This window comes from Chaetodon trifascialis, chromosome 21 (assembly GCF_039877785.1).
Source record: "Chaetodon trifascialis isolate fChaTrf1 chromosome 21, fChaTrf1.hap1, whole genome shotgun sequence".
NCBI classification, from domain to species: Eukaryota; Metazoa; Chordata; class Actinopteri; order Chaetodontiformes; family Chaetodontidae; genus Chaetodon; species Chaetodon trifascialis.
Genome location: NC_092076.1, coordinates 14707860 through 14778257, shown reverse-complemented (window position 1 = coordinate 14778257; position 70398 = coordinate 14707860). Strand labels below are relative to the sequence as shown.

The following is a 70398-nucleotide window of genomic DNA, read 5'->3' as shown; positions in this document are numbered from 1 at the left end:
CATCAGCCAGGGGGATGATGGGTAGATCCCTGAGGGTCTGCAAGATGGAGTCTGCCTCCCCATAGCCGTGCTCAAGAGCTCGAAAGTTGCAAACCAGCAGCCTGGCCAGCTGACGCAGGCTGCCATCTAGAAGACAGAGGGTTGGAGTTGAAAATGTGAGCTGGTTGTACCCAATGAATAACAGTACATACCAGTTAGCTTCAAAAAATGTAAAAAAAAAAAAAAAAAAGACTGCTGAAGATATACCGTATACTACTTTAAGTAAAACCAGCTACATCAACACAGTCAATAATGAAGCAGGAGTGCATCCATTAGCAAAGACTGCATAGGTACAATCATGTCAACTGTCACCCTTACATGAGTGTACTAACATGGGTTTATGGGTTTATTTGTCTCTGCACTATTGTGCAAACAGGAAAATGTTTATAGACAATTTGGTCTACATTGCACAATAAAACAAGGTTAAAAGGTCTCCTCTTATTAATGGAATGTTGTGCGCCTTTTACTACATAAAAGCTGGTGTGTGTCTGAACTGAACATGGCTGTTATGCCTACAACTGCATCTGAGCATCTGCTGTATGTAATAATGTCACAGCCTCTTGTGGTGTCAGTATACATGTAATGATACTACATTTCACATTGCACATGTTGCATTTGGTTAGCAATTCTAATCCACTGTGATCTACCATAATTTGTTATAATATGGGCTGACTTTCCATCAGATTTTTTTCACTTTCCCCCATCTACACACACTGATTGCATGCACCTGAGTGGATGCCTTCCACTCTCATCAGCTCCTTGGCCATTTGTGTGGTTACAGTAGAAACATCAGATCCCCGCAGGTATCGGACTCCAAGGTGAGTGAGAAGGGAGGTGGGTGGGGCATTTCTCAAACCCGGATGGAGATAAGACAGAGACAGATGCTTTTCAAGCTCGTCTGCGCCAATCACATCGCGGATCACGGTGTCCTCGCAGACAGCCACTTGGGACGGCAGCTTGTACACAACCTTGCCATCTGGGTGAGAGAGCATGGAGAGGAACACCTGCAGGGTTAGACGCAAACTTTCCATTTCCAGTGCCAAAGCTGAGCTCAAAGCTTTGGCATAGTAGAAATATAATTGTTTTGTTTATGCTGTGTTTTGTGTGACTTTAAGGTTGTAAATTTCAAAATTACCCAGCCTGCATGTGTGAGTAATACCTGAGCTGAGTGTGGGCAGGAAGGGCTTGCCCTTGAGCAGCTGAATAATCTGCCCGGCAACTGGCTTGAAGAAGTCGAACACCTCGTCAGGCAGGGGGATAAACTGCAGGAACTGGCAGAGGCCCTTCAGACCCTTGAACTCTGGGTGATCCTGATGGAGGGAGACAACAAAACACTTGTTTTAAGGACAAAAATGAGGATTTGCGTTTTCTCTGTTTGTCATAGTATATATTAATAAACTGATTCATTTACTAATTCCTGCCAGTTGTTTGCATTTTATTGTCGTTCAATCACAGTTAAAGTACATCTCATCTCATTTGCTCTATGAGTGATTTTTTTTCTCCCACCGCCCTGCAGATACAGTATCATCTTACAATGAAGACATTCATGGCCTTGAGAAAGAGTTGCGGTATCTCAGATCGAAGCCACTGGTTCCATGAGCTGTCTCTGTCAACATCTTCCCGAGAGGATGGGATGTCAAAGTCACCTGGAGAAGAGCATCAAATGAGAGTTACAAACTGTGTGTCTGTGAACGGATTGCTCTGTGATTCTAAACTCCATTCTCACCTTGGATGATAAAACGGAAGCCGAAGCTACGAAGGGGCAGGTAAGCAAACACAGGCTGCGTCTGTGGCTTACATACAATGCCACTTTCTGTCTTGCTGCTGTCAAACTGGAAAGCCAGGGCGAGCTCGGTGGACTCCACATCCTCTTTGATCTGAAGGAGACACAGATCAATGTCAAAACAGATGCTACAGCTCACAAACAAGCTGGCTTCTTACAGACATAGATATTGGAGCCTGGTAAATGGCTGCTGGGAAGTTGGAGCACAAAATGTCTTGACATATTTTCTCTCAATCAGTTTCATTTCTTCTCTTACATAACCTGACTGCAGGTAATAGGTGGCTGCCTCTGGGAAAATGAAGAAGAAAGGTGACTGAAGAAGAGAGAGCAGCAGGGATTATAGCGTCCTTTCAGACTGACAGATCATTAAAATCTGCTTGGTGGTGTTTATGTGCTCGTATGTGTGTCTGGACTGTTTTGTCATATGTTCCTGCTTGATGTGGGAACCAAAAGACTGCCTAATGAGTGAGTTTTCACAAAATCTGGCAAGATGGTGAGGGGCAAGAACAAGGAAAAGTTAAATGTTGCAAACACAGGAGCATGTAAAAAAAATGCAAAGCTTCAATGAATTGTATTTATTCCTGAGAAGAATGAAGAAACCGGTATCAAGCTCTTGCTCTCAAGTCTGTATACGATATGTGTGCTTGAAAATGAAGCAAATAATTATATTTGAATATTATTGTGTGTGCATTACCTTCATGGGCTGCACCATAGTTTTGACCACGAGCCAGCGCTCAGTGCCGTCAGTGTGCTCCACCTCTAACACATTGTGACTGAGGTCTTTACGAGTCATTGTCACAAGACGCTTCTCACTCTGTGGAGGTGGAATAATACAAAACAGTTGATCATTCATAACTTGCTTTAAGTTTTTTAATAAAATTACATCATTTATGTGTGTTTGCTCACACACATTGAATTACCTGATTGTAGATGGTGATGGAGCGCAGACGGTGCAGAAAGAGCAACAGGGAGGGATGGACGTCATGGAAAAGGTTCCTGGTCTGATGGTTTTCGGAGTGCAGTGGAAGGCAGATCTTAGTGGTCCAGCTGATATAAGAACAAATGCAGTCATGATAATAGATTATAGATTCCTTTTTCTTCTTCACTCCCCCATCAGCTGAAGAAATGAACTATTTATTTGAACTATTACAAACTGACTATTCTATGTATTGGCAGCAATCACCTCAGGTAGTAATACTGTATACTATAAGCATGTGTGTAATATATAGACACACAATATACATTCATACAGAAAATATATGTATACCTGTGTGTGTGTATATCTATACATATATCTATCTATCTATGGTATGATGCTTGTGGGCAAAAAGTGAGAAATGTCCACTGTTTCTTCATCATCCAACCTGTGCAGATTGATGTCCTTCAGCTGTGTGTCCAGAGGCCTCTCATCTTCAGCCCAGTGGGGCAGGATGTATCCCATGGGGCCGCAGGTCTTGTCGAAGCGCAAGTGAAAGCCATTGGAGTGAATCTCAGGACAGTTTGTGACTTTAAAAACTGACTTGAAGCCGATGCCCTTTTGTCCTGTGACAAGTGGAGCAATCAGGACCATGAATACACCATGTTAAGACAAGGTCATGTCACGTATTCAGTATATCCTGTGGTGACTTCTAACTACGAGCTTTGACTTAAAGTTTCTGAACCCGGCAAGGCGTCACGTACATACTTACCTATGTATCCATATTTGTGTTTGCCCTTGGTGCTGCAACCCACATCACAGATGGCCCGGATGTTCTTCTCCTGGAAGCCGGTCTCATTGTTGAGAATGGTGATGCAGTCTTTCTCCACCACAAAGGCCAGTGCTGGAACCACTCCTGCCTCCAATGGGTAATTGTTGTCATCAGCATTCTGAAAAATGGAAATAAAGAGGCTTGAATAAATAATGGACATATTACAAATTAAACAACAAAATGTGAAAATCTGAAGAGCTGTCTGCACAGTAAATCAAAATCTCAAGGGGCTTTTCACTTGTACAGAATATTAATCATGCCTGATCGTAATGTTAAGGACTACAACATTGTAAAAATTAAATCACAAGTCAATATAATATAGTGCTTAGAGTGCTTCAGTATCATATCTACAGCACTGTAACTGAACAGGATGTTGGTTCATCCTGAAGGGAGTAAATATCATAGGAGCTACCTGAATGAGTTCCAGCACAAAGTGTGTGTCTTTGCTGTAAAGTTCGGTGGAGAGGCGGTCCAAGCTGCGGCCCAGCCTCTCCTGGTGGACCTGCATCAGCTTCTGGCCTTCAGCAGTCAATTCTACACCTATTCCAAACTCGCTCTTCCTGCCAGAGAAAAGGAAGAGACGGAAGAAGACAGTATAGATCAGATATGGGCACAGCACAGGCAAATGTAAAGGGTGACATTATGACAACAAACCTGATGTCCTCGATTATGGCTCTTTGGAGGTCTAACGTGCTCTCTGATTGGCAGCTGGCAGCATCTTTCTCATCAGAATCCGACATCTCTGACTGCTCCTCGCCCTGACCTCCTTCAACTTCACTGCTGACATCTGACGTCGCTCCATTAGGCAGTGAGGTCAACTCATACAGTTCCTCTTCATCCTCTCCCTCCTCAACCTCTATCTCTTCCACACCATTGACTAGAAGAAACCATTTATTAAAAACTTAGTACAAAGTACTAACATAGTACAAAACAAGCATTCACATTCCCATGAGTGCTACTGTCAATCACCTTGATGCAGGCTCTGGTTGAGCTGGGAAGAGGCGAAGCTGTTGTCCATGATGTTATCCTCAAGATATTCATCTTCACTCATATTTAGAGCTGACAGACTGCTGCTCTCTGAATCTACCAAATTAGACTGAAGGAAGAGAATCAGAAGCCAAGTTTACCAAGATGAGAATAGCAATAAGACAGAAGAACATGACAGTGAACACATTAAACATACAGTGTGTGCATAAGATGATCACTGCATGCTGAAGAATTTAAAAATACAGGATGTACCTGGGATCTATTAAAGGACACTGCACAGTGATACATTAATGCATCGCTTTTCAAAGGGAAGGGTTTCACAGGTAAAGGTTGCATCCAACTTTTGAATAAACTTGAGTTAATAATAACTACAACTCATAAGATTCCGCTGAAATCTGTAGGCTGAGGGGACAGAAGTTTTGAGTGGCAGCCTAATTAATGTTCACAGCCTGTAGCTATGACTTAAAAAGGGATAGAGGGCAGAACTCTTTGGCTGAGTACATTCACTGTCTGCAGAGGGCACACAAACGAAATATCAGCCAAGTCTAATTTTGGCCTGTCATCAAGTTGCCCACGGAATTAACGGTAATTAGTGACAGGTGATATGACCTTCCCAGGTGACGTGGGACTTTGCTAATAAAAGGGTAGTCAGTGCGGGATGTTTAGAACAATACGTGTACAAAGTCCGAACGTTAAAGCACTAGGATGGCACCTACTTTCAAATATGACTCTACCCTTCTGTATTCTGACCTTGGCTGGTTCAACGGGAGCTGTGTACATGCTTTGGTTCTGTGGTGGGTTCAGCTTTTTCTGGTAGTCTTTGACCCAGTCTGTGATGCCCAGGAGGATGCCCAGCCGGTGCAGACAGTTCATGTGCTTTGAGTCAGACTGGGCCACAGTGATCAGGACCCGTTTAGACTTGGCCTGGCCGATGACATGGGAGAAAGGCTCCAAAAACACCTGAAATTCACATTCACACAAGGACATGCACTTCATTTGGTCATCACAGCTCTTGTTAAGCAAACTATGTAGTAGGAACTGCTGATAAAACAAACAATTGAAAAGGAGTTACAGCTGGGCCTAAAAAGACCAACAAGCAAGAAAGAGGCTGTATCTATCTGAAGAGACTGGCTTGCTGGAAAAGTCTGTGGTTGGCATGACAACTGTAAGACTGATAACTACCACCTCCTCATTTAGGTGAGCGGATTAAATTCATAGGCTAAAGCTGCCCACTCTTTTGGTCAAGGAGACGCTGAAATGTTGTTAACAGTTTTTGTTTGTTCAAAGCTGTGCTCCATCTGTTTGCTGGGGAAGAATGTTTCCTAATTATACACTCTGAGTATTGACGTTTCAAAAGAAATAAAAGCCCAGCATCAGTATCTCCACTCTCTGTACTTACAATGTTTGATTTTTGAATCGCTGAGCATGACAGCCAATGATGCTATACACCTACTGGTCTTGTGTTAAACCTAAACGCGCAGATTATGAAATGCATTGATCAGATTTCAAGGAGACTTGGGTGGTTCTGGACATCAGAGGAAGGACTTCTATATCCTGCTGAGCCTTCTTAATAGCTCAGTGTGTGGGATTTATTCGGATCTCTCGGCAGAAATGGAATATAAAATAAATTAGTGTGAAATCAGCTGAACATTAAAATCGTTGCGTTTTCGTACGGGCTACTACGGTGGCCGCAATCTGCAACCTCACCACTAGATGCCACTCAATCCTACACACTGTACCTTCAAGACAATACCTCAACACAACTTCTCTCCAGAAATGAGCGCAGGTATATGATTTAATCCTGTCATCTCACATGGGCAATGCTGTGCGACTGACCTGCTGCAAAAGAGTCTGGAATGTTCTGGTGGGGATTCGCGTCAAACACGCCAAGAGGAATTTGGCCACTCTGCTGTAACATGACACATCCTCTTCGACCTGGGACAAATCTAGGGCACACACAAACTTTTAATAATAATGACATACTCATGCAGCCTTTGAAATACAGCACATTTCCTTGCTATGAAGTGAATTAGAAAGGCATTACAAGATTAAAAGAGAAATTAAGTCTCTCAGCCCTGATGCATCACTACCTTCTTCAGCCACAGCTGCTGCCAGGGAGCTGTGCATGTAATTGGCCAAGAGGGCTGTGGGAGCATTGACGATCCCGTCAGCCACCGCAATGGACACGAGGTGGCCGGCTGTGCCGATGGGGTCGAGGTTCATGGCAGCATTAGAGAAATGCTTGTCCCCTGTGTGTGTGGTGATCCTGAGCAGCAAACCTGGCATCACCTCCAATGCGGCCAGGCCTGTGTTAACTGTGTTGTAAGCAAATAAAAAGAGTTTGCTTTTCACATTTTAGTTCATCAAATGGGCATGTTTGAGAAACACTGAGCAGAAGTACAATTTCACTGCATAGGAAAAGGTGTAGTCCATCCATCAAATGATCCATCCAATGAGACACAAACTCACTGTGGTTGACACCTACCTGCATTTCTTTCGATGAACTCTTTAAGGGAGCCATGATCAGCTTTGAAGTTCAACTCCCATTGGCTCCACTCACTTAAATCCTCCAGCAGAGGGCAGGAGAGCAAGCTGGCCAGAGCCTGGGCCTTAGACATCTCACCTTGGCATCCCACTGCCTCACATCCACCCTCAGCACTGTACAGGGGAGAGATGTGGGGGACATAAGGACATGGACGCAGGAATAATCGTCTGGCAGATGCAACTTAAACATTTTGAAGTTTACTCATCATGACAAGTGAAAACAGTTGTATAATGCTCTTCTTTATAAAGTCTGCCTGTCTTGTAATACACTGCTAACCTTGATTTGCAGTATTTGGCGAACAGAGCTGACTCGTAGTAAACCGGGCTCAGTCCTCCTCCAGCCAGCCCTCTCTGGCGCTGGACCAGGCCAGCCAGCATGTGCAGAGTGCCGTAGCCCAGTTCACGACTGTCTCGCACCCTGTAGTGGGACCTCAGTGCTGACTCAATGTGGGAGAGCTGGGAAGGTGGAAAATGTTCATTTTCCCATCAAATTGTAGAGGAAGAACTTTGTTCTAGCGCTTTAAAGTGTATATGTTTTTGCAACAACTTTGTGCCTTTCAGTGACTCACTTCATCAGGATTTGTGGAGGTTATGTCACCACACTGGTTGATGAACTCAAACACATCCTGTCTGGTGGGTCTAAAACCACTGCCTGCAAGTTCCATGATGCCATTTCCCAGAATAATAGTAGTCCCCAGTGTCTCCTGCAGCAGCTGCACACAAACAAAGACAAATAGGGTGAAAACATTTTTATCATATCGCTGTGGCCAGATCAGAAGACCTTTTCAAGGGCTGTAAAACACCTTAGATCTGTAATACACACTCATGCAGATTCTGCAAGTTAACAGCAAAATAATCTATTTCAGACATTAAAAAACAACTGGTACCTGACTGTGTCTAACCAGGAACTCCAGAAAGTTGCCCTGCTCTAAAGAGAGGAAATCTTTGACTTGGAAGTGTTTGCTCAACTCCTTCTCCAAAGAGGCCATGCGGGCCAACGTGAAGACTGAGTTCTGAGAGGACAGGCTGTCTTTAAGGAACTGCTTCACTTTGGCTGAAGAGACACAGAGGAGATACATCATTAGCAGAAATAATCTTACCAGCTAATATGTGTGGCAAAAAACACTATATTATCTGCACGAATACCTTCACTGGGGAGGGATGTGCTGGGTTTGTCCTCTGTTTTAGTTTGTTCGGTGATTTTGGATGTCTTGTCTTTTGGCACCAGGTCCTGTGGGACAGCGAGGGAGCCTCCACAGATGGCCAGCTGAAACAAAGCCCTTGCCAGCCGATTATGCGACACCTGCAGCAGGAAGCCCTGGACATGCTGGAATGGGAATTAAACAAAAGCATGTATCAGAGACATGGCAATCACTGAGATGAAATGACAAATAATAAAAACTTGAGTTGTTTCTCTGGCACGCCACCTCTAGTCGCCATCAAATGTAATTGTTGCTCGTGTAAACATAAAAAAATACAGACAACACAGATGTTCCTGGATCTCAGGACAGTAAGTGGCATCCAGTCCACACCCTAAGTTGTTTATTAGGTTGTTTCATTGACAAAATAATTAATGCTGTTAAATATTCGAGGCTGACTCAGCTGATGTGGTGACATGAGGTGTGGAGAAAATGTGTAAAACAAATATGCCAGTTTGTTTCTGCCTTTCTTACTGGCACAAACAAATCCTAGAAAACAAACAAAAGACTTCATTGAAATCTTAGCAGTTCTGATAAATCCAAAAAGTATAAATCCTGGCGCCTGGCAGAAAAAGGACAAAAATACTACTGGCTGCACAGTGCTGTCTTTGTTGCTGCTAACTCCCTCTATTGGCCAAGGAAGGAGGAGCTGGGAACTGATCCTTGTCACTGTGGTGGTAGGCCAGCACTTTTTATTCTGCAACCCAGGTGGCCTCTGCATTTTTTTTAAATAAAATGTTGACTTTTGCACAAATGCTTACACCCCTTTCCCATGTTTGTTTGTACTTTTGTTCCAGGGCTGGGTTATGGTTTGGGTAAGGCTTTTAGTTCTAATTAAGGGAAATCTTAACGCTACAGCATACAATGTGCCTCCAACTTTCCATCATAAGATGACGTTGGAAAAAAGATGGCAGGGTAAATGAATGGTGGTGTTAATGATATCATGCTGACCTGGATGTCTAATATGAATGTTATCTTAAGGATGCTGAAAACAGTGCACTATGTCACAGATAAGTAGGATAAAATAACAAGGATAAATATAATCCCAGAACACAGCTGTCAAAATGAGTAAAGCTAAAATCTAATGTCTAGCCAGTACTCATTCGCTAAAAAGTAACTTTTTCTTACACCCTCATTAAGGATTAGGAGATTATGAAGGGTGACATTTTCTTAATGAGTTCAGAACTGGAGAGCAGCTCTATAGCTCCTTGTTATCCCCCTTATGGCTCATAGTTGGAAGCTTAGTGGAATTATCACTCAGCAGTCAAGCAGCAAAGACACAAGGCCAGGGTGTGCTCCCAAGACAGCGGGCACAAACCTACCACAGTGCCACAGAGCAAGCTCTTTGGATCCACCTGAAGTAGCATCGTCTTCTTTACTAGAACATATCTGACAGTGTCTGGCACTCACCTTGGCCATCTTGGAACTGAACACCTCCTCTGCGTTGGAGAAGACTGCCAGCACGAGCTCGGAAGCCGGCATGGAAGCGTACTTTTTCCTTAGGTCCAGGCTGCCGACAGAGGAGAAGGAACCTGCTCCTTGGAATGGCTCTAACACGTTCCTCTTCATCTTCCTCAGCTGCTCGTCGGCCTCCTCCTCCATCTCTTTTTGGATGACCTCCCTGGCTCGCTCCATGATGACGTGCTCACAACGACTCACCTTCATTAAGGTCTGAGAGGGAGTGTGAAACAAGCTGAGAATTACACACGGGTGAACTTACTTAGATCACACTAGGCGTGTCGAGACCCCAAAAAATCTGACATGCTAGACTTTTCGGCGGGGTCGCAGATGCATCAAAAAATCAGTCTTGTAGTCTGATCCTGGCATAAGAGGACATTGAGATCCAACTAGGCAATATGTTTAATTGTTGGGACTGATATGAGATATAAGCACTGCCTTTGCATCACTGACCTAACCCTAACACTAACACAGGCAGGATTAGGGTTAGGGTTAGGGTTAGGTCAGTCAGTCGTGTGTCTTACCGATATGGGCAGCCCAATGCTGTGTATCCTGACACCCAGCTCGTAGGGAGAGTCACAGTTGTAGTGGTCAGCCAGATACTTCATGAACTCAGCCAGGTCTACTTTGGGCTTGCTTTGCTGCCTCCGAAAAATGCGAAGTTGCTGAAGGGTGGAAACAGACACATTCAATCCAAAAGAATTCAAAGTGAAAGCCTTATACAGCACCAACATACCTAAAGCTACAGGAAGCTCAATCATGACTTTGTGGGTAAAACAGTCTGTGTCTCTGTTTTGAAAAGTTGTGAACTGTCTCATGATGGAGGAGGACAACTAGCATTTTCAGTTCAGGATAATGTGGCTCAAACATACAGTCTGTGGCTGTTGGATTCCTGTATTACCATAGTAACCTCAACTTCATGGATTTACTGTTGTGTTGCTCCCTGAGGTCATCTACATTGTTTTACACGGCCTTTCTGATTTCATTTGCATCTAAATGAAACATCCTTACTATCCTTGCATCTGGACTTTGTCCAGCCACTGTCTTGTTTTTGGTGTTAGTTGACATTTTATGTAATTTCAGAAGCTTTGCACTGTATTGCAGATTACATAATCTATTATAACCATGAACCACAGCTCATTGCCTTTTACATGAACCAACTCTTCCCACGCAAAAAAGTGTAATCAAAATAAACATTCTTGGTTCAACAGTTAATAGTCAAAACAAAAAAGTGAGTCCAATTATGCAATATAAAACTGTGAAGCTTAAATCCAAAGCTCAATCACCAAAAATGAACAAAATATCAGCAAATATTTAATTCCAGCTTTTTCAACTAAATCCCTAAGTCATTTGCCATGTTAATATACCTTTAAGATGTCTATTGTTTCAATCTGGTGGATATCATCATCCTTTGTGTTACTGTCGATCTTGAACATTCGGTGGACAAGGGGGAATTTGCAGAGGGGCCCCAGGTTCAGCTCCTCAAAGTGCTTCTTGTCCTTCAGGCCGGCTAGTGATTGGCCCAGCTCATACAGGGTACATATGGACGTCACTGCTTCAGTAGACTGTCAGAAAGAGAGAAACAAAAAGGACTTCAATAGCAACCAAACGTCCACATTAAAACAAGCATTAGCAAATGCATGTTTGCCAACCTCTATGAACATGTTGACCTCTCTCATGAGGTACTGAAGGTCTTTGAGAGCCGGAGTCATCCAAGGTTTTATCCTTCCTGCTTCCAAAGAGGGAATCTGCATCAGCTTGCACACTCTGGATATCACCTAGACAGAGTTGCAGAAGACATTGAAGGGAGAATGAGGAAATGTAATACAGTGATTTATTTAGTTGTGCGGATTCCCAAACGTAGCGCACTGAAGGCACTTAGACTGAAGCTATTGTAATGATTAAACAAATGAGATATAAATCTGCTTCCCCCTCACCTTCTCTTTGGTGACCAGCTCTCCTTCTGCAGCAATGTCTCGTATCACATCTTCCATCAGACTGTTGACCGTATCCTGATCTAGGACTCTTTTCCTTCTCCTATCTGTGAGATCATTCTCATCATCCTCCATAGCCTCGACTGCCCGCATAGTAGCACCGTGAACCTCTCTCAGCTGGGCATTATAAGACTCTCTAAACACAGGGGAACAGCCCGTTCTCTGAGTTGCACCTCTAACTTTGCTCTTCTGCTCTTTGGTCAAGCTCACATCAGCCCCCAGCACTGGAAAGTCAGAACCAGAGAGGAAGTTGGGCACAGCGGCCTTTTGTTGCTGCTGCTCTTTCTCAGGCTCTCTTGTAAGACCCAGTGGTGCTGTGGAAAGATATGGCAACACATATTTGTTTCATAAGTATGAATAAGTGGCAGTATTTGTTTTTTGTGCATGAAGTTGAATGCTAATATATTTGCCTACCTGCAGCTCCCTCCAATACAACCGTCTTGGGATCTTCTGTTGTTTCAGGGTGAGTGGGTGGCGTTTTAGGGTTTGATGATTTCCAGTTGTCGTACAGAGACATGTACTGTGCAAGAGGAAGCTGTTCACCAAACTGTTGAGCATAGTAGGTTTGGAGTTGGTGCATTGATGGAGCAGTCAACTGGTATTTCGTTATTACCTGTAATACATGACACACAATAAACTATTGCTGACCAGGTGGTTTACATACAAATATAGACAGTGGTAATTACTTATTCGTAATATTTATGCGTAATATTTCAGATTAGATGAGCAGGATAAAGGCACAATCCAACATCCAAACTACAACTACATCAGTTATTTGCTAAATATCTTTATATGTTTTTGAAGGTTTGTTTACATCAGCGATGACTAACTTTTTGAATTGAGATCAACTGACTAACCTTTCACCTTGATTTTCTATCTGCCACTCAAACTATTCAATTATATTTGTGAATATACCTTTAAATGATATAGTCAAAGTCCAAAATGCAAAACTGGCCACGCCTTTTCAAGTAATACACTATAAACACAGATGAAGTAATTTCTGTGCCTGGCATGGGTGGCAATTCAGGAACACAAGTGTTGCAATATTTCAAAACAATGGGCTGGACACCAACACTACTTCTTCTTCCTGCATCACAAAACCAGTCCTCAGGCGTCGTACTTAAGGCCTTAGGTGGCTGAGCTATTCACAAGTGGCTCCCCTGCTAATATTACTCCACAGCCAGGGAGGGCTAGGGGCAAAAAATGTTCTATTGGGAGCCTATTAATCACTCATTCTCTCTTAATCATTCTCTCTCAGGGCAGCATTTCCTACATTGCTTGGCTGGTATCTGACAGACCAATTAAATTACATGGGGTGAGGCATCAGTTAAAGGATAAGTCTTCAATCCTGCATACTCTATTCTACTTCCATTAATACAAGCAAGTGCGTACAGTGTGTATTTATTTAAATAGTAACCAAAAAAAGCACCATTTCCTCAAGTTCTAGTAACATCTACTGAAGACTACAGTGCCCAGCTGTTTTAATAAACTACGTAGCCTTTTTAAACTAAATTATATATTTGAGATCAGTTTTTAAGGACTGCCACAGATTAGGGAAAGAGACTAGGGAAATCAGCAAATGTATTGTCTCTAGCAGCAATCTGATTAATTCCAGGAGACACAGCGAACAGGTTCAGGTTAAGCACAGTAATTTAAACTGTAGCTTCAAGGTCACAAAAATACAATTTTAAAAAGCGTGTGATTTGCCCAAGGGAACAGTTTAGAACCAGTCTTCAACTCTAAACAACAACAGACCTTAATATTTTAAGATTTAGCTGCTCTCTGTTTTTGAGTTTGTGTTACAAAACTTTTCAATGAATTTGAGAGTGAGAGCAAGTCAAAAATGATTTTCTGAAAATTGGTTGAAAGGTTTCCCTTTTCCATTGTGGACTCATGACCCCATGTCTATCTTATGAAAACTTATGAGTCAACTACCCTTCTGTAATGGTGGATTGGTTATTACTGAGCTCTATTTCAAGGTAATTTATGCACTGTCTGGGTCACTACTAGCAGTAAACTAGAACTCAGATGAACATCAGAACCAAACACAAAGAAAGTAAACACAAACTGAAAAATACTCTGTGTTCTAGATGTCCTTTTGCCTACATAACTGACCTCTATCACCCTCTGGTACAGCTGCTCTTGGGTCAACTTCTCAGCTGGCTTGGACACAGTGAAGAGTGTGTTAACAGGTAGACATTGGGTAGAGAATAAGGAGGCTGTAGAAATCAAAGGAGGACATAAATGGTCATTTTCTGCCTGCGTGGGAGGCATACAGTGAGGGTTGACATCCATCTTTGCCATGGGAACACAAGGGGCAGCGACAAGTGATTCAGCCCTCTGTGGTGTTGAAGTCCTGCTGTCCTCTATAACTTTTGCTGATGTCCCAGCTACAGGCTGACTTGGAGGTTGGTGGATCCTGTGGAACACCAAGTCCTCTCTCACAACTAGATCTCCTTTCAAAGATGCTACAAGGGAGAAAATGGTGCTAAAGCCTAAAGAAGCCAAGGCCAGATTGTGGCGGTATCTCTGGCTGTAGACTATAGCCACCATCTTCAGAGGAATCCCATCTGGATATTCTTTCATCATAGCCACAATATTTTCCAGGACCTCGTCAATTCTCTCCTTGTCTTCTGTAGCTTTTACTGATGCTCCAGCTTCAGCTATAGCCCAACTTTCATGGCAATGGTCCTTGTGAAACACCAGTTCCCCATCCACAACCAGATCCCTATCCATTGAGGCTACCAAGCTAGCCATGGAGTTGAACCCCAGGGAGGATAAAGTCAGGTTCTTGTGGTATGTCTGGTTGTAAGTTACAGCCAACTTTTTCAGGGGCATCCCAGCAGGGTACTGCTTCATCATGGCCACTATACTTTCCAAAACCTCTACAGTATTGGTGTCGTCTGTAGTTTTTGTTGAGGTCCCAGCTCCAGCCTGCTTTGCACGATGGTGGCTTTTGTGAAACACCCGTTTGCCCTCCACAACCAGATCTTTATCCAGAGAGGCTAACAGGCTAGCCATGGAGTCAAAGCCCAGGGAGGATAAAGTCAAGTCATTGTGGTATGTCTGGTTGTACAATACAGCAAGATTTTTCAGGCGGATCCCAGCTGGGTGATCCTTCACCATGGCCACTATGTTGTCCAGAACCTTCTCCATCTTGAGTAATGCTTTGAGGGGAAAAAGAGACCACCATTAAGAGACCACAAATAAGCTTGCTACACACAAAACCTGTAGTAAAGTAGTAATGTGCTGTAAAACACAGACAAACCATAGAGAACCAAAACAGAATGATCCTTAATGGTAAACAAATAGGAGCTTTTAGAAGTTAACGAACCGGGTAGTTTTGTCATGAGTTGGTGGAGAGCAAAACAGAGCAAAAAGGATGTATAAATACTGTATGCCACTGACATATATGTGAGGAATAGCTTGTGATGTGTTTACAGCTTGTTGGACTGCCCCTAAAAATCAGACATCACAGGTATAAGGAAAGCACATTTTTTAAAGAAATTATTATTCGAATTATTATTATTATTAAAATATACTAAATGTCTCAATATGTCAGTGTTTAAAAAAAAGAAAGAATTCAAGATGTCTGTCCTAAAAAGACAGATGTATAAAAGCTAAATAAAATACTGTCAATGACCAGCAAAGTCTCCTGATTTCCTGATTTAGATGTTGAAATACATGATGAAAGAGCAAGACTATCTTTGTGATACTGAACGCACGGACACACTTTAGTCAATACTCAGTACTGTAATTCAATATCCAGCCCTTGTCAATACTTACAAATACTGAAAAATACAATATATAACTCCTAATGCACCATTAGAGTGTTTATAATGTTTCCATTGATACTATTAAGTTGAAATCGTTTATACTTTTCAACCCATGACATCACCCCAGCTTGTCAAATATAAAATCCATACTGTACTGTTTATCTAGCGAAACCATTGCATTAACATTACAGAAACAATCGAAACTGTAGTTGTACCAAAACATCAAAACAACTTGCATAACATTCCCAACATATATAGTGACTACAGTCAACAGCGCAGAGCTGCTTGAAGAATAAGCAGAGATTGTGTGTATCTTACCTATTTTTTTACATGACACGATCTGTAGTTCATCTCCCTCAGATGCTGAAATACTGTGTATAAACCAGCAACTGTCCTGTTTTGGCTTATAAACTGCCCTCCCTCCCTCCCTCCCTCTCACCCACTGTTCTTTCTGGGTAAAGTCAGGCAGAAATGAAACTGAAAGTAACAGACAAGCTCATACAAGTCTATGACTGACCATGACCAATAGGGACACTCTCACATTCCGGGAAATGGTACGAAAGCCATCCCCACACACACACCCAAAAGAAAAAAAACAAAAAGCAACAAAAGCAGGTGGGGTTGCAGTAGGGCAACATATTCTCTGGTCTTCTGTTTCCTACGGTAAACCTGTCTGTCTGAGGCAGTCATTTATTCAAAAGTCTGCTTTTAAGCACATTAACTGACACACAAAGTTAATAATACAGCATCTAGCAGATGACACGGTGATGAAAGGAGGCACACTGGTCTGTAGAGGGACAGCAATGACAAAAGCAAAACAAAACAAAACAGAGGAAGCTTGAGAGGTGATGTCACTGAGGGAGGGAGGGAAACCAAACAGTGGCTTTAAGTTTCACATTCCCGGCTAGCCTCAGCTGATTCACCTCTGCTTTGTAACAAATCATGTGACCTATTAACACTGTAAATGCCCAGTTAGCATGCCTCACGGTAAAACAAATGTGTGCCTATGGAAATGAAACAAGTTGAGAATGCAACTGTGAATTCATAGATATCTGCATGGATATTTACGTCAACAAAGTCACATGTCAGCACATCTACCACATCAGTTCTTTTGATAACCAATGTTGTTTACAATTCTGACCTAACCAGAATTACTGGTGCCTGCTGGCAAACACAGTGCAACAGTAATCTGGACGCACTCTGTTCTGTTTCATTTCCTTGTGTCTACAAGGGACAGTAAAACAGAGCCACATGAAAAACAGATAATGGTGATAACACAACCTGAAAAAAGGTTGCTGCTGCGCAAACCTTGGTAATGAAATGACCACAACCAGAAAATATGCTGCAAGATTTCTACAATGACGTAGCCTATTCTGCTTCAAGAACAACAGCACAACGTTTGCAAGCAGTCACTGAGTGCATTGAAGGAAAAATCCACCTGCAGCATACCTTGTACTGGTCAGTTTGCGACAATGTGGTCAGTGCATCATATCTTCTCTCTCCTCACTGTAGCTTAACGCATGGGGAAGGCAACTGCAAATGGTGACAAGGACAAGAATCATTACAAGAAAGAAAAAAGTGATGGTGACAGTCAGCTGTGATTTTACTGTACAGTTTTTGAGAAAGTCAGAGGGTAATCCAGCTCAAATGACTTTAGTTGTAGTCCTGTTCGAGATGGCCCTTTATATGATCATTAAAAATTAACGCTCTTTTATTTTTACAGTTGTAAAGGAAACATTTAGTCAGTGTGTGTCCCTTTGTTTTTGTCACTTCATTCCTTGTGTATGGTGTGTCGTTTCCTGTCAGTTTGTGAGGATTTTGCTGGTATTCAGAGATTTTTGCATTTTGCTTTGGTTCCCTAGACTTTACTTATACAGATTTCTGCTCCCTTGGTTTAGATATTGTTTGCCTCATTGGTTTTTGCTTTGTTTTCCCTGGACTTGATTATTTGACCATTTTTGGCCTTCTGCTCTCTTGGTTTGAATTTTGTTTGCTACTTTAGACTTTTACTGTGGTTTTGACCCTCACCTGCATCTAGGTCTTGGGTTTGTTGTTAACCACCTTAATTTATTGAACTGCATCTGCTCTACTGTGTGGTCTGCATTTGGGCTCAATTCAGGCAGTGAGGAGCATAGAAAAAGACGAGAAACTTACAATATGAAATACTGTGTGTGCATTTATTGACTGCACAAACAGCACTTCCAGTCTGCAGTCTTTGCATATAGAAGCTGTGCTGTGTCCATCTGCAGGCTCTGTGCAGGGAACCACCAACAAGAGCTGTCACTCTGGATCTGCAAAAGGCCAAACGAAACACCTTTACTCGGAAAAGACTCTTGTTTAAACTGCATTTTGCATTTTACATCCAAACAATCAAACAAAATAAATTTAAACAAAACCTTACCCAGTCAGTGACTGAAGGCCCCAGACTGAATGGTTTGGTTGATGTGCACATGGCACGGTTGGTCTGTGTCAAACACTAATATAGGACTGCAAATTATAGATCTTGAGTAGTACAATATCACGATATGGATACATTACAATTTAATCTGATCACACATTTCTTTTAAATTGATCAAAATGAGGACATTATGACTGTGTTGTAATGTCATTTGATCTGGTTTCTCTTTAATTTTCTCAAAACAGTACAGTAAAATCACGTGATATCTGACATGGACAGAATTTCATATCACCTATTAAGGATTTATTTTTAAAATAATTTTAATGACAGTTATGAGGACATCGTGAATGTGTTATAATGTAATTTGAGCGGACTTTCCAAATGTTCTCAAAATGGAGGGAAAACCTCTACAATACAATAACTGAAGTTTATTATTGAGAACTGGATTTAATAAAATCTGCAATACAATGTCGTTTTTACCTGTTCTATCAAGTGTTATAAATTACTGCTGAAATACCGGTCTTTCATCGTCATTTTTGGCCTCTCTCAGCATCCATACTGTAACACTGCAAGAAAACCAGCATCAAAATCATCACAGATCATTTGACTGTAGCAATATGCTGTATATCCACAGCCAAATAAGCTTACTGAATTCCCTATTTCTAATATTATCCTTACACAGTATGTCAGAGAGTAGCGCAAAGACAGAAAATCAAATGAGTTTTACAACAAACCTGATTCAGATTCAAAGCAACTACAATCGCGATTGCAAAAAAGTTGGGATGCTATGTAAAACATGATTAATTGAACTGTTTACAGACCGCAGTTTAACGCAGTAATATCCTGCACAATAATGTGTTCACAAAGTGGTGAACCTCGCTCCATCTCGCTCCATCCTCTCTTGTGAGCGACTGAGTCTTTCCAGGATGGCCCTTTCATACCCAATCACGTTACAATCACCTGTTACCAATGAACCTGTTTACCTGTGGAATGTTACAAACAGGTATTTTTTTTAGAGCATTCCACAACTTTCCCAGTCTTTAGTTGTTCCTTTGCCAACTTGATTTAAACGTGTTGCTGCATCAAATTCAGAATAAGCAGATATTCACAAAAATCAATGAAGCTGATGAGATAGAACACAATATTCACTGTGTGAACTGTTTTCAGTTGAGCGTATGTCAGAAAGGATGAGCAAATTGTTCACATTCTGTTTATATTTCTGTTTTACAGCGTCCCAGCTTTCTTGGAATCCGGGTTGTCGTTAACGGCTACAGACTCTGTGATGGTGATGAGACGTTAACATTAACTTAACGAGCAGGAAACCAGGCAAGATGACTGACTTGCCCCCTGTAATATTATGTTAGTATATTGTAAAATGATGGCAAGTAATGTTGCCAGTCAAATGAAGTTTACGATAAACCTGACAGCGTTTCAAAACAACTATAACTCCTTTAAGACAGTAATGTAACGTTAACGAATCTGACAGGAAAGCGCGTGCAACCGCAGTCCGAACAAAGCATTGTACTAAGTACTACCAACTATGTTAGCCTAAGTTCGGAGCTAGCATTGGTTTAATATCAGTTACCTTACACTAACTAGCGAGTTAGCTATGGTTGACCAACCCTCCGAATACCTGTGACTGTGCCAGATAATTCCCTTTAGTTGCAGTTGCGTCTCTGCCGTCATTCAACATCCTCCATCTCTCCTGACGGACATAACCATGGCAATAACCAATGGGGCCGTTTACCTTAGCCGGCGGACCTGCTACGCTGGCTAACGTTAGCAAATACCAGATATCTTATGATTAAACTTAAGATTATTCATATTAGTCATTTAATAATACGCGTTAAAATGGCCGGTTCCACAGTACCGGTATTTCGGAATGTGAATACTGTTGCAATTAAAAGTCATGTGGTACGAAACTAGGAAGCGAAAGTCTTTAGATGTTTTGCCATTGCTAGCGGCTACCAAGCTAGCGGCATGGTGCATTCACGTTTTTCGACAAAGTTAGGAAATACGACACTCCTCGAGAAAAATGTTCACGTATGGATAAACATCATTCACTTCACCCACAAATGCTTGTTCATCCCGGTTTTCTGTTGGTATATGCTTCGTGACAAATGGGGTTTTGTCTTGTCTCCTGCTTTCTGCGTGAATGCCTGTCCAAAATGGTAATATAGTGATACATAGTGAAACAGCAGAATGTAGCATTATATTGAAAAACTGACACTGTACAGCTCTCAGACTCGCCTCCCATCCCCACCAGGTCTGTCATAGATGGGATTCACCTTTTCAGGTACCGCACACAATTAAGAATAGAAACTTCTGAGTTCCCTCCAGCTGCACACACTTCTTCTTTCCTATCATGCGCACCATATGACAGACATACTCACACAAAGTATTCAAGTTGAGACTCATGGAAAGTTTGTTGTAAGATAGACTGACAGAGCTGGATGAGTCTTTTCACCACAGGAAGGCAGTTCAGTCTTTCTGCTGGCCTCTTATTCAACTCAAGCAAAGGAATGAGTACAGAGACACACAGTGAAATGATTAGTCATTTTGAGATAGTAAATCCTGATGCTGATCAGAGGCAAGAAAGCAACTTTACCCTTCATAATCTTTTTGGAGGCGGTTAAGTCTTCAAGGAATTAACGTGAGGGTTTTGAATGCTTGTATTTTTCACCTTCATGTGTTGACTCACAGACCAGATGGCAGTGGGGTGCTGATAAATAATTTTGTGATGCATTTGTGAGGATGAGCCATCGTGTTGTGCTTTACAAAAGCAGCATATTTACATCCAACCTGACTATGTCACAATGTATTGCTTCAGTACATAACCATCAAAGTATTCAGGAAGATATTCAGGTGGAGTGGTTCCTGTTCCTCCACCTGTGGTGGTGTTCCCTCTAGAGGAACAGGAGCTGCAGTCTCTGATGAGCTGCTCTTCCCCATTTCTGTGGTGACTCTGACATTGTCCTCCGTCACAGTGGGAACTTCTGGCAGTGCAGGATTTACATCTTCTCTGCATTTCACTGGTTCAAGCTGACATCAAGGGCTCTGAAGGGGGGGCATTGACACGGCTTGATGTGAAGGGGAGTGGTCTGCAAAAAACATGAAGCTGTCTGTTACTTTAAAGACCACCTTTATACTGACTAAGTAGTGCCTCTAAAATAGGTTTGGGTGTAGGGGAGAAATCTAATTAGAACAAATATCTTTTGTTTTCTTTTACAGTACATAAATGCAAAACACAACAGGTGTATGATGAGATGACACAAACTAGCATCATGACAACAATGGTCAGTGCAGCATGACGGTACATGACGTCCTGCTGATAGAACCGTCAAAGACACGTCACTGGAGGCAGAGAAGACTCATCGTTTACAAATAACACAGCAAACATTTAAGAACAAGAAGAAGTTTGCAAAGTTATGCAAACCATGCGATCATGACCAGAGTTGAACTGGCTTTGGTCACCTCTTGACTTTCCCTCGAGTGCTATCATCTGTTCATCTGCCTTCTTTGGTTCATGCTGTCCGCACAGCAACACTGACACCTGCTGGTGGTCTGCTGATACAACATGCCAGAGCACATCCATGACTCACAGACAATAATAACCACAACTAAAATTTAAGACTGAAGACACTTTCAAGAATCTAATCTTAAACATTTAAACAATTAATTCAATATTGTAGTTTATTAGTCTCTTTTATTTCAGAATGACATTTGCCAATGACACTAATTTCATGTCACTTGTATTTGTAATAATTTCACATTACAAATTTTCACTTTTCATCCAGTTCAATTCAGATTTGACCTCTCGTGCAAACTAACCCTTAACACATTGTTTTTAATGCTCAATAGCTATTAGTATGCTAATTCATTTATTTGATTTGTTTGATTATTGCCATGAAGATCAGCATATCGATAACACAAAACCCACAATGCTGCTGAGGAATTCTGCTCATCGAAGCACAGGTCTGTTGTTTTGCTCAGGATATAATGAATAAAACACAGTCATACAGTTATTAAAGAATAATTTTATTAACATGTAGAGGTAGAGTGCAATGGTCTGGCTGTAGCAAAGATGAAACAGCTGAAGCTAAGAGAACGTCAAAGAAAGCTGTGTTAGTGTGAGGAAATTGTCAGTATTCAAGATAATATCTTCAGCACTTCCCCTTCCACAAACCTCATGAAGCAAACAAAACAAGTGAACAACAATCAACTGTGTCTGCTTCTTTGCAGGTTTCTGCGCATCATGATGGAATGACTGTTTTAATCCCATACAAATTTATATTTGACATCTTTCATCTTGTCCTTGTAAACTGCATCAAAGTACTCTGCTTCAGCCACTGTCAGTTGGTTTTTCCAGTCTCCAACAATTCCTGAAACAGTGAAATTGTGTCTCTAGTTTTAATTATGTTTGTAGTTTGCTGCATTGTATGAAGTGTGTGTATAGTAGTATTGTATAGGCAGTCATTCTCAGGCTCTACAGATCACATACAACAACAGTTGATCTGAAATCGTACTGTAAGTGTATCATTTACTGAAACTCACCTTTCCTGAGAAATTCAGACTTTGTTTGGTCCATTATTTCACGAGGAACTGTAGAGAAGTTCGACATTTTGTTCTGCTTCATGTTCTTGAACAAACAACATTCTGCGATCTTCTCTATCACCTCAGCATCCAGAGATTTGTCCAGGAACTGAGCCATTCTGGCCACAGAGTCCTTCAGGTCCTGCACCACAGAGAAACACACATCATCTCATATTCCTGCACTGATTGTCACAGCATGACTGAGATCACGATTGTTCGGCAGATTTGAGGATCGTTGCTAAATCTCACCATTATCATCTCTTCATAGGAGATGTACATTATGCGCTCTTTATCCTCAGCATTCAGCCAGCTCTTCACATGATCAAACCAGGAGCCAAACATGACTAGAAGGGAAACAAAGTCACAAGTATTTTTTCATTGTTTACTATTAGTTTTTGCATTGAACTTCATTGAAACACATATCTTGAACAATGAGAACAACCTTTCCCTTCAAGGAACTTGTGGAGGAACTCGCTCTGAGGGCCCGGGTTTACCATGTAGGATGCCATCCCATAGTAGTGAAAGGAAGATGTGAACACGTCTTTGGGGTTCCTCATGACGTAGATGACCTGCAGTGATGAGGAGACATTCGTTAATCATTGATGGAGCTTTGAACACTCAACCCTTTCCAAACATACTGTGAGTGGTATATGACAAATATGATGTTGTCTTCTCATGGAATGACAACCACAGGTGAAACACAAAAGATTAATGATGTCTCAGATAAAATGAATAATGACACCCGTATGTGCTTTTTTTAAAAATTGCCAGCTCAGTTGCTGTACCATTACCTTTAAGTTAAGGGGGTTTTTTTTTCAGATATTATATATATAATCTATGATAGCTACGTCTATTTTGGACTCTCTGGCTCTCCAGTCCTTCAAAGGTCTGCACTGTTAAGATGGCTTGCTCTTGGTCCATGTTTACCAGTGCTGAACTTAGTATGAAATCTTAACACACCATGGGAACCACCTCATTCACTCACTCATCCATGCAACTGCCAAACACCATTAACCACCAGTAACCACTTTGACATCCCACACACCAAGGATTGTGTGACTGGATTCCACCTCCAAAGCCTCTGTTGTATTCAACTCCATCACATGGATTAAAACTGTTATACTGCCACTTTCAATGCCTTAACAATACATGTCACAAACAATATGGCAGATTTACTTTTGGCTTGGCTTCAAAGAAAGATGGTGGCATCATATTATAGTGGAAGTGCGTAGAAAACATGCGCGGGGACGGTCTCTGCTCAAGGTTCAGGATGCAGGCCCGGTGTTCCTCTAGCCAGGGGACTCGGTCCCAGTTAGGAATAGTCTCAACAGAAGATGGATCTCCTCCACTCACGATCAGAGGGACGATCTCCTGCATCCAAGTTGTACCTGAACATAGGAAGCAAGAGTTATTCTGGAATGCATAGTTACATTAATGACTAATACACATTGTTTTTTATTTATCTCATAATGTAATTCTTATTTTGGCCCTCCAAATACGGGGCTACTAATGTCTAATTGTACTTATTGCTTGCTAACTAAATGAAACTAAATTAGCCAGCTAGCATGCCATTTCCTAATTGTTCTGTGGGTGTGTGGAAACATTCATTCTCCAGGACTAGGATTGAACAGTTTGAATCAAAAACAGAGGCTGTATTACGTGCAGCTTGGGAATCCACGTTATGGTGGCGTATTTGATATATTTACTGTTTATCTGACCACAAATAAGACAAGAATTAGCTAGCTGGCATGATATTTCCTGACTATGAAATGCAGTAAGTTAACATTACAAAATGAACAGCACCTTGTATTGGAGAAGACTTGAAACTAGTGATTCAGGCCATAAACTCATTGGGAAATGTTTACTGAAGTAATGAATCAAGTGAGAAGCAGGCTCATTTTCTCATAAGCTGAGAATCAGAGTTCGTTTTGCAACCAGGTTTAAGGCACTTCCAGTATTGTCCTCATGCAACTTCACAAAATGGGACATAACAATGGGACACTTGAAACAAAGTCAGTCGAACCACCAAAAGTCATGTCTTCAGGGCAGAAAGATAGAACAAGGTGCGGCGTGGAACCGTCCTGTGAGAGGAGGAGCGGGCGGGTGGGACCTACACAAGGCTGGGCTTCAGTTAGCGAATACTAAATACTTTTAACATTAAGAACGTGTGAGACACTACGGAAGCGCATTGCATTCATTGGATAAAAAATAATTAGACACCTTATGTCATAATTACGAGAAAATATAAAGAAAAAGGAAACCTCTAAATCCTCCCATCCTATCGCAGCTAATCTGCTATTACTATCCTCTCAGTTTGAAACACTGGGAAATACTGATGTTTCTTAAAAATGAGGATGGTATTAATATTAGTATGTCAACACTGCTCAGGCATCTCAAGTCGTTGGGATTGCTCAGGCGGAAAGCCCGGTCTGACGTGCTGGGTGTCGCTGAACCAACACGGGATACTTCATGGATACAAATTCATGCATTTGAAATACTTCCGTATGCTTCCGTACTGATGTGGCAGCTTTTCCTCTCCTTTTCCTCGAGATCTTTTCTCGTTATTACGAGATAAGGTGTCTAATTATTATTTTTTTATCCAGTGAATGCAATGCGCATAAGACACCTTCGTCTTTAAGGCGTGTTTAACATTCAGCAAAAAGCTCGCGGGACAACTGGAACAACTCACCCGATTTCGGAAACGTTACTATGAGGATATCATCTGAGCGGAAAGAAAAATCCTCGTAGTATTTCAGGCTTTGTTGGGGGTGTACCAAGGTGGGCACGAAGACCCCCTTGTACACTGTGTATAACTCTGCCTCAGTCATTGTTCAAAGTAATAGGGCACTACCACTGGAGTCACTGTCTCAGTGCTATTTGGTATTTACTGAACTGATTTATATCGACTTGTCTCTTCCGGGCTCTCCCTCTCTCTCCCTGCCACTCTCTCCCTCTCTTCCTCTCTTTCTCTCTCTCCCTTCCTCCTTCCCTCTCCCTCTCTTCCACCCTTGCTTGCCCTGCACTGATTGTGTTAAAGGAATGTGATCTAAGGACCTGACATGACTTTTGGACTGTATGTTGGATATAATTGTCAAGAAAAAAGCTCTGGTGTTATATTCAGTTCTATTTCATTTTTGATTCAGTCAGTCGTGAATGCAGCCAGTTGAGGTAAGATGAGATAGGACTTGGTGTGATCCCACACCGGGGAAATTTAGTATTAAATCTGGGCTGGCTGCAGTTGAAGTCACTTATCCCTTGCACTGTCATAATGAATGTGTAGTGACTATTTGTGATTTGCCTTTAAATTAATGTCCATATGTTTTTGTCATTATTTGTGTTGGTGTAGTGTTGTTTTGTATTTTAAACCCAAATCAGTGACCTCCTGCTGTGCCACTCATTTTAAACTCATTCAGTAAGTCAGACATGCTTCAAACCAGCAACCAGAGCACAAAACTTTATTTTAAATTCCAGTGGAGGCACCAAAGATTGCAAACGTGTCAGACTTAGTTTGGGGTAAATGTGGGGAAAATTATGCACAAGACATGTAGGTTTTTTTTGTTTTTGTTTTCGTGTGATGGAATGGTGCAAGCATATAAAATGCATAAACATCATCAATAAAGAGCTGGAACAGTAATGATTAAAGATATAACACATGTGATGATGCCAGACAGTGAAGAATGTCCTGATTCTTACTATCATGAGTGATAATGCTTAGGGGAAACAAAAGAGGAAAACAGTGCATTAAGGCCCTAAACATCTTAAATGAGAGGTGAAACTACCACTGGTGAAACTGCAGGCATATCAAAAACATAAGTAGTAAAGAATCAAAAAGCAATCCTTGAAAAGGCACTTGTCCATGAGGTCTCACTCTGCAGTCTAATGGGAACCTGAATTTTCAGTTTTTGTTTTTTTGTTGTTTTTTCAGTAGCACTGACCTGTGGTTCATTTGCATCAAGCCAAAGGCACACAGAACATGGCAGGTTCCAAAGCTCTGTCTCTGATTTGTTCAGTACTAAAAGTTTGATCAATAATCAGACAGCCAAATAATCAAATGAATCAAAATGGTCTCTCACTCACTCCATCAGGTTAACACGAGAGACCAGAACATAGTCTTTGTTCACTGGATTTGTTCGGTTTTTCTTTCTTTCCTTTTTGAGTCTGTGGATGGTAGAAGAAGAAGACATCCCTTTATTAGTCACAACACACAACATGCAGAGTTACAGAGGGAAACTGCACACACCATGTTTAATTGTAATTATTTTTCCGCTTTTAACCCATCCTTGTAAGTCCTTCCTCCACGGCAGACCAGGATTGGTGCCAGGCGCGGTGCCAGGCTGCCAGCCGACAGCGGCACCCGGGGACCCAGTTCCTTTTGTCACCATTCAGTCAGGTGGTGATCATCTTGCATGTTTTTAGTAGGGTTTTTTTGTGGAAGATACCCCAGGTGAAAACGGGGAGAACATGCAAACTCTGCACAGAAAGGCCCCTAAAGTCTGTCTGTGGATGGTAATATGTGTGTTGTATTCTGTGTTACAACCACTAGGTGGTGGCATGCTGGGTGTACACTGCTTGATGACTAAGGTGTAAAACCTGAGTTACTCATAGCCCCTGCTTTTACCTCTCATGTATTATAGTCATTTGACTTCTGTGTGCTGGTTATATTTGAGCCACTTGCAAATACATACACAAATGCAACAGATACAATTCCCATATGCAGTCAGATCAGACAAGCCTGTATTGATCCCCCGAGGGGAAATTCAGCTGTAGGGCAGCACAAAGACAGAAATAAATAGAGATACATGGAGAAACTAAATATTTATAAGTATCTAAAATGAAGCTCAAATTACAGGCAAAGGCAAGAAAAATCCAGTACCCATAACTAGTATTGTATTTGAACTAATATTTCAAGTGGTGTGGTTAGTAGTCAGTCAAGTAAAGAATAAAGTTATGTGATGTTCATCCATCACTGTCTGGATTGGCTCGAACACCAAACAGAACAAGAGCAGACAACAACAGAGAGTCTGAACTGCAGAGGAAATCACTGGTGCCAGCCCGGCCTCCATTCAGGACTTTTACACCTCCAGAGTCAGGAAACATGACTGCAGACCCATCACACCCTGATCACAGCCTGTTCCAACTCCCTCCCTCAGGAAGGCACTGCAGAGCACTGTGTGCCCACTGTGTACATACTTCTACTGATGCCTCTGGACACATCATCAGTGATGTGCCTGGTATTATCGGACGTTTTGGATCTTTCAACACAATACGCCCTCCTCCAGGTGACCCAGCCGAGGATGATCAGACCCCAGCTTGTGTCCAGATGGCTATCTAGCTACCATGACTCCATGGCTCTCCTCTCTTGAGCCACAGCCATCTTAAGGCCCTCTCTGCTACATCGGTGGTACCGGGATGGCTCTCCTCCCTCTCTTGCTCTCGATGCCCAAACTGCTAAAGGCCCTGGTCAGGGAGCAGGCTGCAAAACCCCTGCATCCAACCTTCACTGGAAGACACCTTGTTCTCCAACCAGCCTGCTGACAGTCACTGACCAGTCTCACGTACTTGGAGAGCTTCCTCTCAAAGGCTTCTTCTAGGTGGTCTTCCCATGGGATGGTCAGCTACAGCAGCACTACTTTTTTGCTGGACTCAGACACAAGGACAATGTCTGGTCGCAGGGTGGTGACTGCAATGTGGCTGGGGAACTTCAGCTGATGTTCGAGGTCCACCAACAGCTGTCAGTCTTTTGCAGAGGTCAGGAACCCTGCAGATGTTCTTCTGGCAGGGGTTGGCGGCTCCCCAGCTCTGACAGAGGCAATGGTTTTCTTGGAGGGCCGGAACCTCTTCACCCACCCAAGTCCTTCACTGATGACTTCAGCGATGGTCTTAAGAATTTGCTCATGCCTCCAGTGGTACCGTCCATCTCCAAGTGCCCCGGTGCAGCAGCTGAGGATATGTTCCAGGGTTCCTCGCTTGGAACACAGTGGGCATGCTGGTGTCTCGGCTATGCCCCATGTGTGCAGGTTTGATGGGCTTGGAAGCACATCGTATACTGCCTGGATGAGCAATTGAATGCAGTGAGGCTTGGCTTTCCACAGCTCAGCCCAGGTCACTTTCCTCTCAACTGTGTTCTCCCATCTTGTCCAAGCTCCCTGTTGCTTCATTCCCACCGCCTTGATGGTTCTTGTTTCTTCTACTGCAGCTCTCACCTCCTCCTGAACAAGGCAGCACCCTTTCTTCCTGCTGGTGTTTGTTTGGGGCGTTGGAATGGAGTCTAGCCCAGCTCTGCCTCGGGTGACCACTCCCACCAGGCTCCTTTGATGCATCCTTGCCTCTGCCTCTTGAAGTGCATCCTCTGCCCTCCACTTCCTTCCAATCCTCACTTGGATCCTTGCTTTAGCCACCTTCGGATCATGTGAGTCCCTGTACTGAACCATTTCTCTTGCTCTTGTAACCTTAAACTCCTGCTCCAAGGATTTGAAGGGCAGTTGCAGTTTGTTGGTGTTCCCATAGAGTGTGAGGCTGCTCAGGCTCTTCGGTAATCCAAGCCATCTCCAGAGGTGTGTTAGGCTGTGTAGCCACCAAATAGTCAGACCCAGAGATGCAGACCCGGAGACAGGACTCGTGTGAACACAAAAGTAATTTATTGACAAAACGAGAACAAAAATCACACTCAACAAATGGAGAACAAACAAACAAAAAGCGCACTCGAAAACAGAGTGGATGAAACACAGGGAGCTCCAACGTATGACGAACGAGGCACGCGTGGAAGCGGCAGGAAGACACTGAAACAAAAGAAACACAGCGCACAGTAAGTAAGAGAGGAGGTTGATAGCCCAAGGAGGCTTCGAAAGGAGAGAGTCCACTGGCCGACAAGGTGAGGGAGTTGTGGGATTGCTCCACCCAGGGGAGAAACAGGCTCCAGTCAGCCGGGTTATCGGTGCAGATGCACCTAAGAGCCGTCTTCAGGTCCTGATTGGCCCTCTCCGTTTGTCCATTGGATTCAGGGTGGAACCCAGAGGTGAGGCTGACAGTGGCACCTAGGGCCTTGGCGAAAGCTTTCCAGACTCGCGAAGAAAACTGGGGTCCACGGTCCGAGGCAATGTCCGCAGGAATCCCGTGCAGCCGAAAGACATGGAAAACCAAAAGCTCGGCTGTCTCTAGGGCAGAAGGAAGCTTGGGAAGAGCAATGAAATGTGTGGCCTTGGAGAAACGGTCAACAATAGTGAGTATGGTAGTGTTACCTCAGGAGGGAGGCAGTCCAGTGACGAAATCGATAGCGATGTGAGACCAGGGTCTGCTGGGAATGGGAAGAGGAAGGAGGAGCCCAGCCGGTGCCTTGTGCGAAGCCTTTCCATGGGCACAGGTGGAACAGGCCGCCACATATTCCCGTGTGTCAGCCTCCAGGGTGGGCCACCAGAAGTGGCAATGCAGCAGGGAGATGGTGTGGTTAGCTCCGGGATGGCAGGAGAGACGGTGGGCATGCGTCCACTGCAACACCTGAGAACGGACAGTGTGAGGGACAAAAAGCTTATTGCGTGGACCGTTACCTGGGTGTTGACGCTGGGCCTCCCTAACCACTCCTTCAATCTCCCAAGACAGGGAGGCGATGATGCGGTCCTGGGGAAGAATGCTTTCAGGTTCCGTTGTGGCGTCTGCCAGCGAGAACTGTCTGGATAAGGCATCCAGCTTGGTGTTGCGGGAACCTGGTCTATAGGTTAGTGAGAAGTTAAACCGGCTGAAGAATAGCGCCCAGTGGGCCTGTCGGGAGTTGAGGCGCTTGGCAGCTTTGATGTAGGCCAGGTTTTTGAGCATTCGTCCAGACCACGAACGGATGCTCAGCTCCCTCCAGCCAATGCCTCCACTCTTCCAGGGCTAGTTTAACCGCTAGCAGTTCTCGATTACCTACATCATAATTTTGTTCTGCAGGGGAGAGACGACAGGAAAAAAAGGCGCACAGGTGCAACCGGTTGTCTGACTGGGCATATTGAGAAAGAACAGCCCCCACCCCACTATCAGAAGCATCAACCTCCACGACGAATGGTCTGGAGGAATCAGGTTGAATGAGAACAGGCTTAGAGGTGAACAGTGTTTTTAGTTTCAGGAAAGCCTTGTCAGCCTCCGCTGACCAGTCAAACTTCACTTTAGAAGAAGTTAACTTGGTCAAGGGAATGGCTATCTTACTGTAATCCCAAACAAACCTGCGGTAGAAGTTGGCGAAGCCGAGAAAATGCTGCAACTCCTTCCGGGACTGGCCATTCAGATACTGCCCTGATCTTCTCTGGGTCGGCCTTCAGGTCGCCATCCTGAATAATAAAACCCAGGAAGGAAACCGTTCTGGTATGGAATTCACACTTTTCTGCTTTAACGAATAAACGGTTCTCCAATAGTCTGGCGAGAACCTGCTGAACATGGCCTTTGTGTTCCTCCGAGGACTGGGAGAAGATGAGTATGTCATCTAGATAGACAAAAACGAATCTGTTGATGAAATCCCGGAGAATGTCATTGATTAGGGCCTGAAAGACAGCAGGAGCATTAGTGAGCCCGAAGGGCATAACAAGGTACTCGAAACGGCCCAAGGGGGTATTGAAGGCGGTTTTCCACTCATCTCCCTCACGGATGCGCACCAAATGGTAAGCGTTGCGCAGGTCGAGTTTGGAAAAGATTGTAGCCTGCTGGAGGGAGTCAAAACTTACTGAAGACTTCTTGGAGGTGGTGATGATAAGCAGCAGGCACGAGAGAGAGGTCCGGTGGTTCTGGAGAAACGTTGGAGATCCCCTTGTCTCCCCCTGTGGGAGGAATGGCTGAACGGAGACATTTGGCATGACAAAGCGGACTCCAGCCCACAATTCTCCCTTGGCTCCAGTCAATATGCGGGTTGTGTTTCTGGAGCCAGGGATGACCAAGAACCAGGGGTGAGTGTGGAGAATGCACAATGAGTAAGGAGATTTCCTCGTGGTGATTACCAAAAACGATAAGTTTGATAGGAGTGGTGCGGTGTGTTACCTTAGACATTATTTTACTGTCAAGTGCGTATGCCTTGAGGGGCTCTTCCAGCTCATCCAACTGGCAGCCGAGGTCAGCAGCCATGTGTTCATCAAGGAGGTTTTCTTCAGCACCAGAATCTATGAGAGCCAATAAAGACAACACCACCTCACCCACACCCAAAGAAGCTTGGGCCTGGAACTTGTGAGTCTTGGGGGTTACAGAGTCAGAAGAGATTGGGCTTATCAGTATCCCCCGTGCTACTGACGAGCCTGATCTTTTGGCCGAATAGGACAGGCAGGCAGGGCATGACCAGTCCATCCACAATACACACACTCACCCGCTTGAACCCTAAGTCAGCATTCGGAGGAGGAGAGACGGGCTCGACCCAATTGCATGGGCTCCTCTCTGTCCGAAGGCGGAAGCGGTGTGGCGGGGGGACGGATAGTTCCGAGCTCTGAGGAGACGGGCGCTGCTCTCTGCCAGTGAGGTGGAGGCTGCACAGTGGGTCTGGAAATACGACGCCGAGACTGCTCCCTCCATCGGTTGTCCATCTGTACTGCCATGTTGACTAGAGCGTGAACATCTGCGGGCCTTTCTCTGGTGGCAATCTCCTCCTGCAAACACTCAGAGAGTCTGTGTAAAAACACTCCCTGAAGAGCGGTGTCATTCCACCCCGAGTCAGCCGCGATGGTCAGAAAATCTACGGCGTAATCAGCAGCAGCTTGATTACCCTGCAACAGCTATAGCAAGTAGCTGGAGGCATTGCCCGCATGGTCGGAATGGTCTCAAACTCAGAGAAAGTAAACGAGCTAATGTCTACCAAGAAGTTAAGTGCCTCTGCCCAAATCAACGCCTTGCCTCGTAATAACCCGAACGCGTAGTGAACCTTGGATACGTCGGACAAAAACGCTCGAGGGCGCTGATCAAAAACAATGTTACATTGAAGGAGAAATCCCCGACACCTGTCACGGCAGCCGTCAAACAGTTCAGGATTAGTAGAAATAGAGTCAGCGAGCGCCGGTTCCGAAGAACTAGCCTGAGGCTGCGCCGGGTGCGACACAAAGCTAGACAGGCGAGCCATGTGGCGAGACAGGTCGGCAACCTGAGACGCCATGTGCTGTGTGGATTCACACAAGGCCTGAAGCAGTTTCTCATGCTTGTGGGGGCTTAAATCTGTTTACACAGTGACAGTGTGGAGACTCAGCTTCCTTATGTGTGTGTGTGTGTGTATGTATGTGTGTAGGGGTCAAGGTATTTTGTGCTGGCTCTCTAGATCAGTGCTTTTGATTTGAAATCAGACAATAAATATTAGGGTAATGGGCCCAAAACCAGTGAAGATTCTGCCTTGTTTACTGTAGCCCAAAATAAATGTTAAATGATTTCAGACTCGGTAAGAAAATGATTCTGAATAAAACATATGTCATGTTAAAATGTATGTATGGAAGCCCATTCTGCCATTGTCATGAAAAAAAGTCTTTATTTTGGAACTGAATTCATTATTTTGCTATTCTGAGTCAGTATTCTGTGAAAGTTTCTAATTATTTTAAGTTTCTAATTATATGAACTTACAGGGTACTTTTTTTCATCACATTGGTGGAAATGGGCTTCCATGCATGGCCTACGCAGTGGCTTTATGAGTTCAAACCATTTGCATACAGTTAATCCTCCATCCAATTTGTCACTAATCCTCCCCTAAAGCTTGGTATTAATTAGTTCTTCACATTACAAAGTCTTAAACACAATTGTAAATATGAACAGCAAGAGCTGTTTTGAGAGCTCAATACACGGCAACTTACACACATATACACACATTAGAAAGCATTTTGAAAATATGCTGGTAATACAGACAATCAAATACAAGAAACATTCTGCAAAAACACAAAATACAAAAAAGTGTCTCCTGAGGACACTAAAAAGTGATGAACAAGGCTCGGACATGCTTGTTATTGGACCAAAATGCTCTATCACACAAGATTACCCATTACAAACTGCACCAATGGTCTTTGGACGTGGTCGCCTCTCCTCCCCAATCCCATTGAGCATTGTCATGTCCAAACAATATAGCACCAGATACAGTGCAAATGTAATGTTGTTGGCACCTTATTTTGCTATTCGTTTGTATGTTAGCCCAATATGCCTGCTGCAGATCAGGTCATGTTTGGAAGATATTTATGCTTGTGAAAAATGGGTTCAATATGTTCCTATACTTGACGAAAGAATCTGTCATAATCTGTGCTCACGTTCACTCCTACCATTGGAGTGAATAGACTCAGGACGTGTAGAGAATCCAGACGGAGTCCTCATGACCAACGAACGTCAGACAACTCAGGGGTAGGTGGCTAGAGAACAACCTGAAGTACACAAGAAACAGCAGCAAGCAAGGCGGAGCAAAGCCAGAGACTTTGTGGACAGAGTGCCTAAATTCTGAGATCACCTGCAGAACACACAGGGAGAGACAGGCAAGGCATACAGGGAAAAAGGGGAATCTACACACGAGGAAAAGGGAAGGCAGGCTACTGATCTGAACAGTGTATATGTGCTGTGGTCATACATTTGTTTGCTAGACATATGTAATACTTCCCAGCATTCCCAGCATAGCTCCACCCAACTTCAAAAGGGTTGAATGCTCAAAGCTCCATCAATGATTAATGGACGTCTCCTCATCACTGCAGGTCATCTACGTCATGAGGAACCCCAAAGATGTGTTCACATCTTCCTTTCACCGATGGCAACCTTCCTGGTAAACCCAGACCCACAGACTGAGTTCATCCACAAGTTCCTGGATGGGAAAGGTTGTTCTCATTGTTCCATATACAGTGTTTACTTATAAGACAGTTCACATCACAGTAAGAGAGATGAAGCATTCACTGAACTGCATTTCATGAAATGGACATGGTCTTTCACCTGGAAAACCATGGAAAGCTTATTGTAAGATAAAGTGATAGCTGGATGAGTATTTTCACCACAGGAAGGCAGTTCAGTCTTTCTGCTGGCCTCTTACTCAACTCAAGCAAAGGAATGAGTACAGAGACACACAGCAAAATGATTAGTCATTTTGAGATAGCAAATACTTGCCCTTTGTAATTTTTTTGGAGGCGGTTGAGTCTTCAAGGAATTAACACGAGGATTTTGAATGCTTGCATTGTTCAGCTTCATGTGTTGACTCACAGACCAGGTAGTAGTGGGGCGCTGATTAATAATTTTGTGATGCATTTGTGAGGATGAGCCATCGTGTTGTGCTTTACAAAAGCAGCATATTTACATCCAAACTGACTATGTCACAATGTATTGCTTCAGTACATAACCATCAAAGTATTCAGCAAGATGTAAAAAAGCTGACCCTTAAAGAAGAGTGAAGGGGAACAAGACTGTTAGGGAGTATCAGAACAGAAGTTAATGAGCATTAAATGAAATTATTTACTCAGTGATTTTGGTAGTTAAAAGGTTATTTGGAAAATATGACATGATTCCATAAAAGATTATTACTGGGAAGGAAGGACTTCTTCCCAACGTGTGCTAATGTGGTCACCTGTGACTGGTCACATGACCTTCTTCACAGAAAGTATTAGTTGTAGCTGCTGTATGGTGACAGACAAATATGTCAAGAACAGGATTTAAAACAACTGTATTATTCTGACTGAAATGAAAGAAACGCATTGCTTACAAAACGAGAAGTGAATATCATTTGACAATTTTCCAAAAATGCTGCAAAGAGAAGGTGAGTAAACGGAATGGTTTCACCTGCTGGGTCTTGTCAGGAAGGTCATTTCCGAACATAAAGAATCCCCGTTCAGAGGCGGGGTCATGTCAGACATAATATACCACACCTCCCTCCTGGGGTGGAGTGGCTCCTGTTCCTCCACCTGTGGTGGTGTTCCCTCTAGAGGAACAGGAGCTGCAGTCTCTGATGAGCTGCTCTTCCCCATTTCTGTGGTGACTCTGACATTGTCCTCCGTCACAGGGGGAATTTCTGGCAGTGCAGGATTTACATCTTCTCTGCATTTGATTGTTCCAAGCTGACTTCAAGGGCTGTGTGTGTGTGTGTGGGGGGGACATTGACACTGATTGACAGGCAGACATGAAGCTGTCTGTTACTTTAAAGACCACTTTTAAACTGACTAATAGTGCCTCTAAAATAAGTTTGGGTGTAGGGGAGAAATCTAATTAGAACAAATATCTTTTGTTTTCTTTTACAGTACATAAATGCAAAACACAACAGGTGTATGATGAGATGACACAAACTAGCATCATGACAACAATGGTCAGTGCAGCATGACGGTACATGACGTCCTGCTGATAGAACCATCAAAGACACGTCACTGGAGGCAGAGAAGACTCATCGTTTACAAATAACACAGCAAACATTTAAGAACAACAAGAAGTTTGCAAAGTTATGCAAACCATGCGATCATGACCAGAGTTGAACTGGCTTTGGTCACCTCTTGACTTTCCCTCGAGTGCCATCATCTGTTCATCTGCCTTCTTTGGTTCATGCTGTCCGCACAGCAACACTGACACCTGCTGGTGGTCTGCTGATACAACATGCCAGAGCACTGGCAAGACTGAAGACACTTTCAAGAATCTAATCTTAAACATTTAAACAATTAATTCAATATTGTAGTTCATTAGTCTGTTTTATTTCAGAATGACATTTGCCAATAACACTTGAATTTCACGTCACTTGCATTTGTAATAATTTCAAATGACAAATTTTCACGTTTCATCCAGTTCAATTCAGATTTGACCTCTCGTGCAAACTAACCCTTAACACATTGTTTTTAATGCTCAATAGTTATTAGTATGGTAATTCATTTATTTGATTTGTTTGATTATTGACATGAAGATCAGCATATCGATAACACAAAACCCACAATGCTGCCGAGGAATTCTGCTCATCGAAACACAGGTCTGTTGTTTTGCTCAGGATATAATGAATAAAACACAGTCATACAGTTATTAAAGACTCTCTAAGATGAGACTCTGATGGTCTGACTATGACAAAGATAAACAGCTTTCTGTGCATCACATTACGGTGGAAAAAGAATGAAATAATTGTATTAAAAATTAATATTTGACATGTGGAAGTAGACTGCAATGGTCTGGCTGTAGCAAAGATGAAACAGCTGAAGCTAAGAGAACGTCAAAGAAAGCTGTGTTAGTGTGAGGAAATTGTCAGTATTCAAGATAATATCTTCAGCACTTTCCCTTCCACAAACCTCATGAAGCAAACAAAACAAGTGAACAACAATCAACTGTGTCTGCTTCTTTGCAGGTTTCTGCGCATCATGATGGAATGACTGTTTTAATCCCATACAAATTTATATTTGACATCTTTCATCTTGTCCTTGTAAACTGCATCAAAGTACTCTGCTTCAGCCACTGTCAGTTGTTTTTTCCAGTCTCCAACAATTCCTGGAACACAACATGCAAGAAATGGTGTGTGAAATTGTGTCTCTAGTTTTAATTATGTTTGTAATTTGCTACATTGTATGAAGTGTGTGTATAGTAGTATTGTATAGGCAGTCATTCTCAGGCTCTACAGATCACATCCAACAACAGTTGATCTGAAATCGTACTGTAAGTGTATTATTTACTGAAACTCACCTTTCCTGAGAAATTCAGACTTTGTCTGGTCCATGAATTCACGAGGAGCTGTAGAGAAGTTCGACATTTTGTTCTGCTTCATGTTCTTGAACAAACAACGTTCTGCGATCTTCTCTATCACCTCAGCATCCAGAGATTTGTCCAGGAACTGAGCCATTCTGGCCACAGAGTCCTTCAGGTCCTGCACCACAGAGAAACACACATCATCTCATATTCCTGCACTGATTCTCACAGCATGACTGAGATCACGATTGTTCGGCAGATTTGAGGATCGTTGCTAAATCTCACCATTATCATCTCTTCATAGGAGATGTACATTATGTGCTCTTTATCCTCAGCATTCAGCCAGCCCTTCACATGATCAAACCAGGAGCCAAACATGACTAGAAGGGAAACAAAGTCACAAGTATTTTTTCATTGTTTACTATTAGTTTTTGCATTGAACTTCATTGAAACACAGTATATTGAACAATGAGAACAACCTTTCCCTTCAAGGAACTTGTGGAGGAACTCGCTCTGAGGGCCCGGGTTTACCATGAAGGATGCCATCCCATAGTAGTGAAAGGAAGATGTGAACACGTCTTTGGGGTTCCTCATGACGTAGATGACCTGCAGTGATGAGGAGACATTCGTTAATCATTGATGGAGCTTTGAACACTCAACCCTTTCCAAACATACTGTGAGTGGTATATGACATATATGATGTTGTCTTCTCATGGAATGACAACCACAGGTCAAACACAAAAGATTAACAATGTCTCAGATCTAATGAATAATGACATCCATATGTGCTTTTTTTAAATTATGACATATAAACAAGACATATAATAATTACTCTCATCCTCTCATGCTTGTACAGTTAATGTTAAATTACCAGCTCAGTTAAGGGTTTTTTTTTTTCATATATATATATATATAATCTATGATCATGATCATAATCATGATCATGACCAACATCTAAAGTCCTCTAAACGCAAACCTCCAAAGCCTCTGTTGTATTCAACTCCATCACATGGATTAAAACTGTTATACTGCCACTTTCAATGCCTTAACAATACATGTCACAAACAATATGGCAGATTTACTTTTGGCTTGGCTTCAAAGAAAGATGGTGGCATCATATTATAGTGGAAGTGCGTAGAAAACATGCGCGGGGACGGTCTCTGCTCAAGGTTCAGGATGCAGGCCCGGTGTTCCTCTAGCCAGGGGACTCGGTCCCAGTTAGGAATAGTCTCAACAGAAGATGGATCTCCTCCACTCACGATCAGAGGGACGATCTCCTGCATCCAAGTTGTACCTGAACATAGGAAGCAAGAGTTATTCTGGAATGCATAGTTACATTAATGACTAATACACATTGTTTTTTATTTATCTCATAATGTAATTCTTATTTTGGCCCTCCAAATACGGGGCTACTAATGTCTAATTGTACTTATTGCTTGCTAACTAAATGAAACTAAATTAGCCAGCTAGCGTGCCATTTCCTAATTGTTCTGTGGGTGTGTGGAAACATTCATTCTCCAGGACTAGGATTGAACAGTCTGAATCAAAAACAGAGGCTGTATTACGTGCAGCTTGGGAATCCACGTTATGGTGGCGTATTTGATATATTTACTGTTTATCTGACCACAAATAAGACAAGAATTAGCTAGCTGGCATGATATTTCCTGACTATGAAATGCAGTAAGTTAACATTACAAAATGAACAGCACCTTGTATTGGAGAAGACTTGAAACTAGTGATTCAGGCCATAAACTCATTGGGAAATGTTTACTGAAGTAATGAATCAAGTGAGAAGCAGGCTCATTTTCTCATAAGCTGACAGTCAGAGTTCGTTTTGCAACCAGGTTTAAGGCACTTCCGGTATTGTCCTCACGCGTAAAACGCTCGCTACGTCGTTTATTAACAGTATGGTGCAGACTGAAGACACACTCAAATTAAGTAATTACTTAAATGTGCTTTAAAAATTAGGTACTTTTTCCACATTAAAGCAAACTACAATCTGTAACTGTGTTTGAAATGTATGGCCGCCTTCGTGACGCGTCAAGTGCGGATACATGTCTTTCGAAACTCTTCCATGAATCAATCAGAATTTTCATTAGACGCGATGATGTAACGTTTGCACCTCAAATTGCACGCGGAGTACCGAATGATTATGTAACGAGTGTGTGTCATCCTCGTAGGACTAGAGTGCAACTTCACAAAATGGGACATGTCAAAGGGAAACTTCAAAGTGAGTCGAACCACTAAAAGTCACGCCTTCAGGGCAGAAAGGTAGAACAGGCTGTAGCGTATCTACGCGGTGCAACGAGTAGCGACCTACGTTTACGAAAATACTTTTAGCGAATGATACTAAATACTTTTAACATGAAGAACGTGTGAGACAACTCAGTGTTTACTTCATATTAAACATTCAGCAAAAAGCTCGCGCGACATCTGTGACAACTCACCCGATTTCGGAAACGTTACTATGAGGATATCATCTGAGCGGAAAGAAAAATCCTCGTAGTATTTCAGGCTTTGTTGGGAGTGTACCAAGTTGGGCACGTAGAGCCCCTTGTACACTGTGTATAACTCTGCCTCAGTCATTGTTCAAAGTAACAGGGCACTTCCACTGGAGTCACTGTCTCAGTGCTATTTGTTTACTGAACTGATTTATATCGACCCCCCCGCCTCTCTCTCCCTCTCTTCCTCCCCCCCCCCTCCCTTTAAAGCAATGTGATCTAAGGACCTGACATGACTTTTGGACTGTATGTTGGATATAATTGTCAAGAAGAGAGCTCTGGTGTTATATTCAGTTCTATTTCATTTTTGATTCAGTCAGTCGTGAATGCAGCCAGTTAAGGTAAGATGAGATAGGACTTTATTGATCCCACGCCGGGGAAATTTGCCTTTAAACCAATGTCCGTATGTTTTTGTCATTATTTGTGTTGGTGTAGTGTTGTTTCGTATTTTAAACCCAAATCAGTGACCTCCTGCTGTGCCACTCATTTCAAACTCATTCAGTAAGTCAGACACGCTTTAAACCAGCAACCAGAGCACAAAACTTTATTTTAAATTCCAGTGGAGGCACCAAAGATTGCAAACGTGTCAGACTTAGTTTGGGGTAAACGTGGGGAAAATTATGCGCAAGACATGTAGTCTTTTTCCGTGTGATGGAATGGTGCAAGCATATAAAATGCATAAACATCATCAATAAAGAGCTGGAACAACAATCATGATTAAAGATGTAACACGTGATGATGCCAGACAGTGAAGAATGTCCTGATTCTTACTATCATGAGTAATAATGCTTAGGGGAAACAAAAGAGGAAAACAGTGCGTTAAGGACCCACACATATTAAATAAGGTGTGAAACTTGCAGGCATATCAAAAATTTAAGTGATAAAGAGTCAAAGAAAAAAAGAAGAAGAATTTTCCTTTATTCATCACATTTTACACATGCAGTTGAGGAGGAAACACGCCATGCATATGTGAAATTCCATCCCGCTATTTGACCCATCCATGGTCAGTCCTCCCTCCACGGCAGACCAAGAGCGGTGGGCTGCCAGTCGACCAGCGCCCGGGGACCAGTTCCTTTTCGTCACCATTGGTCAGGCGGTGATCTTCTTGCATGTTTTTAGTGGGGGTATTTTTATGGAGGATACCCCAGGTGAACACGCGGAGAACATGCACAGAAAAAAACCTCCTTGTTGAATTTTTGTGGTCACGGCTACAATAAGCAATGTTTGGAAAGGCACTTCTCCATGAGGTTTCACTCTGCAGTCTAATGGGAACCTGAATTTTCAGTTTTGGGTTTTTTTTTTGTTTGTTGTTTTTTCAGTAGAACTGACCTGTGGTTCATTTGCATCAAGCCAAAGGCACACAGAACATGGCAGGTTCCAAAGCTCTGTCTCTGATTTGTTCAGTGCTTTAAGTCTGATCAATGATCAGTCAGCCTAATAATCAAATGAATCAAAATGGTCTCTCATCAGTCCATCAGGTTCACACAAGAAACCAGAACATAGTTTTTGTTCACTGGATTTGTTCGGTTTTTCTTTCTTTCCTTTTTGAGTCTGTGGATGGTAATGTGTGTTGTATTCTGTGTTACAACCACTAGGTGGCGGCATGCTGTGTGTAGACTGCTTGGATGACTAAGGGGTAAAACCCGAGTTACTCATAGCCCCTGCTTTTACCTCTCATGTATTATAGTCATCTGACCTCTGCATGCTGGTTATATTTGAACAGATACAATTCCCATATGCAGCAAGACAAAACAACCCTGTATTGATCTTGATCCCTGGATAATTAAAGGTGCTATATTGAGCCTCTGAAACCTTGGTTTGTATACATCTATATCCATCCGTTTTCTATACCCCGACTGTCCCTTTCGGATTTGGGGGGGGGGGGTGGAGCCTATCCCAGCTGTCAACAGGCGAGAGGCGGAGGTCAACATATATAGGCAAACAACCATTCACGCTCACACTCACACCTAAGGACAATTTCAAGTCTTCAGTTAATCTAATGAGCATGTTTTTGTTTTTGGTCTGTGGGAGGAAGCTGGAGTGCCTGGAGAGAACCCACGCATGCACGGGAAGAACATGCAAACTTCACACAGAAAGGCCCCGCCCGACCCGGGGATCAAACCAGAGACCTTCTTGCTGTGAGGCACGCGCACCACCTGCTGCTCCACCGTGCCGCCCCTGTATACATCTATATATATCATAAAATTCAAGGACATAATGGAACTCATTTTACAGTCCATTTTTATCTTCTGGAAGTTCCATGTCCTGAACTTGAATGTTCAACAAGCAACATCTGGATGAACACAGCTTTAGTTTTCAGATGCATTATATAACAGTAGCATATATGTGATGTGAGTGATTACTTAATGTGAGGGATTACTTATGTAAAAACGTTTTGTATGAAATAGTTGCCAATACTGTAAAGTGTTTCTAGAGATACAAGATCCCCTTCGTCCCTGCTGCCATTCATATGTTAAATGGTAGGTAGTGTTAAACTGTTGTCTGGAGATTGACCTCCTACTGAACCACTGTGTCCACTATGTTGGTTTTTGGTTGTCCATTAGTATTTAGGTCTTTTTGTATGATCATAGGTTGCAAACAATTTTCCTTTCAGGGACAATAAAAATGAACTTTGAAAATAGTACCATCAAATCTGCAGATGATATAACCTTAAATGCAATAATGTTATGAGGAAAACCATTAAATATGAATTATATTCCAAAATTTGTACAGTTTTGTTTGGCAACAAAACTCCCAAACAAACCAAACAATTCTCTGTCATATGCATGTTGTTAAAGCAAAAGAATGAGTTTGTTTAGTTGAGAATAAAGACTGGAAACAGGAAACAGCTAGCATGACTGTGTACAAAGGTAAAGTCTGCCTAGCAGCACCTCCACTGCTCAATAAGTAACACATTATAGCTCATATAATTTTAGGTCTGCATTTACTATCACTGAACTATCTAAATTGCTGTTAAAGCTTTGGGACCTTGGTCTTTATAATTCCACCTGTATGTGCTCACGAGTGACCTCAGAGGCCGAGAGCTGTTGAAATTGTGGAGAACTTCAGATGTGTCGGCATTCAGATCTCACCTTCCCTCGTCTCTAAACTCGAGTTGCCTTGGTTAGAAGGGACAACAGAGACTATACTTTCTGAGATGTCTTAAAATATATGGAATGTGTACAAAAAACCTTGTCAGTTTCTACTAGGAGGATTGGCAGCCTGACTGAACAAGACCACCGTAAGTAAAAACAGCCTCAAAAATCATAGGAGCACCACTTTCACAGCTCCAAGACACCACAGAGGATGCTCTGCCCACCGGCATAAGAAAGGCCCTAAATATCATAGAGGACACCAGCCACACAGATCATAGTGTGTTCTCCCCCCTTCCCTCAGGAAAATGAGGGACGGCGCATTAAAAGAGCGTCAGAGCTCAGACGGTTTTTACCCACAGGCAGTCAAAATAATGAGCAGTCAGCACCTTACATGACTCACACTAAAATCTCATTTTCTCCTATTTATTGTTTTATGTCATCTATTTCTCTTTATTATTACAATTTTAAGACCCGAGAGAGTGAGGGCACATGCACACCAATGCATTTGAATGGACATGGTACTTTAAATGGCATGAAACTTGAACTTTGAACCTTGTGTTGTGCACCTTTGCGTGTGTTTGTGTAGGGTAAGCAAGAGAGAGAAAGAGATGAGAGGGTAGGAGAGTCAATAGTTGTTCAGTAGACAATTGTCACTGCAAGAGTTAGCTTCACCTGCAGAGACTCTGATCGTTTCTTGTTTTGAACTATGACTGAGGCAGAGCTCTACACAGTGTACAAGGGGGTCTATATGCCTGCAAGAGTACATCCCCCACAGAGCCTGAAGTACTTTGAGGAGTTTTCTTTTCGCTCAGATGATATCCTCATTGCAACATATCCCAAGTCAGGTGAGTTGTCACTGCTTCTCCTTGTGTGTGTACACAAGTCTTCAACATTACTTGGAAAACCGGGAATGCATGTTTCACTTCTTAGTCTGATCATGTGCTGCTTTCCTGAGTGGTTCTGTGTGTCTAAATAAGTTCCATTGAAATGTAAGAAATTGCATCAAGTGACGTCTGTGTTGTGTATGTGTGACCATGCATTACGCATGTTGTGGGGACATAAATCTGTTTACACAGTCACATTGTGGAGACTCACCTTCTTTATGGGTGTGTGTGTGTGTGTGTAGGGGTCAAGGTATTTTGTGCTGGCTCTCTAGATCAGTGCTTTTGATTTGAAATCAGACAATAAATATTAGGGTAACGGGTCTAAAACCAGTGTAGATTCTGCCTTGTTTACTGCAGGCCAAAATAAACTGTTAAATGATTTCAGGCTCAGTAACAAAATGATTCTGAATAAAACATATGTCATGTTAAAATGTATGTATGAAAGCCCATTCTGCCATTGTCATGAAAAAAAGTCTTTATTTTGCTATTCTGAGTCAGTATTCTGTGAAAGTTTCTAATTATATGGACTTACAGGATCTTTTTTTTTCATCACATTGGTAGAAATGTGCTTCTGTACATTGCATACACAGCAACTTAATGAGTTCAAACTATTTGCATACAGTTAATCCTCCATCCATCATGCATGTCACTAATCCTCCCCTAAAGCTGAGTATTAATTAGTTATTCGCATTACAAAGTCTTAAACCTAATGGTAAATATGAACAAGTGTGTTATGGCTCTATTTGGTTAACAGATCAAACAGAGACCATTTTTCACTGTAGCTGACAAGAGGATGATCTGAGTTTCGCTTGCGTTTGTCTCTGGTGCATGGTCCTTACTCCTTGTACTGTGCTCTGTGTTTTAATGAAGACCAGTCTTTTGTACAATACAGCAGGTGTTTTTGTGGATATCGTGTCATTTTGTGCTTGTGCTGTGTGAATTCGGAATACTAAGTAGCAGAGACAATTTTTCTGCATTCTTAGTAAGTCTTTACTAGTCTAATAATACAGACAATCAAATACAAGAAACATTCTACAACACACAAAATACAAAAAAGTGTTTCCAGAGGACACTAAAAAGTGCTGAACAAGGCTCGGACATGCTTGTTATTGGACCAAAGATGCTCTATCACACAAGATTACCCATTACAAACTGCACCAATGGTCTCCTGTCTGTCATAATCTGTGCTTACATTCACTCCTACCATTGGATTGAATAGACTCAGGACGTGTAGAGAATCCAGACAGAGTCCTCATGACCAACGAACATCATCTCTACTCTGGCTAGAGAACAACCTGAAGCACACAAAAAAGAAACAGCAGCAAGCAAAGCCAGAGACTTTGAGGACAGAGGAAGGAGAGCTAGTGCCTAAATTCTGTAAGATCACCTGCAGAACACACAGGGAGAGACAGGCAAGGCATACAGGGAAAAAGGGGAATCGACACACAAGGAAAAGGGAAGGCAGGCTACTGATCTGAACAGTGTATATGTGCTGTGGTCATACATGGTTTGTGAGAGAACATGAATGGAAAATGTGAACTACAGATTTCAGAAAACCTTGTGCATTAGTCATTAGTGTAACTCTACATTTCAGCAATCTCGTTTCCTTTATTTAGGTACGACTTGGATGCAAGAGATCGTCCCACTGATCATGAGTGGAGGAGATCCAGCGTCTGTTGAGACTCTTCCTAATTGGCAGCGTGTTCCTTGGCTGGAGGTGGGTCAGTCTCAGCTTAAACTGGAACAGAGGCCATCCCCACGCATGTTGGCTACCCATTGCCAGTACAGCATGATGCCACCATCCTTCTTTAAAGCCAAGCCAAAGGTAAATCAGCCATACAGTTTGGGTCATGGGTCATTAAAGCTTTCATAGTAGTGTATAAAGTAAGTTCTTCCAGTGATAAGGTGAATACAGCTGATATCTTGGAGGTTTGGGTTTTACAAGATGTTTTTACAAGGTACAATTTGTAGTCCCTTTATGGTAGTTACAAAACAAAGGTTATATAAATGAATGAATACATAAAAGTCAAGGTGGAGTGCAGAGGATGAGTTGAGTCTCATAGTCTGGGGAAACAAGCTGCTCTGTCGTCTGGTGGTCTGGCAGCTGTATTGCTTGTCAGACGGCAGCAGGCTGAACAAGCTGTGGCTGGGTATTATCCTTTAGTGTCCTTTGGGTTCTGTGCAGGCACCTCACCTCACTGATATCATTGATGGTCTGTAAATGGGTACCAATGATGTTGTGGACAGTTTTAATCATCCGCTGCAAGAAGCTCTTCTGTTCTGGGCCGTGAACATCCCATGCCAGTTTTCAGTGTTTCCAGTTAGATGTAGACAGGAGTGTGTGTCTTTGGATCTTTGTTTGTTCTTTTAAACTTAGCAATCAACTTCCTTGTTTTGTTGAAGTTAAGCAATAGCTTGTTCTCTGTGCATCACCATGCAAGATTGTTGATATCCTACCAATTTGCACTATTCTTTGAAAATGAAAATCCTGAAAATGATGCTCATCAATCACTATCAATCTTTTTATACATTTGTAAGATTCAAGCTACATTTGCGTATTTCACATACATATACATGGATAGTCTTTTGAAAGGAAGCTGTTCTCTCCATCCTATGTAGAAGCTACTGCGTCTGTCTGTCTGTCTGTCTGTCTGTCTGTCTGTCTGTCTGTCTGTCTGTCTGTCTGTCTGTCTGTCTGTCTGTCTGTCTGTCTATGGTTTTGTTCTATTTTTTTGTTCATATTTTTTGTGTGTACTTCCCAGCATTCCCAGCATAGCTCCACCCAACTTCAAAAGGGTTGAGTGTTCAAAGCTCTCAATGATCAATGATTAATGGATGTCTCCTCATCACTGCAGGTCATCTACGTCATGAGGAACCCCAAAGATGTGTTCACATCTTCCTTTCACCATCATAGGATGGCATCCTTCCTGGTAAACCCAGACCCACAGACCGAGTTCCTCCACAAGTTCCTTGATGGGAAAGGTTGTTCTCATTGTTCAAGATACTGTGTTTACTTATCATAAAGCTCATATGACAGCAAGAGAGATGAACCCTTCACTGAACTGCATTTCATGAAATAGATATGGTCTTTCACCTGGTTACAAGATTTAACATGGGCAATGTTCAAAGACCATAAAGTTCAGTGCAAGAAGCAGTAGTAAACAATGAAAAAAAAATCTCATTTTCTCATGATAATGGAATACTTGTGACTTTGTTTCCCTTCTAGTCATGTTTGGTTCCTGGTTTGATCATGTGAAGGGCTGGCTGAATGCTGAGGATAAAGAGCACATAATGTACATCTCCTATGAAGAGATGATAATGGTGAGATTTAGCAACGATCCTCAAATCTGCCGAACAATCGTGATCTCAGTCATGCTGTGAGAATCAGTGCAGGAATATGAGATGATGTGTGTTTCTCTGTGGTGCAGGACCTGAAGGACTCTGTGGCGAGAATCGCTCAGTTCCTGGACAAATCTCTGGATGCTGAGGTGATAGAGAAGATCACAGAACGTTGTTTGTTCAAGAACATGAAGCAGAACAAAATGTCAAACTACTCTACAGCTCCTCGTGAATTCTTGGACCAGACAAACACTGAATTTCTCAGGAAAGGTGAATTTCAGTAAATAATACACTTACAGTATGATTTCAGATCAACTGTTGTTGGATGTGATCTGTAGAGCCTGAGAATGACTGCCTATACAATACTACTATACACACACTTCATACAATGTAGCAAATTACAAACATAACTGAAACTAGAGTCACAATTTCACACACCATTTCTTGCATGTTGTGTTTCAGGAACTTCCGGAGACTGGAAAAACCAACTAACAGTGCCAGAAGCAGAGTACTTTGATGCAGTTTACAAAGACAAAATGAAAGATGTCAAATATAAATTTGTATGGGATTAAAATAAGCGTAATAAAAGTAATTTTGTCAGTTTGTGGAAGCAGAGGTTCAGTTGGATGTTCATGTTTTAATTCACTGACTGTATTATGGTACGTTGTAAAAACAGGATGTATGATTTCTGTGTTTCGCTTTCTGATATTTCCTTTTTCAATCTTTTGTGGAAAATGCTGTAAGTCATTTGAGAGTGTCATACCTTTTTGTCACTATATACAGTATAAAATTGAGGATATTTAAAACAAATTGAATGTGTCACTGATTTGTTGATAAATGCTATAACTTTGCACTTGTCAGACTCTGAACAAAAAACTAGTAAAATGTTGTGAAATTTAAGTTAGATAATGTGTCATACCAACAGTATGCTGCTGGCAGTCTACTGAATGCTAAGCAGCTGCACACAGACACACACAAGTAAAAGCAGAGGAAGTAAACTGGCCCCAAAATAAATAAATGGGGTGGGAGGAGGAGGAGCATGACTAGTCCTAGACGACTACTCTGCAATAGAACAGGTATGGGTTAAATAAAGGGTCTCATTTGACTCATTTGAATCTGTGGACAATAGGTTGTGTGATAGCCATTAGGTTGCGTGAGAGAGCAGGAGTGAGTGGTAAAGTTGGTGGAGGGTGACAGCCATGTCTGCCGCTGGACAGAAGTAAAGACTGCTGGACTGAACCTATTCCGTGAGTAGTCACAGAGAGCATGTGGATGGTAGCTTGGAGGGAAGAAGAATAAAGGGCGCTGATTGTCGTTGCCTTGAGTTTTGTTAAAGACAGAAGAACAAAAAAGTTCTCCTGAGTGTGCTGTGAGTTTGATTTGGGTGGAGGAGTTTTGTAGCTGTTGTCTTACTCTTTGTTTATGATTTCTTGTGATCATCAACCATTTGCAGGTATTTACCAAGACTGGCCAGACGCTTCACCTCTGTGTTGTTTCAAATGTGGCTGATGTTCTTGGTTTTTTCAGACCTGACAGACAATTTGCATAAAAAATAAATTTTTCCAGTTTGAATCTGCTGTCAGTCATTCAGTCTGTATAACCTTAGCCATCCAGTCAGATCTGGCCACCAGTAACCTCAGTCTGTCACCTGATGACTGGAGCTCCTTTCCACTAACAGAGACAATGGGTGGAAGGGGTGTAAAAAGTTAAACAAATTAGTTTTTTATGCATCATTGATGAGATTTGACAGAATCCCGTTTTCTTGGGGCAACTTCTCACACCAGGCTGCTGGAGAGTCTGGGACCACTGCATGGACGAAGACGCCTTTCTCACTCAAGGAAGGAGGTCAAGAGTGATGTGCAAATATGCAAAACTTGCTGTGTATGTATATTTAATTACACATGAAAATTCTATAGGTTTTACAAATGTAAATGGTATCACCCCAAAAATGCATATAAAGTGATTTTTGTGGATTCAACAGGTTTTGCATATTGCCTTCCTGTCAGTATGTGGGTATGTGACATTTGTGATTTCCCTCCTATTTGTTTATCTAATTTTGTCCAAGGACATTAAATGTAATGCTCAGATATGAACAAGTATTGAGATCCTTTAAAGTACCAATACCACTGTTTTGCCTGCTATTATATCACATTCCAACCCCTTTTTTAATGCACATCAAACAGTGATCATCGACAAACGAGTTTTTACTAAACCACAAAGAACTAAACCATTATTCAGATTTCTTATTGCAGTCAGTGTTTGGTTTGTTTGGATAATAATAATAATACACTTTCCAAAACATGCTTGCAAAGTGCTTTAAACGACAAGTCTGTTGGATTTTTGTCACATCTGGTGGTGAGGTTGTACATTGCAGATTATCAATTTGAAATAATGTGTTTAAATATATTAGCTAATTGCCATTAAGACCACCTTCAAACACAGTGAACTGCTTACAGCGGTGCTCTGATGTTTCCCCTTCTTTGAGTCTCCTGTCTGTCTCTACCCGTCTGTCTAGTCTGAGGCTACTTTTACACATAGCAGGGTATTTCGGAAAACGGCCCCTCCGTTTTCAAAAATAACATCATGCACACAACATCGTTTTCAAAAATGTTGTTGTTTACATGAACCCGGATAAATACGTGTATTACTGTAATATATATAATATATAATGTATAATATGAAATAAAACCAGATATGGATGTTAAGTGTTAGTGGCCAGCTGTCGCTCATCATAGCCATTTCCTTAATTATGCATAACTTTAAGCATTGTTATAATTTAAACTAGTGCAGTTGTCATGAATGTGGAAAGTAACTATAGAGACCAAAACAGTGTTTTGTGCCAGGCTGTGCCCTTTTGGAGACAGCCTCAAGTGGCTGTTCAAGGAGCTGCAGCGGCATACTTCCTGAGGAGCAGCTAAAAAAACCCCCAAAGGTTTCTTGTTATTGCCCTATAAATCTGAGAAAAGCAAGTTGTCCTTGTCATTTGTGAATCTGTAACAACCAATGAATATTACTTGATAATGAACTTAAATGAATTCTTCACTATCAAAATTATAAGTGTGAATTTCTGTGTTGGCTGTGAAATGAGTCATCTAGTGGTGACGTGTGTCCCAGTAAAAGTCATCAAATGTTTTATAAAGTAATGTGAGTACTGCTTTTGGGAAATCTTGTAATTTATTCCTTTAATTATCGCTTATTTATCTTATTTTATTTCATTTATTCGTTTGTGAATAATTAATTTATTCAATGCTTTTTATAATGTTAATTACTAAATTTACACCTTGTTACACCTTTCCTGCTTTTCCTGATGCTGATCCATGTGGTGTTCTTGACCAAGTAATTACCAGGTTCAGGAGGCTGCCAAGAGGCCTAGGTAGTCTGATGACAGTGACTTGGATTGACTCTGAGATGGATGGGCTGATAATCCTCTTGGAAACACCAGTGCATGTGGCAGAATGGCTGCAGCGATCCGTTTACCCACTGATGACTGGCCTTCACATCTTAACATCATGTTCTCTTGCAGAAAGAAAATGTTTTCTGAGGTAAAAAAAAAATAAAATAAAATAAAAAAATCGAGTGAGAAGTAGGGTCATTTTCTCATGAGCTTACAAAACTTTTCACAAACAGATGAGTCTCTGCTTTCCATTGTGAGATCAGTTTAAGAAAAACTAAAAAGAAGAAGAAGAAAAAAAAACATTTTAGAGGCATGCTCAGCTGGAATGGAGAAACACTGTATACTTTTTCCTGCTCTGCTAATAGCCATACATGACATCTGAATACGCTGGTGAGTGTGCCAACTCCTTCAGGCATTTTGATGTGATGTTTCGGGACATGAAAAGTCAATAAAAGGAAGTGAACATATTTGCAATATTAATGTGGAACCAGCTGATGTGCCTGATGACCTACAACATTAAATCATTGAGTTGCAAAACAAAGACCTACTGTGAGCAGTTCTTCTCAAAAGTGACTCTTGCAAAGACTCAGTTCTATTCAAGACTGACTGACCCAAACCCAGAAAACCAGCTGCAAGTAGTGCCATCATCATCACTACCATCTGACATATGCACAATAAGTGTCTCAGGCACCCCCGATTCTTTTTTTGACATTTTTTATTTTTATTTTGTGAGAGCATTATAATACAGCGTTTACTTTCAGACAACATACAATTACACTTCTTCTGCTGCTCACAATTGAAATTTTTGTTTACAGTACAAGAAACAAAATACAGAGTCAAATGCATTATACTTGAGAACTTTGAACATACTGGGAAATATAGACATATATAAAAGGAGCAAAAATAATAAAGAAAGGCCTACCAGGGAGTTTTGAAATAAAATAGAAGTAATACAAGTCTAATTGTTAACATTACATTACACATTACAGGATCACTCATTCAGTACTACTGTCTATAGGGGATTAACATATCTAATCCACTTGGTCCAAAGTTTAATAAATGTGTTTTTCTGAAGGCAAAGGGAGAAGGTGATCTTTTCCATAAGATAAATGTCATTTACTATACCTATCCACTCCTGTATTGTGGGTGGGTCAGGTAGCAACCAATGCCTTTTAAGTGCTTTTTTACCAACAGTTATCAAAATGCCAAATAAATATTCATCAGCCCGTCTAACCTGTAAATCTAAATTTCCTAAAAATAATGTGGAGAACAGCATATGTAGATCAGTGTTGACCGCTGGACATTCCCAAAAGATATGATATAATATTGATTGGCTTCCCAGAGTCTGCACTGTCTCCAACACGTAGCTTCCCCTCCAGTAAAATGTGCCTTTTGTTTTGGTGTAATGAAGAAACGGACAATACAGTTCCACCCAAACTTCCGCCACACATGAGAGCTAGTGCATTTCCACTGAGATTGGCAAATGTCAAGCTAATCCTCTTCAGATATTAATAGATTACCCTCCCTATCCCATTTTTCCTTAACATATCCTGTGCTGTGGGAGTTTTTAGACAATAAGCCTTTATAAATTCTAGAGATGACACCGTTATTTGATTTACTCTGGTAAGTATCAATAATAATTATCAATATTGGGTCATTAAGGTCTGTTTCCTTTCTGACGTTATGTTCAAAATAATTACGTACCTGGAGAAATCTATAAAAATCAGTTCTTTCAAGGTCATAGTCCTCCCTCAACCTGTCAAAGTTTTTAAATTGTCCCTTTCCTGTAAGAGTGTAGAATGTTGTTATTCTTTTCAAAATCCATGATTTAAATCTATTGTGTTAGGTTTAAACTCAGGATCATAGGCACACCATTGAGTTATATGTAACATATTATTTAATTTGTACTAGTCTCTTATCATATTCCAAATTTTTAACTGCACTTTGATCCATGGGTTCTGTGCCTTATCTACAAATCTTTTCAGATGTTTGTGAGGTAGTACTGCTTGTATTGGGGGGGTCAACAAGAGAAGAGAGTTTGATATCTTTCCATCTGCCTTGAAAGGATGGGTTACACAAATTAATTAGGGATCTAATCTGAGCTGCATAAAAATAATCTTTAAAATTAGGTAGTGCCATTCCCCCTTGCTCTTTTGGAAGTTGTGAGTTTTAAATCTAACCCTGGGTTTTTTACTCTGCCAAATAAATCTGGAAATAATCTTGTTCAATTCAGAAAATTGTTTTGAGGGAATTTCTACAGGGAGTGGCTGGAATAAGAAGAGATATTGTGAGAGAATATTCATTCTCACAGAATCAATTCTATGACTAAGACTAAGGAAAGAAAATGAATTCCATCTGTGTATGTCTTCTTTAATTTTCATTAAGAGGGGGCCGTAATTTATCTCTGCCAGTGTTTGAATTCTTTTCAGTAGGTTCATTCCTAGATATTTTAATGAATTCTGATCCCAATTAATGTGAAATTTCTCCCTAAGTTGCTTTATGGGTTGATGGTTGATAGCCAAAATTTGTACATTTTTGTACATTTAATTTATATCCAGAATAATTACCAAATGTTTCCAGAAGAACCATTAACTTGGGGAATGAATTAAGAGGATTACATAAATAAACCAAGACATCGTCCGTGTATAGCGCCACCTTGTGGTCTTCTCCATTAATGAAGATGCCTTTTATAATCTGAGTCTGTCTTATCCACTGTGCTAGGGGCTCTATATAGAGCCTAAATAGCAGGGGCAAAATCGGGCATCCCTGTCTCGAACCACGTTCCAGAATAATGGTATCTGAAAGATATCCATTCATTTTTATCCAGGCCGATGGTTTGCTGTATAGTGTACGGTTCCCTCTATTGAAAATGCTGTCTGTGCCAAATCTTTCTATAACTTTGTATAGAAAAGGCCGACTCACCGAGTCAAAGGCCCTCTCAGCGTCTAGACTAACTAAACAAGCTTCAAGATTATTCTGTTGGATATGAAGTGTAATGAACGTCTGATGTTGTCGTGAGTCTGTCTTTGTGAAATAAATCCAGTCTGGTCGTTATGTATAAAGTAAGGGAGAATCTTGTCCAGTCTTCTGGCGAGGATGGTTGTGTAAAGTTTGTAGTCGACATTCAGCACTGAAATAGGTCTGTATGAACTACACTCTAATTTGCTTTTCCCCTCCTTGGGAAAAATGGAAATCACCGCCTCATTCCAAGATGGGGGCATTTTAGCGTCTGCTAATGTTAGGCACCCCTGATTCTAACTATTGTAAGCCTATTTAAGGGCTGAAGTTGAAAGGCTAAAAGCTAAAGTTGAGTCTGTGCTAGCAGATCCAAACACCAAAGCAGCTAATCGCAAGAAGGACCACCAACACCTTTTGAAAATTTGGAAGAATAAAAAAGGGAAACCCAGCAACTAAGGACTGAAAAAAGAGACAGTCATAGCCTAATGGGAGCAACAAGCTTCAGGTCGCTGGCAGAAGAAGGAGCAAGCAACCATGAAAAAGAAGGCCAAAGCACTACGGAGAAAGTCACTTCAACATAAGAGAACATCCGGCAGAAATGAGAAATGCTATGAGAAGAGAAAAGAGTCATCCTAAGGCAACCAGGAGACCCACTGTTTGAATAGAGGACGTTGCACCCAATTTACAACCTGTCCTTTTGGGAGTGGGCAGAGTTTTCAATCAGTCTGGCATTAAGGCCGACCACCTGGTTGGAAGCCCATGGGACATTGATTGTGATGCATTAGTTGTATTCACCAAAACAAGCCTGAAGATCTACAGTGGCAGGTTCCAAAGAGGACTGATCAGAAAGGCTGGAGAGGAATATAAGAGAGAAGTTAAAGAAAGGCACGAGAGCCAAGTTATAAGCTCTCATGATGAAGGACAAGTCTGTAGTGGCTAGTGGAGCATCGCTTGAAAGGTTACCAGGTGGCCAAAGGTCTGCAAGAGTACCAGTAGAAAATGCTGGTAACATTGAAAATAAAATTAAGTTTAGGCAAGTGGTAATGCGCACAGATGGACTGTGATCCAATACTTTACTGTGGGAAGAAGCTGAGAAATCAGAAGTAGGAGTTATGAAGCTGTGCTTGAAAATGCCTTGTACAGCAGATTCAGTGAAAGAGGTTGTAGTCATCACCTCCCCATAACAAAACCAAGAACAATGGCAGAAAGTCCTGACTGCCATGCAGAGTAGTGAGAGATCAGCCAGCAATGATAGAGTAAAGCCTGAACCGGAGAGATTACAGCTGGTGAAGGTTGAAGACGTGAGAGTGCCAAGGAGACCTATGATGCAGGGCAAGCCATCTCCGATGTTTGAACCAGGCCATAGAAGCAGCACATTCAGAAGCAGGGGCACAGAGATCTGAGAGTGGGGCAATGTAGAGGTGAGAAAAAGGCTGTGGAGATATTCAACATGGGCAGAGTCACAGAAAGAACGGCAAGAGACTTAACTTGGGGACCAGTAACAGACAGAGATGGGGGAGAGGCCTACAAACCAGAAGTTAGGCAAACTGGATGAGATGCAAAAACATTAGGTGTGTGTACCAATAGGAGAGCAGGCCAGCAAAGTAATGGCCTCCACGGTGCAGGTCACACTGGAAAATGATTAATGGGTGGGGGATGAAATCTACACAAAAGTGGAAGTGACACCCTACTCCTACTACTCTTACCCTACAAATCAGTGGACATTCCAACAGTGGCGGCTAGTCAATAGAGGGCGCTAGGGTGCCCCCCCTCCCGTGAAATATCGATTCTTTTATATATCTACCAAGATCAACCATGAATCAATCAAACCTAACAAATACGCAATGAACAAACAAAAATGCATCACGTTTTTCTTGTGCAATGGTGTAGTGGTACCCTCCACACTGCCAGCAACCATTAAATGCATCTGACTTTAGGCTAGACTTGCGATTTGCCATTTGATATAAAGCCCTCCTCCAGGTCAAGGGCGAGAGTAATACTGGAGTTTATGAGAGCTACCAAACTTTTTTATTGTTTACGAGCAGAGACAGCTTTTCATTGGCGCATGAAAATTCGCTTCTAGTTCGCACCTCTGTGCACCCAGATGGCATTGTTTTCCAATTTTTTAATCTTAGCGTGATTGGACAATTCATCGAATCAATCACGTCTATCAGCAAGCATTTGCGCCACAACTGTAACTACTTCCAGAGAAGAGAAAAGATGGCTAGCGGAGACTGTGGTGAAGGAAAACTCAATTGTTTCTCTCTGTGAAACTCCATTTTTTCATTGGTCAGATGTGGACAAGAACAGGGTGGACGATTTGGGATCCGACTGTCCAGATGTAAACATTTCGCAGCAGACTACTCACTGAGCACTGATGTGTGCTCAGACTATTAGCACAGCGCGCACATGTGCCGGGACTCGGGAGACCGCAAGACCGACATGTCTAGCAACTGCAACTCCATCATTTCATTAAGGGAATTACCGTTCAGTCGTCGAGTGATGAGTGAGTGTGTTATTAAATGGTGAGTTGTGTTATATTGTACTCTCCAAATGTTGAATTGTAAATAGTTGTATTGATTGCATGTTGCCAGCCAAATACTGTATATACGGAATCTGTTCTGGAAAGATTTGATTAATTACAGTTTTGATGACAGTATAATTTCAGTTCAATTAATTTGATTTGATTTTATTATTGCTATGGCATCCATGGTATCTATAAATTGTAGACTGTGCTAAACAGTGATTTCATGGGCAAACTAGTAGATGTCAATGTCATCTACTGGCTGTCGATGGCCATGGTGGAAGTGTTTTATTGTGGAACCTAATTTATTGTATTTGAGACATTAACTTGTACATACTTGAGTATGTATAATTCATGTGTGGTGTTGCCATCTAATGGTTGAACAGGAAAGCCAAATTAAACAATACAATGTAACACTGTAAAGTTAGCTATCTGACGTTTATTTATTATGATTTTACTCAATGAACGGGTCATCTTTGCCATCATTTGTCAGGAGCCACCACTGCATTCCAGCTATAACCCAACAGAAGTTGGAAGAGATTGACTTCTCTCCAGTTGGAAAGGAAGATTTGAAGCAGATCATGTCAAAGGAAAACATGGCCCAATTCAGAAACAACTGTGGGTATTTAGGAGCTAGGTATGTTCATACCTTTGAAGGAGAAGTACATCCCCAAGTCTGACAGTATTAACTGAATACAGGAGCTGTTGAAGAAGTGGATTTGATAGTAAAGGAGCTGAAGGCCTCAAAGATCATTTAAGAAGAGCCTAACCCTATCACAAACAGCCCAATCCAAGCAGTAAAGAACGTCTTCTACTCAGTGGTGATGGATGTCTTGTGCTTCTCAGCTCTCTGCATATGCATTTAATTGCATTTGAATGTACATGGGACTTTTTAAATGTGTATGACATGAAACTTGAACCTAGTTGCATGCCTTTGGATTTGTTTGTGTAGGGAAAGCGAGAGAGAGAGAAGAGAGAGAGAGAGTGGGAGGGAGAGAGAGAGAGATTAAAAGAGACCTGAGTCAAGAGTAGTTCAGTAGACAGTTATCACTGCAAGAGTTAGCTTCACCGTTTCTTCGGATCGTTTCTTGTTTTGAACTATGACTGAGGCAGAGTTCTACACAGTGTACAAGGGGGTCCCGATGTCTGCACGTTTGCACCACCCACCGGGCCTGAAATACTTTGAGGAGTTTTCTTTTCGCTCAGATGATATCATCATTGTAACGTACCCCAAATCAGGTGAGTGTGCACACCAGAATTAAACATGACTTGACAAATTGGCAATGCATCTTTCACATTGTTCACATCAAATGTATTTTAGTCTATGTGTGCGTTTGTTTGTGTTTCTGTAAGGGTCCAGATATTTGTATCTCTTTTGATTGACTGATTGGTAATGGTCCTAAAACTTATCAATCAGTTGGGAAGCAATAGCAGCTGCCAGTGTATTCAGTTTTGTTGGTGGGTTTAAGAAGAAGAAGAAGAATTCCTTTATTCGTCACATTTTTACATACAACATCCAGAGTTGAGGAGGAAACTCCCGCTATTTGACCCATCCATGGTCAGTCCTTCCTCCACGGCAGACAAGGAGCAGTGGACCAGTTTGTCTTTTTCACCATTGGTCAGGTGGTGATCTTCTTGCATGTTTTTTAGTGGGGGTATTTTTATGGAGGACATGCAAACTCCACACAGAAAGGCCCCTTATTTTTCCTCGAGCAGCAGGCACCAAAGGCATGGTGGAGGACACGCACAGCGCCCACAGCAGGATTCAAAATGGGGTCCTTCTAGCTGTGAGGTGACAGTGTTACCACCGAGCCACCGTGCCACCATTTAGTTATCCACCTGTTAATTTTAAGTAGACTGAATATTTTTCCACGTCGTCTCTTACATACTTATGTATAGAAGCCCATTTCTGCCAACATGATGAAAAAAAAAACATCACAATGTAACTCCTTTTTGACAGTTATATACTCTGACCAGCACAATCAAGTAAAGCAGTACCTAGGATGTGCTAATTGTCAGAATGGCTACTATTTAAATGTTCATTTAACAGGATCCTGAGTTCTTAGCAGTTGCTGTTGAGCTGGTTAAATTTCCCATTTACCATTAGACGTTGTCAGTGCAGGCTTAAATGTAAAGACTAAGAATATGCAAGCCTCAAGCAATAACTGCTTTACTATTGACCACAGATATATACAGTAGCAAACTATGGTAGAAAGCTCATAAATAACAGGGCAGTGCCTCCACAGATATTAATTAATAGGGTGTCTTTTATGTGTAATAATCACAAAAAAGAAAAAGAAAAAAAGAAAATAGCCATCTGCTTGAATACCAACTTGACAGTGACACTCCAAATTTCACGATGTGTATTTTAAACAGTTCACTCGAGAAATGTTCAAAATATTATGAAGCGCTCCAATTTTTAACTGAAAATTACTCCTCAGCAACACACTGCTGACACAGTTCTGTCTTTGACAGTTGAGAGGGTCTTGAGCAGGTGGGTGATGTGGCAAACGAGAGGCGCAAGAGGTTTTTTCTCCATGTAGTGATGCAGGTCCAGTCCTTCCTCACCAGCAGTGCTAATAGCAAGTTATCTTCAGCTGATATTCTAGTCCAGTCTTTCAGTGAAATAAACGCACGTTGTTCATGGCTGACTGTCTCTCGCGACAGCTCTAACGAAATGTCTACAGCTGTTTAACTGTTGTTTAACTGCATGATTAGGGCCACGGGGCAATCGCAATGAGGCCTATTGCCCCTACAGCTATGAAATAGTATAATGCTAACATGAGGTCCTATGAACTTTGGTGTGGTGTGCTAATATGCTAATATGCTCAGATTGTTATAATGTGTTATTTGACATGCTAATATTAGCTTAGCATTAGCAGCTGTTAGCATTGTCATAACGAACACCGGCAGTAGCCCCCGTGGCCCTTTCAAAATTTCCCCAGGGGAAATTGTCTAGTTATTTGTTCCACTCTGTCACTCGTCCAGGATTATGCAGGCCTCTGGAATATTGAGCAGCAGAGAGAATCTTTCTGCATTCTTAGATGCCATTTCTATTTTATCGAGTCTCTCCAAGGCAGCCCTGAGAGCTCAAACCACTGCAACTTAAGAAAACACGTAGAGCATAAGACCTTGTGTATTAGTTATTGGTGTAACTATACATTTTTTAAGGTACAACATGGACCCAAGAGATAGTCCCTCTGATCATGAGTGGAGGAGATCCAGCTTCTGTTGAGACTCTTCCTAATTGGCGGCGTGTTCCTTGGCTGGAGATGGATGAGTCTCAATCACTTAACCTTGAAGAGAGGCCATCTCCACGCATGTTCGCTACACACTGCCACTACAACATCATGCCACCATCCTTCTTTAAAGCCAAGCCAAAGGTAAATCTGACCAGACATACAAGGAGATTTTACATGTTGTGGTCCATTTATGGTACTCACAAAACAAATATTATATAAAGAAATTAATAGAAATTCATAAATGATAAGTATGGTAGAATGAGGATGATGAGTTGAGAAGTCCATGATACTTCTATAGCAGTAAGGTTAACAGGCTGTGGCTGAGGTGGATATTGGCTTTGGGTATTGGGTGTTGGCTAGTAGCATTGATGATCTGTATATGGGTACCAGTGATGTTCTGGACAGTTTCAATCACCTGCACAGATGGATTCAGCAGATTTTAGTGCATTTTATTGACAATTTCAACTTTTTCTGGGACCGCAGACATTTTTTCAAAGGAGACGGACTTTCCCTAAACAAGTCAGGAGTAAAACTTTTTGCCTCCAACCTATCTTTCTTCCTGCGTCACACTGTTCCCACTCCCAAGGACAAGAGACAAGAGGAATCCAAACAAAAGCAGCAAACACCAAAACATGAAGGAGAACCAACTCTCCCCCCACCTGTGTGCTCTAACCATGAGGGATGCCAGAGCAAAAAAGCGGATGCCTCATGTCCTCCACCAGAGGCCACTGCTTGTGAGGATTCACTGACTCCAACCACTAAAACTCCACCTAGGCCACCATCTCCAACTGCTCAAACGCTATCCAACTCATCATCTTCACTGGGTATCCCATCACCCTCCTCCCCCCTACTGGAGTTTACTGACCAAATGAACAAACTTGTCAGTGCTGGTATCAGGCTTACTCCTCGCCCATCTGGGATCCTGTCCCCCCAAATTCCACCCCGCCCCCTACAACCACCCTGTCCCCCTCCACCACCACAGCGCCGACGGCAGTGGCGTCATTAGGCCTATTGTAGGGGGTCTGAAGCCCCCCTAAAATATTCTTAAGCCCCCCTAAATAATTAGATATTTTTTATTTTTTTACAAAAAAAATTCTCCAACAAATTTTATATAATAGGGCAAGAATAGGAGTTAAAATAAATATTCACATTACCTGTCATTAATTTAGAATCATAAATCTGTCCGTTTCTCTTTATTTCATGGTGTAAGGTAGAGAGCCCCTTCACTGCGTCGTTACCCAGTCCATTCCACTTGGCCATACAGTGTACGCCCACAATCACCGAGAATCCAGTCCATGTTTTCCCCGCAGCACGTTGCAGCGTGTGTACCTACCTTTGCAGCACACAGAGCCAACTATTGACTAGAGCAGCAGTAGGAGAAGAATGGATATACGAAAGTTTTTCAAAAAAGTAAGTATTCATCAATGCTGGTAGCAATTAGTTAGCTCCAGCCCACAGTTAACAGCATATTGAACCATGAACCAGGCATTTCCCGTTTTACAAAAATAAATAAAAAAAAACAAAAAAAAAGGAAAAAAAAAACAACAACAACAGCAAAAAACAAAAACGTATAGGCGATCTCGGCTCACTTCTTTTACCTCTGTTGTTTTGCGGCCAAGAGGTAGATTCCAGCCATAAAGGAACACTGCAAATGCTAATTAGCTAGCCAGTAGCTAATATCATGGTCCTGGTTGTAGTGTCAAGTGTGCCCTGAGCTCTCTTTAGCCTTTGGGGGCACAGCATCAGTTGTGTTTCTCACATTATGGATGCACACTGCGAGTTACTGAGTTGAGCTGATTCCCTTATGATTAATTTATCATTATCGTGAGTGGATGATAATAATAATGATAATAATAGTAATAATATGCAGGCTAATACTAGCCTACTACTACTACTACTAGTAGTAATAATAATCAGAAGAAGAATAATGATGATGATGATAGTAATAATAATAGGCTATATTAATAATATAATGATGATTATTATATAATTGACCTGTAGGAGTCAGCAGCACAGTGGAGCACAGACAGTAAGAGGGGAGAGACCTCTACTGGAAAGGATTTCACAGAATGGAGTCATTTGTGAGTCATAGATAGATAGATAGATAGATAGATAGATAGATAGATAGATAGATAGATAGATAGATAGATAGATAGATAGATAGATAGATAGATAGATATTATTATTGATAGTAAGAATAATCACTCCACCACCCCTATTAAATTGTAGGAGTCAGAGCAAAGAAGTATAGAGAGTGAGAGGGGAGCGGATCTACTGGAAAGGTGAGTCTATAGGATTTCAGGGCAGGAAATTACAACCATTTAAGTTGCCAAAAATGTAATAAAAATATTTGGCAGCCAGTGATTGTTGTGAGTAAAAGTCATGAGCTATGTTGATAAGTTATTAATTAAATTCATTGTGTTTCATGGTATCGTGAAGGGTCAGGCAGCAGAAGAAGATGCTGAGGGAGAAAAAGGGGATCCAGAGATGGATCAAGAGACAGAGGAACATCAAGTTGAGAGAGAAGCAGAACAGACAGACCAACAGAGGGAAAATGAGGAAGCAGTGGCCTAAAACAATTGAGTATCTCTACTAAATTTGTCCAAAAGTGGGAAAATTACATCCCGGTTCTTGTTCGTTATTTGTGAATTTTTTGGATTTCCGAATGCCTACTACATTCATTCATATCCTGTGCATCTCCAGGGGACTAAGCCTCCCCTGTCCTCAGAACCTAGTGACGCCCCTGGCCGACGGGCACCACCTCCACCCCCTCCACGGCTTGATCTGAACCTACTCCAGTCCCCTATTGAGAGCCCAGCACAGCCACCTATTTGTGTTGATAACTGATGTGTTCTGGGTCCAGTTTTTAAGGCAAATGTTATGCCTGACTTTTCCAAGGAAAAGCCATGGCCCATTGTGCCGGAAGCTTCATTGATTCATGTCTCATTAAGTAGGAGGAGAAGATCGGTCCATCTCTCCAGAAACATCAAATCATCGAATTTAACGATGGACGGAGGAAGGATTGTATGAAATGTGCTATATCAATAAATATGACCTCTCAGGACTGTGTGTGGGTACAAATTGGGCTTGATTAACAGCTCCCTCACTGCCTACTATGATTTACCACATTATCATGCCTATCGGTACATATAATTTTGTGACATTATGTAATAATGTCCAGCATAGTCCCACCCAACTTCAATCTGACCAGAGGTCGAAGCGGCCTGAGGCACTGAAAATGCAGGACCTGTAAAGGTAATGTGACAGTAACTGAGCTGTCAATTTCACCTGAACTGTATGTTTTTTTTCAAGGCAGCCATGTATGTTTGGAGACTGAAAAGGGTTGAGTGTTCAAAGCTCCATAAATGATTAATGGATGTCTCCTCATCACTGCAGGTCATCTACGTCATGAGGAACCCCAAAGACGTGTTCACATCTTCCTTTCACTACTATGGGATGGCATCCTTCATGGTAAACCCGGGCCCACAGAGCGAGTTCCTCCACAAGTTCCTGGATGGGAAAGGTTGTTTTCATTGTTCAAAATACAGTGTTTACTTATAATACAGTTCACATCATAGTAAGAGAGATGAAGCATTCACGGAACTGCATTTCATGAAATGGATATGGTCTTTCACCTGGTTACAAGATTTAATATGAGCAGTGATCAAAACAATGAAGTTCAATGCAAAAATTAATAGTAAAAAATGAAAACACTTAAAATTTTCTCATGATAATGGAATACTTGTGACTTGTGTGTTTTTCCCCTTCCAGTTAATTTTGGTTCCTGGTTTGATCATGTGAAGGGCTGGCTGAATGCTGAGGATAAAGAGCACATAATGTACATCTCCTATGAAGAGATGATAATGGTGAGATTTAGCAATGATCCTCAAATCTGCCGAACAATCGTGATCTCAGTCATGCTGTGAGAATCAGTGCAGGAATATGAGATGATGTGTGTTTCTCTGTGGTGCAGGACCTGAAGGACTCTGTGGCGAGAATCGCTCAGTTCCTGGACAAATCTCTGGATGCTGAGGTGATAGAGAAGATCGCAGAATGTTGTTTGTTCAAGAACATGAAGCAGAACAAAATGTCAAACTACTCTACAGCTCCTCCTGAATTCATGGACCAGACAAAGTCTGAATTTCTCAGGAAAGGTGAATTTCAGTAAATTATACACTGACAGTACAATTTCAGTTTAACTGTTGTTGGATGTGATCTGTAGAGCCTGAGAATGACTGCCTATACAATACTACTATACACACACTTCATACAATGTAGCAAATTACAAACATAATTGAAACTAGAGACACAATTTCACACACCATTTCTTGCATGTTGTGTTTCAGGAATTGTTGGAGACTGGAAAAACCAACTAACAGTGGCTGAAGCAGAGTACTTTGATGCAGTTTACAAGGACAAGATGAAAGATGTCAAATATAAATTTGTATGGGATTAAAATAAATTTAATAAAAGTAATTTTGTCAGTTTGTGGAGGCAGAAGTGCTGAAGATGTCATCTGGAATATTGACAATTATTTTCTCTGTTGATGTTCTCTTATCTGCTTTCACTGTTTTTTTTGTTTTTTTTTACTATACTCTACTGTGTAGACGTAACAACTTTCTCACGGAACTGTAAACTTAGAATATCTGATTTCCTCATGTGGCAGATAAACACTGAATACTTTGACTGAAATAATGAGTTTCTGATAATATTGATGATAGATTTACCAGAATTCATGTGCCATCACATTCACAAATACATAATTACCATAATGGTGCATATTCTTAATTAAACCACTGACAGTGAAAAATAGTATGACCATTATGACCTTTCTGGTCTTCCTAAAACCTAATCCCAAAACTTTTTAAATGTCATCAATAAATGTCCATAAACACTTTCATCCAGCCAAACTTGGAAGTTCATATTTTAATCACTGACTGTATTATGGTACATTGAAAAAAAAAACAGGATGTATGATTTCTGTGTTTTGCTTTCTGATTTCTCCTTTTTCAATCATTTGTGGAAAATGCCGTAAGTCATTTGAGAGTGCCATACCTTTTTGTCACTTTAAACAGTATAAAATTTAAAACAAATTAAATGTGTCACTGATTCGTTAATAAATGCTATAACTTTGCACTGAGAAGATGGGCTTGTCAGACTCTGAAAAAATAAATGTGTTGTTGTAATATTTAAAATAGTTAATGTGTTATCCCAATGGCCTGCTTCTTGCCTGCAGTCTATTGAATGCTAAGCACACACAAGCTATTACAGTAAGTAAACTAGCCCCAAAACCAAAGTAAAAAAAATGGGATGGGAGGAGGAACATGGCTCGTTCTAAATGACTACTCTCTGCAACAGAATAGGAATGGGATGTATAAAGGGGATCAAACATTGACTCATTTGAGTCTGTGGACAACAGGTTGTGTTACAGCCATGTCTGCCACCAGACAGAAGTAAAGACTGTTGGGCTGAGTTTATTCTATGTGTAGTGAGAGACGGTATGAGGATTGCTGGTAGGAGGGAAGAAGAATAAAAGTCGTTGTTTGTTGGTGCCTTGAGGTTTATTAAATACTGAGGAACTGTGGTGGAAAAAAAGTCTTTTAATGTTTCTTCAGTCACCTGTTTTATCAAATCAGATGAGAATAAAGTAAGACCAGGGGCTCTATTTTCGTTTCCGCCGCACTAGCGGGTGGCGCATGGCGCAAAGTCAGGTCCACTTCGCCGATGGGGCGTGGCGGCACAGACTGGCACTGTCGTGCACTGCGCTGGACGCAACTACTCCCCCTTCTCATCTCAGTGCCACCCAGGGGAGAAGGCGTGGAGTGGGTTTGACACAGCCGAGTCCAGTATTCACCAATCACACCAGCTCCTTGTGTCATGGAATGTGAAGGCCAAATGCACAAACCACAATCAGACCCAAAACGCTCAAAAATAGCCGTCCAATTGTTTTCAAAGAAATCCTTCCTTTTTAACGATAAAAACTGTAACAATCCAATAAAGATAAAGGATGTCGAATAAAAATAGAGGATGTCCAATAAAAATGAAAAAGAGTCGAATAGAATAAAAAGGTGTCCGATAAGACGGGAGTCAGAAGTCCGATAAGAGTCCGATGAGAATAAAACTCTGCAGGAGTCAGAAGTCCGAGGAGCAAAAATACTTTATTGTGCACAATAAAGGGGAACACGCTCAGAAACACAAAAAGTGCAATCCTGACGAGCTCCGAAGTACAATGGTCAGTGCTCTATTTTTATACCCTTCAGCTAGGTGTTTACCATGCCCTGTGGGCATCGTTTGTTTTTTATGAGTTGCTTCTCATCTTACACCGTAAGGTCATCTCAGGGCAGCTGCCCTGACCTTAAAATCCCCTATCTTTCCCAGATTTGCATTGTTAGGTGCATCCAGGGAGGCAGTCAATTTATTTTTTTCTCTCTATTCCTCGCAAATTACATCATTATCTTTTGGTTTTTGTTTCATACTTAAAGTAAAAAGTTTACAACTTTATTGCAGGCACAGGCTTGCAGGGGCGGGGCTTGCAAGCCAGGCACTAATCTATTTTTTCAGTATTTGTCTCAAATGTCTCAGAAATTGTGCATTTATGTGTGCAAAAACCAGTTTTTTGTGGTGTGCACAGGTGTAGTTTCATAACTATGTTTCTGTTATTACTTAGTGATTTAATCATTTTTTTTCTTTTCATGGGTTATTGTTACAGTCTGAACGATGTAAATTTTAGCTGGAACCCCCTGGGCAGACAAAAGAACACAAGGAGCCCTTTACAAAAGACAACGGTTTATTACCAATATCGGGTACAAAAACACAAGAAAGCAAAGCCAGGGAAGAATAACGTAAATTCAGCCAAAAAACACAAAATCTACTACACTATGGCGAGCGGGTTGGAAACAATAACACTCAGAAGACTCAAGGAACTAAAACACGAGATAAATCTAGCAAAAACACAAAAACTAAACAAGACCAAAGCAAGACTTGCTCTACAGCAGCAGGGAAAAATACATGAGACTAAGGAAGCTTGATGAGGCAAGGTACAGGCTGGAAAGTTTATCGCATTGGCTCAAAACAATCTGGCAGCGAGGCAGAGCTGCCACGCTGCTTAAATGCAGGGGAGAATCAACAGATGAGCAGCAGGTGCGCCGTCCGCCCTCTGCTCGGCCTGGTCACACCTCCCCTGTGGAAAAACAGACGCAGAAAAGAAAAAACACAACCAAACACCAACCGAAAAGAATACAAAACAAACCATAAATCAAAGTATAACAGTTATGTTTGAGTGTCTATGTGGAAGGGTGTGGTTGCCAGTTGGACGGTCCAGTAAAAGGCATAGGCTCACGTCTCTGTCCTCCCCAGAAATTATCTATCATTTTCAGCCTCCTGTGAAAAGTGTGGAGGTCCCTCCTGAGGTCCGGTCGGGTGGGTGGGGTGGGTGTGGGAATGAAAGTAAGTCCTTTTTCCAGTATCTCCAGCTGTGAGGCTGTCAGAGTGATGGAGAGAGGAGAACAGAGGTTAGTAATGTTTGATGAGTGGGGAGTTGTGAATGAACATTTCTCGCCAGTTAGCAGGTTAATTGTTGACACCAGTACCTGAACAACATCCCTGCTGTCTGGGGGGTCCAGTGAATGTGGTCCTTGGGGTTGATCTTAAACAGTAATGGGTTGATTTCTGGTATTCTGGTAGCTGTACTTAGCTGTAATGATGTGGTTGAGTTTGGTGATTAATTCCTTTTTGCGGGGTGCTAGATTCTCAGAAAAATTAATGACCGGGATATGAATGGTAGCATTAGGAGAAGTAGTCTAACTAGTTTTCATTAACTGTTGTAAGAGTTTGTAGGTGGTTGTCGGCTGGTGTTCGGATAGACAGTTATTAAGGCCGACACTAAGCCTCCAGGAAATGAATGTCAGTATGTAATGTTCCCACAAGTGATGAAAACCCCCTGTGTGTGTGTGTGTGTGTGTGTGTGTGTGTGTGTGTGTGTGTGTGTGTGTGTGTGTGTGTGTGTGTGTGTGTGTGTGAGTGAGAGAGAGAGATTTTTTTAATGTCCTTACAGGTGCATCAAGATGTTAAAAAAAAAACAAAAAAAACAATGTGGATATAGAGTACTGTTTGTATTCTGCCAGCAATGGGTTCCCGCTGACAAAGTCCCAGGTCCTCCAAAGTTGCATCAAATCTACAATGGCGATGAGACGACGTCTCAGCTGGACTCAGCAAGAATCAAAGTCATTGTGACCTGGGGGACCAAGCGTGCATATAATCAATCCTAGTGAACCAGGGGCCACATCACTGTCCTGGCCTGCTTTAACATGGCTGGAGAGGGTGTCACCACTTTCATCAAACATAAGGGAGGATATCTGGGGGACCCTTATAACATGGCAGGAGTCTCCAACACCCTCGAAGGGAAGTCACTGGCAAGGTATGTGGACAGTGAGCTGTTTTCAAGGGGCCAAAGAATTTCATATCAGAGGAAAAAGGATCGAAGAGTGGAAAGTGGAGAGTGCAAAGAGTTAAAATATGGCATTTACCTACTCTGCAAGAAGACATCTGAACATGCTTGTGAGAGTGAAAACTCCTTCAGGCATTTGGTGAGAGGATTCAGGACATGAAAAGCAACCAACAGGACCTGAACATGTTTGAAATATTTAATGTGGAAACCTGTAAAACCAGCTGCAAGTAGTATTATTATCATCATCACTACCACCTGACCAAAGAGAAGCAGTCTCAAGCATAGCAGAGGTGAGTGTGAAATATGTCTTCAATAATTTAGTATGGCCGGGGGTGACAGCAAGGGGTCACAGGACACATATTCATCTATTGTTCAGCATTCTGATATGTTAAACATTTCCAGGAATTAGCAGTGCATATCACATAAGCAAATTCTACCAAATGTCCAACCCAACTCAGTCCAGTTTGTGGTGGAAGATGTTACATGTTTGTTACATGTAATTTTGATTTGGACCCAAGAGGCGGAAACAAACAGCACAAGAAACAAAGCGAGCCGTTCAAAACACAAACGGTTTATTACAATCAAACAATAAACACAAACTACAACCAAAAACCTGAAGTCCAAGAAAACACTAATTCAGTCCTAAACATAAATTCTACTACTCCATGGTGAGTGGGAAGGAAAACAGACAAACTCTACAGACCAACTAAGGAAACCACAAAGTGGGACTAACAAACAGAAAACCGAAAGCAAGGTATGCACACAAGCGACAGAGAACTGACTGGAGACAAGATATCTATGAGCTCAAGGAAGAAATGGCTGGAGAGTCTTGGTGAGACGCTTGGACAATCTGGCAGTGAGATGATGTCGCCACACTGCTTAAGTGCAGGGGAAATTAGTGGAGTCAGCCTCAGGTGCACCATCTGCCCACAGCACCGCCAGGCCACACCTCCACTGCGGACACAGAGAGAGAAAAAGCACACACAGACAACTACACAGAATTACAAAACAAAATCATAATCACACACCATAACAGTGTTGTCACAATGCTCTGGCGCAACCAGAAGTTTGACCCCTGTGCTTTCTTTTCAAGGAAACTGACACCTGTCCAACAAAATTATGATTTCAGGGTCTGGAAGCTCCTGGCTGTTAAGATGGCATTGGAGATGTGGTGCCACTGATGACCATTTTTGTGTTCTGGACTGGCCACAAAAATCTTTCCTATATCCAGTCCTCTGAGAGACCAGGACTCAAGATATGTGAAGCCTGGATGCCCTTTCCCAACAACACAGTGCAGACAAGTCCGATTCCGAGCCCAAGCCCATCCTGCCCTCATCATGCGTGGTGGCTGCAGTAACCTGGGAGATTGAGGTGGTGGTAAGGGAAGAGCAATGGCTTCAACCTGATCCAGGTAATGGGTGCCTAACAGTTTATTTGTCCCTGATCCTGCACTGGGAGCATCACTTAGTCTCTCCTCCAGTTTTCATCCTCAGACTAATGGACAATCTGAAAGAACTAATCAGGACCTAGTGTCTGCATTAACACGGTCCGGCGTCTCGTGGATGTGCACTGCCGTGGGAGAGGATGACAATACTGTACCTGGTTGATTGGGAAGATTATTGTCCTGAAAAGAAGTCATGTGTACTCTGCTCCCTTATTCTGGACAATGACATGGTCAGAGACTTTCAACAGGCCCAACCAGACAAGCCTGGTGGGTCGCCATTCTTTTTGTCTCATTGTGCCTTTTGTTTCCCTTCCCCTCTGTCTCTTGTCTGTCTCTTCCCTGTCTGTCTTGTGTGTGTGTTTAACTGCAGGACTCCTGACTCCTGTTCCCTGTGCTCAGGTGCCTACCTTGTGCTCCAGATGATGCCCTGTCAGTCTGAACCATGAGTAGTCTGGAATTGGACTCCCTGTCAGCCTGTCTATTCTCTGTCTACTCATCAGTTTCAGTGGATGGATCCCCCAGATTCACCCTTTGCACGTTTTTGGGACTTTCATTAAATCCATTGAGTTTTTACATGCTCCTGCCTCTGCATCTGAGTTTTTAGCACTCTCAGTATTAATTGGATATCAATTAAATTCTGAAATTTGTATAGTTTTCTTAGTTAAAAAATACCATTTTATGTCATTTGCATGATCAAATGTTGATCAAGCAAAAGTTTGACATTTCTGGAACACGTCCATTTGGTCTCTTGCCAAGAGCTTGACAGTCAGCAGCTGATTAGTTTAGTTGAGAATAAAGACTGAGAAACAGGAAACAGCTAGCCTGGCTGTGTCTAAAGTTAAAATCTGCCTAGCAGCATCTCCAAAACTCAATAATTAACCCATTATATCTCATTTAATTTTAGCAATACATTTGTTATCACTGAACCATCTAAAGTGCTATTGTTGTTGCCTTAGTCCCTCACTCTGCAGTCTGTTACATATGACTGTGTGCCATTGAGAAATTTTCAGATGACACCACAGTGTTCAGACTGAGGGGCACACAGGAAGGAGGTTAGGAACCAGTCTGTATGGTGTCTCTAAATACTAGTGGTGTCATTAAGAAGGCACAACAGAGACTATACTTTCTGAGACGTCTTAAAAAAATATGGAATGTTCACAAAACCCTGGTCACTTTTTACCAGGCAACCACTCTTCCATACATCCATACAGGAGGCGTATTGGTGTGGTTTGGCAGCCTGACTGAACAGGATCATAGACAGTAAAAACAGCCTCAAAAATCGTAGGAACGCCACTACCACAGAATCAAGACATGTACTCCACAGAGGATATTCAAAAAGTATCTGAAAGGACACCAGCCACCCAGAACATGTCTGTTCTCGTTCCTTCCCGCAGGAAAATACTTACAGAGCATCGGAGCTCAGACCAGCCACCTCAGAGATACAGTAGTTCTCATCCACAGAC

General features: G+C 41.9%; 5 protein-coding genes and 1 pseudogene across 6 annotated transcripts in view; 2 read left to right on the top strand and 4 right to left on the bottom strand.

Moving 5' to 3' along the window:
- The window catches only part of LOC139349463 (uncharacterized), a 31639-nt gene extending 14578 nt beyond the window's left edge, over window positions 1-17061 (bottom strand). Inside the window, exons 1-28 of one of the 2 annotated variants that reach the window (XM_070990276.1) lie at window positions 16978-17061; window positions 13868-14919; window positions 12167-12365; window positions 11696-12066; window positions 11411-11536; window positions 11126-11323; window positions 10283-10423; window positions 9711-9971; window positions 8248-8428; window positions 7989-8155; window positions 7671-7814; window positions 7379-7557; window positions 7043-7215; window positions 6648-6872; window positions 6394-6503; window positions 5308-5517; window positions 4540-4666; window positions 4225-4447; window positions 3983-4130; window positions 3511-3688; window positions 3187-3364; window positions 2743-2869; window positions 2517-2636; window positions 1766-1916; window positions 1573-1685; window positions 1199-1349; window positions 767-1015; window positions 1-126 (exon numbers count right to left, since the gene is read on the bottom strand). The exon at window positions 1-126 is cut by the window's left edge and continues 87 nt beyond it. In XM_070990276.1, the coding sequence (XP_070846377.1) occupies window positions 1-126; window positions 767-1015; window positions 1199-1349; window positions 1573-1685; window positions 1766-1916; window positions 2517-2636; window positions 2743-2869; window positions 3187-3364; window positions 3511-3688; window positions 3983-4130; window positions 4225-4447; window positions 4540-4666; window positions 5308-5517; window positions 6394-6503; window positions 6648-6872; window positions 7043-7215; window positions 7379-7557; window positions 7671-7814; window positions 7989-8155; window positions 8248-8428; window positions 9711-9971; window positions 10283-10423; window positions 11126-11323; window positions 11411-11536; window positions 11696-12066; window positions 12167-12365; window positions 13868-14908 (5617 nt within the window). In that variant the 5' untranslated portion in view covers window positions 14909-14919; window positions 16978-17061. Of the gene's footprint in view, window positions 127-766; window positions 1016-1198; window positions 1350-1572; window positions 1686-1765; window positions 1917-2516; window positions 2637-2742; window positions 2870-3186; window positions 3365-3510; window positions 3689-3982; window positions 4131-4224; window positions 4448-4539; window positions 4667-5307; window positions 5518-6393; window positions 6504-6647; window positions 6873-7042; window positions 7216-7378; window positions 7558-7670; window positions 7815-7988; window positions 8156-8247; window positions 8429-9710; window positions 9972-10282; window positions 10424-11125; window positions 11324-11410; window positions 11537-11695; window positions 12067-12166; window positions 12366-13867; window positions 14920-15846; window positions 15908-16977 lie in introns of those variants that run through there. The other variant, XM_070990277.1, reaches the window with a different exon arrangement.
- A 5137-nt stretch (window positions 17062-22198) lies between these two features.
- Window positions 22199-25347, bottom strand: LOC139349639 (sulfotransferase 2B1-like). Its single transcript, XM_070990577.1, has 6 exons — window positions 25209-25347; window positions 23696-23907; window positions 22962-23088; window positions 22769-22863; window positions 22481-22661; window positions 22199-22308 (listed from the first exon to the last, which is right to left on the bottom strand). The coding sequence occupies exons 1-6, from the start codon at window positions 25345-25347 to the stop codon at window positions 22199-22201; spliced, it is 864 nt and encodes a 287-aa protein (XP_070846678.1).
- A 2500-nt stretch (window positions 25348-27847) lies between these two features.
- On the bottom strand, window positions 27848-30328 carry LOC139350048 (uncharacterized; annotated as a pseudogene).
- A 5790-nt stretch (window positions 30329-36118) lies between these two features.
- LOC139349638 (sulfotransferase 2B1-like) lies at window positions 36119-39738 on the bottom strand. The gene is made up of 6 exons (XM_070990576.1): window positions 39556-39738; window positions 38191-38402; window positions 37588-37714; window positions 37394-37488; window positions 37106-37286; window positions 36119-36913 (listed from the first exon to the last, which is right to left on the bottom strand). The coding sequence occupies exons 1-6, from the start codon at window positions 39692-39694 to the stop codon at window positions 36804-36806; spliced, it is 864 nt and encodes a 287-aa protein (XP_070846677.1). The 5' UTR covers window positions 39695-39738; the 3' UTR covers window positions 36119-36803.
- Window positions 39739-43410: 3672 nt separating this feature from the next.
- LOC139349859 (sulfotransferase 2B1-like) lies at window positions 43411-47499 on the top strand. Its single transcript, XM_070990881.1, has 6 exons — window positions 43411-43549; window positions 45205-45413; window positions 46444-46570; window positions 46815-46909; window positions 47017-47197; window positions 47390-47499. The coding sequence occupies exons 1-6, from the start codon at window positions 43411-43413 to the stop codon at window positions 47497-47499; spliced, it is 861 nt and encodes a 286-aa protein (XP_070846982.1).
- A 9404-nt stretch (window positions 47500-56903) lies between these two features.
- Window positions 56904-63501, top strand: LOC139349813 (sulfotransferase 2B1-like). The gene is made up of 6 exons (XM_070990809.1): window positions 56904-57042; window positions 58975-59186; window positions 62442-62568; window positions 62817-62911; window positions 63019-63199; window positions 63392-63501. Exons 1-6 carry the CDS (start codon window positions 56904-56906, stop codon window positions 63499-63501), a joined length of 864 nt encoding a protein of 287 aa, XP_070846910.1.
- Window positions 63502-70398: the final 6897 nt, after the last annotated feature.

Bases quoted from the DNA above. Each gene is read 5' to 3' on its own strand.
- LOC139349639 (XM_070990577.1), bottom strand. From the start codon at position 25,347: ATGACTGAGGCAGAGTTATACACAGTGTACAAGGGGGTCTTCGTGCCC. The intron at 23,089-23,695 runs GTAAATCTGCCA...TCATCACTGCAG, and splicing joins TCTTTGAAGCCAAGCCAAAA to GTCATCTACGTCATGAGGAA. The intron at 22,662-22,768 runs GTGAGATTTAGC...TCTGTGGTGCAG, and splicing joins CCTATGAAGAGATGATAATG to GACCTGAAGGACTCTGTGGC.
- LOC139349638 (XM_070990576.1), bottom strand. From the start codon at position 39,694: ATGACTGAGGCAGAGTTATACACAGTGTACAAGGGGCTCTACGTGCCC. The intron at 38,403-39,555 runs GTGAGTTGTCAC...TCCTATGTTCAG, and splicing joins AGTAACGTTTCCGAAATCGG to GTACAACTTGGATGCAGGAG. The intron at 37,715-38,190 runs GTAAATCTGCCA...TCATCACTGCAG, and splicing joins TCTTTGAAGCCAAGCCAAAA to GTCATCTACGTCATGAGGAA.
- LOC139349859 (XM_070990881.1), top strand. From the start codon at position 43,411: ATGACTGAGGCAGAGCTCTACACAGTGTACAAGGGGGTCTATATGCCT. The intron at 46,571-46,814 runs GTTGTTCTCATT...TTTCCCTTCTAG, and splicing joins CAAGTTCCTTGATGGGAAAG to TCATGTTTGGTTCCTGGTTT. The intron at 46,910-47,016 runs GTGAGATTTAGC...TCTGTGGTGCAG, and splicing joins CCTATGAAGAGATGATAATG to GACCTGAAGGACTCTGTGGC.
- LOC139349813 (XM_070990809.1), top strand. From the start codon at position 56,904: ATGACTGAGGCAGAGTTCTACACAGTGTACAAGGGGGTCCCGATGTCT. The intron at 57,043-58,974 runs GTGAGTGTGCAC...ACATTTTTTAAG, and splicing joins TGTAACGTACCCCAAATCAG to GTACAACATGGACCCAAGAG. The intron at 62,569-62,816 runs GTTGTTTTCATT...TTCCCCTTCCAG, and splicing joins CAAGTTCCTGGATGGGAAAG to TTAATTTTGGTTCCTGGTTT.